At 38.3% G+C, this 72,089-nt stretch overlaps 1 protein-coding gene across 1 annotated transcript; it reads right to left on the bottom strand.

Annotated features, from left to right (window-relative positions):
- Positions 1-45,611: 45,611 nt before the first annotated feature.
- Positions 45,612-67,861, bottom strand: LOC118669902 (albumin-like). Its single transcript, XM_036336881.1, has 15 exons — positions 67,845-67,861; positions 67,294-67,325; positions 66,548-66,605; positions 65,594-65,703; positions 64,035-64,230; positions 63,162-63,294; positions 61,864-61,961; positions 60,273-60,402; positions 57,950-58,164; positions 52,582-52,714; positions 51,383-51,480; positions 50,495-50,633; positions 49,707-49,930; positions 48,053-48,185; positions 45,612-45,653 (listed from the first exon to the last, which is right to left on the bottom strand). Exons 1-15 carry the CDS (start codon positions 67,859-67,861, stop codon positions 45,612-45,614), a joined length of 1,758 nt encoding a protein of 585 aa, XP_036192774.1.
- Between the last annotated feature and the right edge of the window lie 4,228 nt (positions 67,862-72,089).

The following is a 72,089-nucleotide window of genomic DNA, read 5'->3' as shown; positions in this document are numbered from 1 at the left end:
GGTCATTATACTGTCCTTCTTGGACTACCTTGAGATAACAGCATGATGTTCTCAGAAGGACTCAAAGAGACCATCGAGCCTTGGAGAGAAGGGAGAGGGGAAAAGAGATCAACCAAAGGACTTGTATGCATTCATATAAGCATAACCAATGGACACAGACAGTAGAGGTGCGGTGACATGTGCTGGGGGCAGGGGCGGCCGGGAGAGGTCAATGGGGGCAAAAGGAGACATGTAATACTTTCAACAATAAATAATTTAATTGTTTTTTTAAAAAAAGGACTCAAACAGAGAAGCACAAACCACTAAGGGGTAACAGCCCCTTTGGCAATATTTAATCAGTAAGTCACATGGAAAAGTAATCTAGAATGTTTATAATGTGTTTTATTCCAGAGAAATCACTCACCCATGTTTGCCTACTCTGTGTCCTACCACAAAATTTTACTAGCCCTTCAAAAAGCCTATTGACTCAGGCAATGAAATACTAGCCATGGGACTAGTGCTCACATATTACCAAGATAGAGGTCATTCCCCCAACAGAAAAGAAAAAAAATCAAAAAATCAAACTAACAAAAACACTGGAACAGGCATCCATTCCTTCTATTTTTCCCACTCTTATTCCCAATATTTTTGCATCACTCTGAACAAAGTGCCATGTCTCCTTTATTTCAAACAGACCATTTGTGTGTTAAGAAAGAGAAAACCTGAGACCCAACATGGAATCGCCTGTGCTAATTAATGTTCATGGCATCAAACCTAAGAGTTGTTTCAATCTTCTTCAGCAATGAATTTTAATCCGTCATTCTGGAATTGGCTGGTCAGTACCAATGGTCAAATGAGCCCTCTCCATCCCTCAAAAGGAAGCTGAGGCAAAATGCCTGATAAGACCCCCACTTTACCCTAAGGGAAGTAACCTCTGAAACAATCCTTTCTTTTGTTTTGCTAATAATTTTCTTGTCAAGCCCAGTTTCTGCCTATAAAAGCCTCTCACATATTACAACTTCTCAGAGCACTTCTTTGCTTACTAGATGGGATGCTGCCTGATTCATGAATCACTCAGTCAAGCCAATTAGATCTTCAAATTGACTCCATGAAATTTTGTTCTTTAGCAGGCATTTAATTCCAGACAAGCTACAAGAGTTAATAACTTTTTAGAAATATAAATCTCCTTTTTTTCACTTGCATGGAGAGAATTTCCTATCTGACCTTTAATTACTTCTGTTTGATATTCAATGGGATTTTAAAGTATTTGCAGAAAAGAGTGTAAATGTAAAATAACCTATATCGTTTGCCATTCTGAAGCCATTGGATGAATGTGAGCCAAAGTAACACATATGTGATCCTATTGCTACTCTAGTGAAATGGGACTCAATCTTTTATGAGTCTACAATCTCCAAGGGGGTAATAGAACAATTCTTAATGAATTATATTCTTTCAGCAACATTTCACACAAGAATGATTTAATGCTGATTTTAACATGATCTTCAACACTGAAATGCATTAGTGCATCAATTCAATGGAATATCATGCCCTGTATAAGGAAAGAAAGAAGCCCTTATAAACACATATGAAATGTTCTCTAAGGTATATACTTTAGGAAAAAAGTAAAGTGCATAGTAAAGGAAAAGAAGAACAGAGTGTATAATATGCTACCACTTAAGTTTTTTAAAAGGGTGCATCAATACTTATAAGTGTTGACTAATTTACCATAAAATAATCTGGATTGAATCAAATAATCTGGAAGGATATGCTAGAAAATGGTAACACTGGTTGGCTCCTGGGGGAGGAGCTGGTTAACTATGGAACAGTTATAGAATAGCTTTTATTAAATACTCACTTATGCCTCTGTAAAAATTTGAATCATATTAATGTACAATCTATTAAAAAATAATTGCGACTAGAATTGAACAAATATTTTTAAATAATTAAAATTGATCAAATATTTAAGATATGAAGTAGTCTTTAGTGAATCTTAGAACTGGCAGATTTTATTACATCATCCTATTAATCTTAGGGACATTAAATGGTGTCTGAAATCATGTATTTCAGATGCCTTTTCATATAGTTGACAGGAGAAAATGTCTTCTATTTCTGAAAAAAGCTGCTGTTGGGCTTGGTCCATACACTGACCTGCCTTGACTCACACTGGTTTAAGCAGCTGGGGAGAATGAGAAACTTCAGGAGTATCCTTCTGAAATGATGTGTATCTTTGAAGTTTTTAAACTCAACATTAACAACATTAAATCTCAATTATTGCACATAATATTTTTCAATCTATGAGCACTGATGGCTGGTAGAAATGATATTTAAAAAACTGAGTAAAAACAAAACAGAATATGTACCTTTTGCAAAAACAGTTGTTGTCATTCTTGTTGGAAACAAACCAACAAGTTATATTGATGTACATTTTATTGAACAGCCTCTTTAAGATTATGTGGTTCCTCAGACAGATATAATCTCTATTCATCCTTGTAGCATCCAGTACCCAGAGCAGTGATTTTTAGGTTATGTTCCCTGAAGGCTTGGGGTGCTTCAGACATTCAGCACATGCTTGATTTGATTTATTCATTTTTGAATATATATAAACTCTTCTATATATATGGAATATATGTCTATGTGTATGTCCCTTATATATAACATGTATATACATAATTCTATGTGTATTGTATGTATATAAACACATTTTAAAATGATGTTTTATATCTAATTTAGAGACTTTGAAGAAAATGAAAACATTAACTTTTATGGCCAATGCAGTTCATTTTTATAAAAATCTAGGAAAAATCCTCTCTGTGCATATATTTGAATTTCTTAAAAATGTCAATGCTTAAGAAGGCTGGAACTTTGCAATTATATTTTTCTAAAATTCATTATCTAATATATCCAAGCACATAAAATTCTAAGTAAAAGATTCATTCTGTTCTTCTGCACTACCAGCAAGGTAGGCAATTTCAAACTGATTCCATCCTGTCCCCCTTGGATCAAGGAAAAGATTTGGCTTCAAATCACTATCAGTCCTTAAAATGGTTAAAGTTTTCACCCTTTGGGGATGTGTGCATTGCAAGTGCCCTGGGCCACTGTCAGGAAGAATATTATCTGATGGGGAGTTGAGTAGAGCCTGACATTGCAGAGGATGTCAATCCAAACTGACAAATGATAGAGAACAGACTGAGATTGGCCTAGACATGTGACAACAATCAGAACAACTTGGAACTCAGGCAGGTCCCCAGCAGCCTCCTGGTACTTGGAACATGTGATGGAGGCCATTGTTTTGGCTGATTGATGTGAGCGGGCAGTGTGTGTCATTCCTTCTCTTTCCTCTTCTCTGGTCATGAGTATTTTGACTGTTAAAGGTAAGAAAATTATCCCTGGTCAGCGGGGTTCAACTGGTTGAGCTTTGTCCTGTGCACCAAAAGTTACTGCTTTGATTCCCAGTCAGGGCAAATGCTCAAGTTGTGGGCTTGATCCCCAGTGGGGAGCATACAGGGACAGCTGATCTATGTTTCTCTCTCTCTCTCTCTCTCTCTCTCTCTCTCTCTCTCTCTCTCTCCTTGCCTTCTTCTCTCTCTAAAAATCAATAAAAATATATTTTTTTAAAGTAAGAAAATTTGTTCCTCAATTATGTACCCAAATCTATGCCTACTACTACCATCCCTTCAAATAGCATATAGGCAGAAAGGAAAATATCTGTGAGTTATGAATGAAAAAATTTTGGGGGCTCTGGTTGAGGGATTTGAGGGGAAGATACAAATATTACCTAAAAATCCATGTGTTATACTCAAGTGAATGTCAATCAAAATTATATCTATTGTATTTTCAGATCAGCATACAATATATTTTTGTTCTGCTGCAGAATTTTAGTAATTAGTTTATGTTGTAATGAGATGAAAAGGGTTGTAAATAGCTGTGTTTGAGGAACAGTAGAAAGTCATTATGTCTGAAACAGAATAACCAAGAGAGAGAAAGAGTAGAAGGAGAGGAAGTGAGAGAGATAAGGATATCCAATTATATAGCATCCTACAGGCCATTAATTTTTTTTACTTTTACCTTGAGGGAAATAGAAAGCCAGTGCAGGGTATTGAGTAGAAAATGTACCAGACCTCTTAAGTGTGCCCAGGCACCAAGAGGTCACTGGTTCAATTCCTGGTCAGGGCACATGCCCAGGTTGCAGGCCCCATCTGGGGATCAATGCAGGAGGCAGCCAATCGAAGTTGAAGCATCAATGTTTCTACCTCTCCCTCTCCCTTCCTCTTTCTCTATAATCAATAAAAACCTATTTTTTTAAAAAAACATGATTAAAAAAGTATTTAAAAAAAGAAAATGTGGCAAACCTAATATTACTCCTGCAAAATAAATACTACATGATAGTATATAAAATAACAAATTATGAGGTTCTATGTGAATAAGATATATAATAAAACTAGAGGCCCAGTGCACAAAAACTTGTGCACTTGGGGGGAGGGGGGGTCTCTCAGCCTGGCGTGTGCCCTCTCGCAGTCTGGGACCCCTCAGGGGATGACCACCTGCTGGCTTAGGCCCGCTCCCTGGGGGATTGGGCCTAAGATGGCAATCAGACATCCCTCTGGCAGCCCGGCAGCCCTCGGGGGATGTCCACTTGCCAGCGGGGAGCAGGCCTAAACTGCAGTCGGACATCCTTAGCGCAGCTGAGGAGGTAAGAGAGGCTCCTACCACCACTGCTGTGCTGGCAGCCATCAGCCTGGCTTGTGGCTGAGCAGAGCTCCTCCCATGTGAGAGCGCCCTGACCACCAGAGGGTAGCTCCTGCATTGAGTGTCTGCCCCCTGGTGGTCAGTGTGTGTCATAGTGACCAGTCATTCCCAGTCCTTCTGCTGTTAGGGTCAGTTTGCATATTACCCTGTTAATATATAGGATAGAGGCCTGGTGCACAGGTGGAGGCTGGCTGGTTTGCCCTGTAGGGTATCTCAGATCAGGGTGGGTGACCCGCTTGGGTGCCTGGCCAGCCTGGATGAGGGGATGATTGCTGTTTGCAGTTGGTCACACAGCCTTCAGGGTGGGGGTCCCCAATGGGGTGCCTGGCCAGTCTGGGTGAGGGGCTGAGGGCCGTTTTCAGGCTGGCGGGTGACGGAAACTCCCAACTTCTCCTTTTTATCTTTTTTTTTAAAATTCTGGGATTTATTTACCTTCTATGGCTGTCACTGGAGCTGAGAACCAGCTTTAGCTCTGAGGCTCAGCTCCAGTTCTGAGACCTCGGCTGCTGAAAGCAGGTATCTGGGCTTTGTTTAGCTTCTATAATTGAAACACTGTTGCAACTCCAGCTCTGAGGCCCGACTGGCTGAAAGCAGGTTTCTGGGGATTGTTTAACTTCTATAATTGCAACATAGTTGCTTAGAGTGCAGCTCAGAGCTGGGCAGCGGCAGGAGGGGAACCTTGGCTTCCTCCATCACTGGAGCAAGCAAGCCTCCTGTTCGCTTCAGCTGCCTGGCTGCCAGCTGCCATCTTAGTTGGCAGTTAATTTGCATATTTCCCTGATTAGCCAATGGGAAGCATGTTGGAGGTACGGTTAATTACCATGTTTATCTATTATTAGATAGGATTGTTCCTCCAAAATCTGGGAAGCTTATATTTTAAGACACTCATATAAAAGCTATGTATTGAGTAACCACTATGTGCCAGGTGTTAGTCATTTATTAACTCATCAAATATTTATTAAATCCTTATTGTGTACCACGTGCTGTCTTGACAGAGATAGGTACCATGGACACAAAAATGAAAGAGTATCAGCACATGGGGAGAAGGGAAGGCGAATGCTCTAGGAAATCACCAAGGTTCAAATTTTACTTTCACTACTCACTAGCTGTGTGACCTTGGACAAGTTCCTCAACCATTTTAATCCCAAGTTTCCTCATATTTAAAAGCAAATAATAAAAATCTTATGCTACATGGTTTGTGAACATTATTCTGGTTGCAACATGGAGGGTATGTAATAGGGAGTTAATAAAGGAAAAAGGGAGAATAGTTAGAGGGCGATTGCAATTGTTTAGCATAGAGTCCAGAGCAATGGCAGATGGGGTAAGACACTATAAAACTTGACATATATTTTGGAATTAGAATCAAAATGATCAAAGAATTTGATGTGGCATATAAGGCAAAGATTGGAATGAAAGATAACAACTAGAGTTTTGCCAATGCAACTGAATAAATGATAGGGCCATTTAATTGAGTTTGTGAGATTGGATATTTGGGAAAAGGTATTAAGTTCTGTTTTGCATGTGTCTGTCCAATTTTCCCAGCACCATTTATTGAGGGGACTGTCTTGACCCCATTATATGCTCTTGCCTCCTTTGTCAAATATTAATTGAGCATAAAGGCTTGGGTCAATTTCTGGGGTCTCTGACCTATTCCATTGATCTATATGCCTGTTCTTGTGCCAGGACCAGGCTGCTTTGAATACAGTGGATTTGTAGTGTAACTTGATATCTGGTATTGTGATCTCTCCAACTTTGTTCTTTTTCAGGATTGCTGCAGCTACTCGGGGTCTTTTTTGGTTCTATATAAATTTTTGGAGTGTTTGTTCTAGATCTGTACAATATACTTTTGGTATTTTAATAGGGATTGCATTGAATCTACAGATGGCTTTGGGTAGTATGGACATGTTAACAATGTCGATTCTACCAATCCATGAACACGGTATATTCTTCCACTTGTTTATATCTTCCTCTACTTCTTTTTTAAATGTCCTGTCACTTTCTAATATAAGTCTTTTACCTCTTTGGTTAAGTTTCTACCTAAGTATCTTAAAATTTTTGTTGCAATGGCAAATGGTATTTTTTTGTTTGTTTGTTTCTCTTTCAGAGAGTTCATTCTTGGTGTATAAAAATGCCATTGATTTCTGGATGTTAATTTTGTCTCTTGCTACATTCAAAATTCATGTAGTTTTTGTTGGTCATTAGGGTTTTCTATGTACAATATCATGCCATCTGTGAATAATGACAGTTTTACGTCCTCCTTTCCAATTTGGATGCCATTTATTTATTCTTGTCTGATCACTGTGGTTAGGACTTCCAGTACAATGTTGAATATGAGTGGTGAAAGCAGACATCCCTTCTTATTCCCATTCTTAGAGGAAATTGTTTTAGATTTTTCCCATTGAGTATGATATTGGCTGTAGGTTTTTCATATATGGCCTTTATTATTTTGAGGTATGATCCTTCTATTCCCATTTTGCTGAGAGTTTTTATCAAAAATGGGTGTTGGATTTTGTCAAATAAATTTTTCTGCAGCAATTGAAATGATCATGTGATTTTTGTCTTTCAATAGGTTTATGTGATGTATCACATTTATCGATTTGTGAATATTGTGCTAGCCTTGCATCCCTGGAACAAATCCCACTTGCTCATAGTGTAATGATTTTTTTAATGTATAGCTGGATCCTATTTGCTAATATTTTGTTGAGAAATTTAGCATCTATGTTCATCAGGGATATTGGCCTGTAGTTCTCTTTCTTTGTAGGGTCATTATCTGGTTTTGGGAAAAGGCTAATGCTAGCCTTGTAAAAAGAGCTTGAAAGTGTTAGTTTTTCTTTGAATATTTGGTAAAATTCCCCTGTGAAGCAATCTGGACCAGGGCTTTTGTTTGTTGGAAGTGTTTTGGTTACTGCTTTAAGTTCATCAATAGTTATCAGCCTATTTAGATTTTCTGATTCTTCCTGATTCAGTTTTGAAAGATTGACTTTTTAGGAATATGTCCATTTTTCCCATGTTGTCCAGCTTGTTAGCATATCGCTGTTCATAGTATTTTGTTACGATCCTTTGTACTTCTATGGAGTCAGTTACTTTCTGATTTTGTTTATTTGGATCCTCTCTCTTTGTTTCTTAATGAATCTGGCTAATGGTTCATCAATTTGTTTATTTATTCAAAGAACCAGCTCTTGGTTTCATTGATCTTTTGCATTGTTTTGGTTTTGGTTTTTTTAGTCTCTATGTCTTTTATTTCTGCTCTGATTTTTATTATTTCCTTCCTTATACTTACTCTGGGCTTTTCTTGTTGTTATCTTGCTAATTCTTTAAGTTGTAGGGTTAGGTATTTTATTAGAAGTTTTTATTTATTTATTTATTTATTTATTTATTTATTTTTCTGAGGTATGCCTGTAGTTCTAAGAACTTCCCTCAGAGGACTGCTTTCACTGTGTCCCATAGATTTTGTGCTTTTTTGTGTTCATTTTCATTTGTTTTCAGGAATTTTTTTAAATTTCTTTCTTGATCTCATTGGTAACCCGTTCATTGTTTCATATTTAGCCTCTCTGTGTTTTAATGTGTTGGAGTGTTTTTACTGTAGTTGATTTCTAATTTCATGCCATTGTGATCCAAGAAGATGCTTGATGTGATTTCAATCTTCTTGAACTTGTAGACTCTAGAGCAGCTGTTCTCGACCTGTGGGTCGCAACCCCTTTGGCGGTCAAACAACCCTTTCACAGGGGTCACCTAAGACCATCCTGCATATCAGATATTTACATTACGATTCATAACAGTAGCAACATTACAGTTATGAAGTAGCAACGAAAATAAGGGCCAGAAGGTTGAGAACCACTGCTCTAGAGAGACTTTGGATGCTACTTTAAAGGATACTTGTGCAAAGTTACATCCTCTGGTATCAATCCCTTTAGTATTATGCTGTGGCTTTTATTGTCTCTTTTTATGGCCTTCACTTTGAAGTCTATTTTATTTGATATGAGTATTGCTACCCCAGCATTTTTTATTTCCATTTTCCTGGAAAATGTTTTCCATCACTTCACTTTCATTCTGTGTGAGTCTTTTGTTCTGAGGTAGGTTTCTTTTATATATATATTTATATGTTTTCTTATCCATTCAGCTATCCTATGTCTTTTCATTGGAGCTTTTAAACCATTTACATTTAAGGTTATTATTGGGAGGTAATTATTTTTTGCAATTCCTATTCTTTATACCTCTGTAATTCTATTTCTCTCTATTTCTTACTCTTACAACAATCCCTTTAGCATTTTTTGCAGAGCTGGTTTAGTGAGAATAGAAAATATTATGTTCATAGCAGCACAATTTATAATAGCTAAGATTTGGAAACAGCCTAAGTGCCCTTCAGCAAATGAGTGGATTAAAAAACTGTGGTACATCTGCACAATGGAATACTACACTGTTATAAAAAAAGAAGGTTCTTTTACCATTTGCAACAGCATGGATGGACCTGGAGAGCATTACGCTAAGCCAGTGGTCAGCAAACTGCGGCTCTTTGGCCCCTTGAGTGTGGCCAGAACATTTCAATCCCACTGTACGTGCACGCCCGCACGTGGTATTTTGTAGAAGAGCCACACTCAAGGGTCTGCAGTTTGCTGACCACTGTGCTAAGAGAAATAATCCAGTCGGAGAAAGATAAATATCACATGAACTCACTCATAGTGGACATAATGAACAACATAAACTGATGAACAAAAATAAAACCAGGGACAAAGAAACACTGAACAGGTTGTCCAGCCTCAGGGGGAAGGCAGGGGAGGTGGGGGTGGGAGATCAACCAAAGGACTTGTATGCATGCATATTGGCATGACCAACGGACATAGACACTGGGGCAGTGGAGGCTCGTCCTGGGAGTGGGAGTAGCGGGGGTGGGGGGATGGGGGGGTTCAACTTGGGAAAAAGAAGACATATGTAATACTTTAAACAATAAAAAAAATATTAACCTTTAAGTAATCAACTTATAATTGACTCACATTTAAACAAAAGTATTTGGAAATTTAGTTTTTCCTTTTGCATTTTTTCATTTGAAAATATAATTCTCATTATATTATTAACTAAAAGAAATTCAAAATGGCAATTAAGTGTGTACTGTAAGTATAATTATGTTTTTGATAGACATATAGGGGAAAGTGTAAATTAGAAAGCAAAATAGTGATGAGATCACATTTCTAAAATTGAACCAGAATTTTGTCCAACTGAAGTTTCCAGATATCCTAGAAAGTAGCTATAGCACTTCTACAGAGAAATTTTATTTTAAAAATAGAAGAAATATAAATTCTAAGGACTTTCTTAATATAATTTGCTAATCTGTTTGCTTTTATTTCATCTGGTGTTTCTCCAAATTACAAAAGATTTCCAATGTTTACCATTACACAGTGTACAACAAGAGTTCCAGATGGCTTCTTACAACAAGGTTAAAGGAACCTTGTTTCTATCAAACACACTCCAGGAAATATTTCAAAAGATAAATTATGTGAATATATTTTGACAGGGAGACCAAACACTTTAGAACACATTTAGAATATATTTTTATTGATTTCAAAGAGGAAGGGAGAGGTAGAGAAAGATAGAAACATCAATGATGAGAGAGATTCGGATGCCTCCTGCACATCCCCAACTAGGGATCAGGCCATAACCTGGGCATGTGCCCTGACCAGGAATCAAACCAAAACCTCCTGATTCCTGGGTTGATGTTCAACAACTGAGCCTGCTGGCTGGGCTAAAATGCATAAATCTCTTATTTTGCTTTTGGGGATATGTGGGAAGCTCTATAACAGTATTCAAATAGTGAAAAAGTTCTGTCAAGTATGCAAACGGTATTAAACAGGGAGTTTGGGAACCTGAGGCTTTTTAAAATTTATTTTAAATTATAGTTGACATACAATATAATATTAGTTTTAGAAGCACAACAGAGTATTTAGACATTTACATACCTTACAAAGTGATCATCACAATAAATCTTATCAATCTGACACCATACATAGATATGATATTGACTATGTTCTCTATACTGTACCCTACAAATCCACAAATATTTTTTCCTTTTTTTGTGAGTTTTCATCTTTATTCTGCTTGAAATTTCTCTGCAATTTAAGACATTTTCTATCTTACCTGAGGCTCAGTCAGCCTCTGTAAAATCTGAAGATTATCATCAGCCTCTTTCATACTGCAGCACTTGTAGGCAGACAAAGTTAGACTGCATTACTGTCATTTTAACACAATGGCTGTGAATCAAAATTCAAAGGCAAATGGAATGATAATTCTAAAATGTTTCTGATTGGCAGTAATTCCACAAGCTTAATGGAAATCAGAGTTTCAGAAAAAAAGCAGTAAGGTTAGTGATGAAGTGGTAAGAAGAAAGAAAATACCACAAAGTATTCAAAAGAAAGGCATGGAATTCTTCAGAAACATTAGCTTTAATAAACCCAAAAGGTATACATTAATTACCTATTAGTAAACTATGTTGGCCCATATAATCCCCCCTAAGGATTAACAAATTAATTTTATAAAATCCATGTATTCATATTAATCTTTTATAAAAAATGATAAAAATAATGCCTCAGAGATTTTCTTGAGTAACTTAGAGTATTATTTTAAAAATCAAATGTTGTTGCCACTGTCACCAGACGAAGAACCAGTATTGTCTTGGAAATTAGGGAGTCTCCTGTCATTCTTTCACTAAAATGATACCTTAATGGTTTTAATTGGTGTGCTCTATCTATTTCCAGCAATACATGTGCAGGTAACCTTTTGGCTCATAAATGCCAGTCCTGTTTGCAAAGCTCTTTGGCCTGTTTTAGGTGCTCAGAACATATTTGTGGAATGGAACTGAACCAATTATACAGGTCTTTGATTGCACTTACTGTATAGGCTTGGGCAAAGAAAGCTATCCATTTTTACAGGGGCAAAGGTTCCAGGAGAATTGCTGTGGCTTTTGCAGACAATTATTTAAATGTGTAAACTATTTCAAGTGGTACATAAATTATCTACTTATATAAAAACCATGGGTGGTGTTCATCACGACCACAACCACCGCAACCAAGTGGAAGGAAGTTAGTCCTGCAGGGGTTGTCTTGGCAACAGCTTCGCCCTCCCTCAAGCTGTTTCCAGGATCTGTTTCCTGTAAGGGAAGGATTTGAGGCAGGAACCCGCCCTGGGGGCTTGGAGGCATATCTTTATAAAGTGTGCTGCGCCAGCACAGCCAGGAGTGAACCTAAGTGGGGACAGCTGAAAGGCTTAGAAAAGACAGACAAGAGAATGAAAGCTGAGTCTCGGTGGAACGCTGCTTCTCTGAGAGACAGCAACCACTCCCACAGCCATGACTTTATTTTATAGCAGATGCTACAAGGCAAAGTAAGGGTGTGACCAAGATGTTTACAACATTCTCCTGGGTTTCAATCCTACTCAACTACATGCACCTGAACTCTATCAAGCCTACATCACTCAGGTACGTGGGCCCACGTGTTCGGACCATAGGTTCATGCTTACAACTACAGCTGTTGGCTATAATTGTGCTGGGAGGGCCTTGCCCTCCAAGCTGGGACTTACACGTGGCAATGAGAGGACTGTGCCCTCTCATCAGTCCAAGGCTTGAACTTGTCCAAACCACTGTAGCGGCTCCCCACAATAAAGTTTTAATTCTATTTCTTTGTTACTAATGTTGTGGCCCCATCACATAACAAAGAAACAATTTCCGGAGGATGAGGCCCAGGAATCAAGATTTTAAAAAGATTCCCAGGTGATTCTATTGTGCAGCCAAGGTCGAAACCACTGCTCTAGATAATATCAAAAATATATCTAAATGTGCAATTATTTGTCCAAAAAATGAGCATGTTCAAAAATTAAATGAAGAAAATTTGGATATACTCGGAGATTTTCACACATATTTGAGTGATGATTCCAATGATTCCACAGATGATGCTGAAAAGGAAAATTTTCCCATCGAATTTCTTAATAGTATTACTCTTTCGGGAATGCCATGTCATAAATTAAAATTGAAAGTGTGTGCAATCATCATGCTATTGAGAAATCTCAGTAGAAAATGGGGTCTTTGTAATGGTACCAGATTTATTATCAAAAGATTACGACCTAATATTATCAAAGCTGAAGTATTAACAGGATCTGCAGAGGGAGAGGCTGTTCTGATTCCAAGAATTAATTTGTCCCATCTGACACTGGCCTCCCATTTAAATTGATTCGACGACGGTTTCCCATGATGTCAGCATTTCTGATGACTATTAATAAATCACAAGGACAAACTCTAGACAAAGTAAGCATATTCCTACCTGAACCCGTTTTTGCACATGGTCAGTTATATGTTGCTTTCTCTTGAGTTTGAAGAGCATGTGACGTTACAGTTAAAGTTATAAGTACTTCATCACAAGGGAAATTAGTCAAGCACTCTGAAAGTATTTTCACTCTTAATGTGGTGTATATTAGAATAGTTTAATCACTTTATCAGTCATTGTTTGCATCACTGTTGTTTTTATATCATGCCTCTGTTGTTGTTATATCCTTTTGTTACTGTTTATTTATTAATAAATTTATATATTATTTCATATACATTTTACTAATTTCCTTTCATCTCTCACACTTCTATTATAGAGAAAGGGCAAATAGCAATATTAAAATATCTCTGCTAATTAATTCCCTTTTTAAAATATATTTTATTGATTTTTTACAGAGGGGAAGAGAGAGAGATAGAGAGTTAGAAACATCAATGAGAGAGAAACATTGATCAGCTTCCTCCTGCACACTCCCCACTGGGGATGTGCCCGCAACCAAGGTACATGCCCTTGACTGGAATTGACCCGGGACCCTTGAGTCCTCAGGCCGATGCTCTATCCACTGAGCTAAATCGGTTAGGGCAATTAATTCCCTTTTAATGTGCACGAATTTCGTGCACCAGGCTACTAGTAAGGCAAGAAATATACAAGCAATGAAATTCACATTTAAAAACAGGAAATATTGTAAACATTTTTTCTTTGATTTTTAGAAATCAAAAATTCCTCCCGGTGAGTATAATCCATACACTTAAGATATCAAAATCTTATTTCCCCAATTCTTAGGTACCTAAAAAAGAACTTAAAGGTGAAGACATTACACATCTAAAGAGACTGTGTTGCATTGCCCTTGTGCACCATTAAGCAACTCAGATTATTTTATCAGCCAGCCAATATTGCAAACACCTGTCACTTTCTTAGTGTTTATCCAAATATTTGTGTTTTATTTCCCATGTAATGTAACTGCATGGTCATGGAAGCTTTTGAACATTAAGTTCTTCTACCTTTGGACTTCAGGAAATTAATAAATGATAGACGTTTCTACAATGTTTTATATGAGAAAGAATATCTTCCATAGAGGTTGGATCTGTGTGATTATATTAAGAAGCTAGGATTCATTGAGCACTTATAATGTGCCCAGAACTGACTTTTACATAATAATTTCATTTTAGCCCTCACAGCAAATAAGGAAATTGACATTTGAAGAAGTTAGATAACTTACCCTAGGCCATAGACTTCATGAGAGAGTAAGCCAGGATACAAACCCACATCTGATTTAAGCCCCTATCTCAGCATTCACCATGCTGTAGTTAAAGAGCAGTTCATTATATCTTGCAGTAAATGCAGTGTTTTAGATTTGCAACGTATACTGAGAAAGACTTGGATGTCATAACCTTTCCAATTCTTCTGTATGTAACCATTACATTACCTGTGCCTACAGCCAGGTAATACAATGATTACATATAGAAGACAGAGGAGGAGAGGAAAGATAAAAAATAAATAATTTTTGTATATTTGGAAAATAAAAGTTAAATTCCAAAAATATATTGGTTTGGGGGTCATATTAGTTGGTTCTTAAACAATTGTCTCTCGTGTCCGAATGCATTATTCTTTTCTACTTTTTATAAAGCTGGGAACCATGAAAACTGCATTTCCTCTCTGTCAATTAATTCTTGTTAAAATCCATTGGGGGGCTTTAGAAGGACATTTAGAAGACAGCAGGAGGACTTATAAATATGAAAAAGAAAATATATAAATAAGAACAGAAGTTGGTAAAATAGAAAAGATAAAACAGAAATTCATTACACACAAAATATGATTCTTTATAAATATTAATAAAATTTTCAAACCTCTGGCACAATTGACCAAGAAAAAAAGGGAAAGCAAAAGAAATTTTATTTGAAAAAAGAACACATAACCAAAGTTACAACAGAGATGAAAAGAAATAATAGTATTGGGGGTTTCTATTTCCAGCATGACAGACTAGATGATTTGGATCTTAAAAATCTACAAACCTCCAATGCCAATGGAAAATGGACTAGAAACAAAGAAAAAATGTGAGATAATAAGAACATACCATAGTAAACTTCATACATACACTAATAGAAGGATAGTTCAATGTATCTTGGGGGAAGCTGGGACTCAGACATCTAAGGGGAGGGTACTGCAGATGCTCATATTTCTAAGGCAGTGCAATACAGCTAGTTCTGGGAAGATAAAAAGAAGATGAAAACTGGAACCAATTGCTGTTGCCATGGAAAAAGCCATTGATAAAACTAAGTTGACATGACATCCAGCTAATAGGAAGCAGAAAGCAAAAACCAAAATATGTAAAAAATACATCATTCAGAGTGATAGTGAAAGCATGTGACATTGGTGTATAATAGGGTACAATCTTTCGGAAGGCAATGTGACAATATGGATCCAGAACCATAAAAATATTCATACCATTTAACATAGTAATCCACACTTTGTAGCTTATCCAAAAATAGGATTTAGAGATGCAGCCAAACATTTATGTTCATGGTGGCTCATGACAGTATTAAGATTTAACTACATGCATAATAACTACATGCATAAACATGTGTTATGCAGATAGGTTCTCCTTTTCACCCTAGTTCTTTCAGTATTTACATTAAGTAAATATTACATATATAGAATGTCTTTACTTCAGCTCCTTATTAAACAATTCCAAAACCACTAAAATGTTACCAAAAAAATAATAGTCAGAAAATTAAAAATGTTATGATCATCCCAAATGCAGAAGAACAAAAATAGTCCAAAGATTGGTCCAGTAATTTGTAAAATATAAGTTGCTGATCTCCATATTAAGCAACCTAATAAAGCATAATTAAGAATTAATACAGTGAGAAATTCAATAAAATTCAATGTACATGAATTTGTATACAAAAGTATGTTGCATTTCTGTATACCAAGAATGAACTATCAGAAACAAAAAATTAAGGGAATAATTCAATTATAATTACATCAAAAAAAAAATACTTTAGAATAAATGTAACCAAGGAGATAAAAGAGATAAAAGACATGTACACTGAAAACTATAAGCCAATGGTGAAATGAAATGAAAAAATACAAATAAATTCAAAGATATTCTGTTTATGAATTGGAAAAGTAAATATTGTTCAAATGTCCATAATTACCAAAGCAATCTGCACATTCAATGCAGTTCCTATCATTATTCCAATGGTGTTTTTCACAGAAATAGAAAAAAAGTTGCATAACTTGCATAGAACCATAAAAACAACAAATAGCCAAAGTAATTTTGAGAAAGAAAAATCAAGACGGAGACATCACTCTTCTTTATTTCAAACTATATAATAAAGCTATAGTAATCGACACTATGGTAATAGCATAAGAACAGACACATAAATCAATGGAACAGAATAGAGAACCCAGGAAGAAACCCAAACATTTATGACCAATTATTTCATGACAAAGGAGCCAGAAATACACAACAGGGGAAAGACAGTCTCTTCAAGAAATGGTGCTGGGAGAGAGACTCAAAAATGGTGGCAGAAAAAGTCCAGATAGTGGAGGAGAAAATGGCGGCGGTTTAGACGGACGTGTCGGTGCCTTGTCCCGGAGCAGATAAGGGCGAGCAGCTGAAATGGGTAGCATACAGCCCAAATAAGCCGAGGAGATTCAGCTGAGAGACAGTCTGCAGCCAGGAAAGACAGAGAACTCCTAGAAAAAGGGAACGGTTAGAGGCTGAGGCTGAAACCTCTCCAGGTGCGCCGGCTCAGCCGCTGAGACCGTGCAATCTTGAGTGGCTGTTACCGGCATCCAGAGACCAGCTACTAACCCGGCAACAATGGCTCTCAAGCAGCGCGACTACGTGAACTCAGAGGAGCCCTGCTTCTCCCCACAGAAAGGTTAGACTTCCCCCAAAGGTGCGGTTTGCAGTTTAGGTTGGAGAGTGGAACGCGCACTGGGGGGTGGGGGGGGACTCTGCGCCCCACAAAGACCACGGCCATTGGAGCCAGCATGACCCACGAGTGTGGAAGGGCTCCCCCAGGGCTGCTGGCAGAAGGGAACGCTATAAATAAGCCCACAGTTGGACTGGACACAAACGGGCAGCCTCAGAGTACGCCAGGTTGCCGGCTACTCGGTGCCAGGAGCCAGAGCGCGCGCAGAGACTTTGCGAAGATCTGGAAGGTGGAGCCTTGCGAGTTCGAACAACTTCCCAGGCTCTTAAATCTGTGCGTTTGATTGTTGAACCCAGTGCATGGGATTACCCAGTTGGGGTCAGTCGCAGAGCTTGTAAGGGAAGGCTGTTTTGGGGGAGCCTGGGAAACAGAGCCGGGAGTGACTACTGGGGAACCAGCTCTGGGCGGAGGACATTCCCAAACCAGCTTCCGGTACAATAGAGAACACCTGGTCAGAGAGGTCTTATACCCTCAGAGGTCAATCCCGACGCACTGCCACCCAGAGGCAGAGCCACGAAATGACTCTTCTGTAAATACAGATAAGGGCTGTCTGGGAAACCAATACAGCCTGCCTTAAAATCAGGACTGTGGCTTACAACACGGAGGAACAGTGTATCAGAGGGAAATTCAACATTCTCCTGAATACCTGGTGTGCCAAAAAGAGGAGCAGAAGATCTGAAGCACCTTCATTACAGCCCATTTTTAATTATTTTTTTTTATTATTGTTTCACCTTTTAACTAAGAAACCATTTTTTTTCTTTTTTCATCACCTGATTTTACCCTTTTAATTACTACATTTCTATTTTTAACCAGTATTATTACTGCTACCATTTTACCATTTTTTTAAAAGTGTCTTTTTATTTTCTCTTTATTTTATTTCAGGACTAGGGTTCTCCATTCTATTTTCATCGTTCTTTTAGCATCATTTTCCTCTACCTCAATTGTGCCGCTGTGCTAAAACCCTCTTCCCCACTTTTCCCCTTTTGCTGTCCTGTTTCTCTTACCCTATTCCTGCTTTAGATTTTCCCTATTCTTCTTACCCTCTGTCTAAATTTCACCCTACTTATATATCCCTTTTCCAATCACCTGCTCTAAATCCTTATATCCAAATTTTTTTTCTCTTCTTTTCTCTATTGTTTTGTTGTTGTTTGCTCGATTGTTGAGTATATTGGTTTTTTTTTTTTCTTTAAGGATTGTTTGTGAGGTGGTTCTCCTTTTTCTTTTTCTTTTTCTGTTTCCCATCGCCCTCCCCCCACCCGGTTATTTTTGTACTTCTGTTTTCCCTTGCCTTGCTTGATATTATTGGTTGTTTGTAGTTTGTATTCACTCCAGGGATATGTTGCTGGAATTTGTTGGGATTAGTGGCAGTTCTATCGGAATTTTCTCCTCATATGAATAGTCTCCTCCCCTCTTCTACTTCATTCTCTTTTCTCTCCCTTTTTTTTTCTGTTTTCCTCTCTATCTTTTTCTCTTCTTTCTTCCTTATCCCCCAACTCTCTTAGCTCGGGTGGCCACCTTTATTTGGGATTCTTAATACCGTAATTCATTTGTGTTCAGTGCCTGGTACTTTGTGCCTTGTTGTGTTGTATTTTGTGCCTTTAAATCAACGCAGCATATCCAAGCAACAGCGGCTTCCTATTCACCACACACTCTGTCTATGGAACAGCGGCTGTGTGTGAAGCCTCCCGCCACCAGCCAGAAGAGCCACAACAGCTGTGAACAGCACCCATCAGAGGACCTGCTACCAACAGAGGAGCAGCTGCTATCACAACTGCCCAAGGAACAACCACAGCCTGAGGAGCCACTGCCACCCAGGGAAGAAACAGATGAAAAAATCAACAACTTAAGTAAGACCCAAGACGAAATGAAGAGCGATATAGCTGCAATGAAAAACACCATTGAAAGTATCAACAGTAGACTAGGAGAAGCAGAAGACCGAATTAGTGAATTAGAAGACAGGGAAGCAAAACACACCCAAACTGTATTTCAATTGGAGAAAAAAATTAAAAGACAGGAGGAGAGTCTAAGGGAGCTTTGGGACAACATGAAACAAAACAACATACAAATAATAGGGGTGCCAGAACAACAGAAAGAGGAACAAGGATTAGAAAACCTATTGGAAGAAATAATATCAGAAAACTTCCCTGAGGTGGGGAAGAAAAAAGTCACACAAGCCCAGAGAGTCCCAAGCAAGGTGAACCCAAAAAGAGCCACACCAAGACACATCATAATTACCATGGCAAATGTTCAGGACAAAGAGAGAATCTTACAGGCTGCAAGAGAGAGATGGAAAGTTACATACAAGGGATCTCCCATTAGATTATCAAATGATTTCTCAAAAGAAACACATCAGGCCAGAAAAGAATGGACGGAAATTTACGAAGTGATGCAAAGCAAAGGACTGAATCCAAGAATACTCTATCCAGCCAGGCTATCATTCAAAATTGAAGGAGAAATAAGAAGCTTCACAGACAAAAAAAGGCTAAGGGAGTTTATCACCACAAAGCCAGCAATGCAAGAAATGCTAAAGGGACTGGTGTGAAAAGAAGAAATAAAAAGCTCAGAAAGAAAACAGCCACACACAAAAAAAGAAATGGCTACAAACAAGTACCTTTCAATAATAACTTTAAATGTAAACGGGCTAAATGCTCCAACCAAAAGACATCGAGTGGCTAAATGGATAAAAAATCATGACCCATACATTTGCTGTCTACAAGAGACCCACCTCATTAGAAAGGACTCACACAGACTGAAAGTCAAGGGATGGAAAAATATCTTTCAGGCAAATGGAAAGGAAAAGAAAGCTGGAGTAGCAATACTTATATCGGACAAAATAGACCTCAAAGTGAAGGCCATAACAAGAGATAAGGAAGGCCACTTCATAATACTAAAGGGATCAATACAACAAGAAGATATAACCCTGATAAACATATATGCACCCAATGCAGGAGCACCCAAATACATAAGAAAACTCCTGGAAGATATCAAAGGAGAGATCAACAACAATACAATCATAGTAGGGGACTTTAATACACCACTGACATCACTGGATAAATCCTCTAGACAAACAATCAGCAAAGATACAGCAATCCTAAATGACTCACTAGATCAGATGGACATAATTGACATCTTCAGAACACTTCACCCCACAGCCACGGAATATACATTCTACTCAAGTGCTCATAGGACAGATTCAAAAGTAGACCACATATTGGGTCACAAACAAAGTCTCCCCAAATTCAAGAAGATGGAAATCATACCAAGCATCTTCTCAGACCATGATGGCATAATATTAGAAATAAACTACAATAAAAACAACCCAAAATACTCAAACACTTGGAAGCTGAAAAGCATGTTATTAAATATTGATTGGGGGAGACGGAAGATGGCGGCGGTATAGGCAGACGCCTCCCAGGTCGTGTCCCGGAGCAAATGGAGTGAGCAGCTGAAACTAGTAACATCCACCCCGAATTGGCGAAATTGCTCAGCTGGTGAGACGGTTTGCAGCCGGGAAGAGCAGAACTCCCCTGGAAAGGTAAAAAAAACCAGGAATTTGGGCAGGAAAGTTTGCCAGACCTCTGAGCCCAGAGAGTCGGAGGGAGACCGCGTGGCAGACAGCCGCGTCCCTTGGGACAGGCACAGCCCCTGACTGGGGAAAGGAGAACCGCGGGATTCCTGGCGCCGCCGGGGGAATTGCGAGCTGGGTTCTGTGATCACGGAGGACTGAGCCTAAAGGGGGCAGCCTGAAGAGCTGACCAGACCATGCAGTCCGGGTAAGAGAAGAAGCTTACAGAAACCAAGCCTTCCCCGTTTCCGCGGCCGGCATTTGTTTGTTTGTTTTCACTGAATCCTGTTCATGGGACATTTCGGATACAGACACTCACCTGTGCTGAAGAGAGGGAGAGGGTGCGGAGGAGTGGAATCTGGGGAGAGACTGAGGAGAGAAGGGGGGCCGGGAGAGGTGGCACCGAATTGAGTGCTGAGACACCCCTGAGCCCAGGACTGGGGCAGCCATTCTCTCCGGAGAGTGAGACTCCTCCCGCCAGCCCCCAGGCAAGGAGCACAGCCACACCCAGATTCCACCCTGTAGGAGATCAAGGATTAAAATAACCTGATCAGTCCCTGGCAGTTAACAGGGTCTGGCCTATAGAGGGATTTTCAATCCCAGCAACAACACAGCACTGGTAACTATTACGTAGCCAGCTCTGGGCAGTGAACTTCCACTGGACAGAGAGGCCCTATAGCCTCAGAGGCCAACCCCAGAACACTGCCACCCAGAGGCTGACCCACAAACTGACTCTTTGCTAAACACAAAATAAGGCAGTCTGGGAAACAAATGCAGCTTGCTTTAAAATAAGGACTGTGGTTTACAACACAGAGGAACAGTGTATCGCAGGGAAACTCAACACTCTCCTGAATACCTGGCAGGTCTAAGGCGAGCCACACTGAAGAATAGAAGAACCGAAGGACCTTCACTACTGCAATATTTTTTTTCTTTTTTCACCTTTTAACTAAGAAACCAATTTTTTTTTCTTTTTTTTCTTTTTTTTTTCTTCTTTTTTCCATCACCTGATTTTACCCTTTTAATTACTACCTTCTTATTTTTAACCAGTATTATTACTGCTACCATTTTACCATTTTTTTTTAAAGTGCCATTTTATTTTCTCTTTATTTTATTTTGGGATTAGTGTTCTCCATTCTATTTTCATCGTTATATTATTTGGTGTTTCTAGTTTGCATTCATCTCCAGGGAGCTGTTGCTGGAATTTGTTGGGATTAATGGCTGTTCTATAAGAGTATTCTCCTCATATAAAAAAAGTCTCTTCCCCTCTTCCACTTCATTCTCTCTTTTCTCTCTTTTTTTTTCTTTTCTTTTCTTTTCTAGCTTTTATTTTCCCCCCTCCTTTTTCCCAATTTCATTTTTGCACTCCTTTTTTTGGTCCCTACTTTTCTTTTCTTTTTTCTCTTTTATCTTTTTCTCTTCCTTCTTCCTTATCCCCTAATTCTCTTAATTCAGGTGGTCTCCTTTATTTGGGGTTATTAATATCGTGAATATATTTGTGTATAGTGCCTGGTACGTGGTGCCTTGTTGTGTTGTATTTTGTGCCTTTAAATCAACGCAGCAGATCCAAGCAACAGCAACCTCCTGAGCACCACACCCTCTGCTGAGGAACAGCAGCTGTACGTGAAACCTCGCCCCACCAGCCAGAAGAGCCACCACAGCTGTGAACAGCACCCACCAGAGGAGCTGCTGCCAACTGAAGAGCAGCTGCTACCACAACTGCCCGAAGAGCAACCACAGACCAAGGAGTCACTGCCACCAAGGGAGCAGCCACTGAATGACTCAAAGTCTAGATATGTCAGTGAGATCAAACATGGGTAGACAAAGAAACCCCCAAAGGAAAGAGAAGGAGGACTCTCCAGAAAAGCAGCTAAGTAATACAGAGGCATGCAACATGACAGAAAAAGAATTCAGAATAAGGGTCCTAGAGTGCATAAACCAGATGGAGGAAAAAATCGACAACCTCTGCAAGAAGCAAGAAGAAACAGATGAAAAAATCGATAACATATGGAAGAAGCTAGAAGAAACAGATGAAAAAATCAACAACTTAAGTAAGACCCAAGAAGAAATGAAGAGTGATATAGCTGCAATGAAAAACTCCATTGAAAGTATCAACAGTAGACTAGGAGAAGCGGAGGACTGAATTAGTGAATTAGAAGACAAGGAAGCAAAACACACCCAAAATGTACTGCAATTGGAGAAAAAAATGAAAAGACAGGAGGAGAGCCTAAGGGAGCTTTGGGACAACATGAAAGGAAACAACATACGAATAATAGGGGTACCAGAACAACCAAAGGATGAACAAGGATTAGAAAACCTATTAGAAGAAATAATATCAGAAAACCCCTGAGGTGGGGAAGAAAAAAGTCACACAAGCCCAGAGAGTCCCAAGCAAGGTGAACCCAAAAAGAGCCACACCAAGACACATCATAATTACCATGGCAAATGTTCAGGACAAAGAGAGAATCTTACAGGCTGCAAGAGAGAGACGGAAAGTTACATACAAGGGATCTCCCATTAGATTGTCAAATGATTTCTCAACAGAAACACATCAGGCCAGAAAAGAATGGACGGAAATTTACAAAGTGATGCAAAGCAAAGGACTGAATCCAAGAATACTCTATCCAGCAAGGCTATCATTCAAACTTGAAGGGGAAATAAGAAGCTTCACAGACAAAAAAAGGCTAAGGGAGTTTATCACCACCAAGCCAGCAATGCAAGGAATGCTAAAGGGACTGGTATAAAAATAAGAAATAAAAAGCTCAGAAAGAAAGCAGCAACACAAAAACAGAAATGGCTACAAACAAGTACCTTTCAATAATAACTTTAAACGTAAACGGACTAAATGCTCCAAACAAAAGATATCGAGTGGCTGAATGGATAAAAAAACATGACCCATACATCTGCTGTCTACAAGAAACCCACCTCATTAGAAGGGACTCACACAGACTGAAAGTGAAAGGATGGAAAAATATCTTTCAGGCAAATGGAAAGGAAAAGAAAGCTGGGGTAGCAATACTTATATCGGACAAAATAGACCTCAAAGTGAAGGCCATAACAAGAGATAAGGAAGGCCACTTCATAATACTAAAGGGATCAATACAACAAGAAGATATAACCCTGGTAAACATAGAGGCACCCAATGCAGGAGCACCCAAATACATAAAAAAATTCCTGGAAGATATCAAAGGAGAGATCGACAACAATACAATCATAGTAGGGGACTTTAATACACCACTGACATCACTGGATAAATCCTCTAGACAAACAATCAGCAAAGATACAGCAATCCTAAATGACTCACTAGATCAAATGGACTTAATAGACATCTTCAGAACACTTCACCCGAAAGCCAGGGAATATACATTCTACTCAAATGCTCATAAGACATATTCAAAAATAGACCATATATTGGGTCACAAGCAAAGTATCCCCAAATTCAAGAAAATTGAAATCATAAAAAGCGTCTTCGCAGACCACGATGGCATAATATTAGAAATAAACTACAATAAAAACAAACCAAAATACTCAAACACCTGGAAGCTGAATAGCATGCTATTAAATATTGATTGGGTTACCAATGAAATCAAAGAAGAAATTCAAAACATCCTGGAAACTAATGACAATGAAAACACAACAATCCAAAACCTATGGGACACAATGAAAGCAGTCCTGAGAGGGAAGTTTATAGCTCTACAGGCCTATCTCAAAAAACAAGAAAAAATGGTAGTAAATCATCTAACTCTACAACTCAAAGAATTAGAAAGAGAGCATCAAGAAAACCCCAGAGTGAGCAGAAGGAAGGAGATAATAAAGATTAGAGCAGAAATGAATGACATAGAGACCAAAAAAACAATACAGAAAATCAATGAAACCAAGAGCTGGTTCTTTGAAAGGATAAACAAGATTGACAAACCTCTAGCCATGCTCACCAAGAAGCAAAGAGAGAGGACCCAAATAAACAAAATCAGAAACGATAGAGGCGAAATAACAACAGACCCCACAGAAATACAAATGATTGTTAAAAAATACTATGGACAGCTCTACTCCAACAAACTACACAACCAGGAGGAAATGGACAAATTCCTAGAAAAATACAACATTCCAAAACTCAATCAGGAAGAATCGAAAAATCTCAACAGGACAATAACTACGGAAGAAATTGAAGCAGTCATCAAAAAGCTTCCATCAAACAAAAGCCCGGGGCCAGATGGCTTCACAGGGGAGTTTTACCAAACATTCAAGGAAGAACTAAAACCTATCCTCCTCAGACTACTACAAAAAATTCAAGAGGAAGGAACACTTCCAAGCTCATTCTATGAAGCCAGCATCACCCTAATACCAAAACCAGGTAAAGACAACACAATGAAAGAGAATTACAGGCCAATATCCCTCATGAACATAGATGCCAAAATCCTCAACAAAATCTTAGCAAATCGGATCCAGCAGTACATCAGAAAGATCATACACCATGACCAAGTAGGATTTATCCCAGGGATGCAAGGATGGTACAATATCCGCAAATCAATAAACGTGATACATCACATAAACAAATTGAAAGAAAAAAACCACATGGTCATATCAATTAATGCAGAAAAAGCATTTGACAAAATTCAACACCCATTTTTGATAAAAGCTCTCAGCAAGGTGGGAGTAGAAGGATCATACCTCAACATAATAAAAGCCATATATGACAGGCCCACAGCCAATATCATACTCAATGGACAAAAACTAACACCATTTCCCCTAAGAACAGGAACAAGACAGGGATGCCCGCTCTCACCACTCCTGTTCAACATAGTACTGGAAGTATTAGCCATTGCAATTAGACAAGAAGAAGAAATAAAAGGCATCCAAATTGGAAAAGAGGAAGTAAAACTGTCCTTATTTGCAGACGACATGATATTATACATACAAAACCCTAGAGACTCCATCAAAAAACTACTAGACTTAATACATGAATTTGGCAATGTAGCAGGATACAAAATTAACCCCAAGAAATCTGAGGCATTTCTATACACCAATAGTGAACTTTCACAAAGAGAGATTATAAAAACAATCCCGTTTACCATCGCACCAAAAAAATTAAGCTACCTAGGAATAAACTTAACTAAAGAGGTAAAAGACCTCTACTCAGAAAACTACAGGACGTTGAAAAAAGAGATAGAGGAAGACATAAACAGATGGAAGAACATACCGTGTTCATGGATTGGTAGGATCAACATCATTAAAATGTCCATACTACCCAAAGCAATCTATAAATTCAACGCACTTCCCATTAAAACACCAATGGCATACTTCACAGATCTAGAACGAGCTCTCCGAAAATTCATCTGGAATAAAAAAAGACCCCGAATAGCTGCAGCAATCCTGAGAAAGAACAAAGTAGGTGGGATCTCAATACCAGATATCAAGCTGTATTACAAAGCCACTGTTCTCAAAACTGCCTGGTACTGGCACAAGAACCGACATATAGATCAATGGAATAGAATAGAGAGCCCAGAAATCAGCCCGAACCAATATGCTCAATTAATATTTGACAAAGGAGGCAAGAACATACAATGGAGCCAGGATAGTCTCTTCAATAAATGATGTTGAGAAAATTGGACAGATACATGCAAGAAAATGAAACTAGACCACCAACTTACACCATACACAAAAATAAACTCAAAATGGATAAAGGACTTAAATGTACGACAGGAAACCATAAAAATTCTAGGAGAATCCAAAGGAAACAAAATCTCAGACATATGCCGAAGCAATTTCTTCACTGATACAGCTCCTAGGGCACTTGAAACCAAAGAGAAAATGAACAAATGGGACTACTTCAAAATAAAAAGCTTCTGCACAGCAAAAGAAACCATCAACAAAACAACGAGAAAACCCACTGTGTGGGAAAACATATTTGCCAATGTCATATCTGATAAGGGCCTAATCTCCAAAATTTATAGGGAACTCATACAACTTAACAAAAGGAAGATAAACAATCCAATCAAAAAATGGGCAAAGGACCTAAATAGACACCTTTCAAAAGAGGACATTTAGAAAGCCAAGAGACATATGAAAACATGCTCAAAGTCACTAATCATCCGAGAGATGCAAATCAAAACAACAATGAGGTACCATCTCACGCCTGTCAGACTGGCTATCATCAACAAAACAACAAATGACAAGTTCTGGAGAGGATGTGGAGAAAAAGGGACACTTGTGCACTGCTGGTGGGAATGCAGACTGGTGCAGCCACTATGGAAGACAGTATGGAGTTTCCTCAAAAAAACTAAAAATGGAACTCCCATTTGGCCCTGTGATCCCACTTCTAGGAATATATCCCAGGAAACCAGAAACACCAATCATAAAGGATATATGCACCCACATGTTCAAAGCAGCACAATTCACCATAGCTAAGATCTGGAAACAGCCTAAGTGCCCATCAGTAGATGAATGGATTAGAAAACTGTGGTACATCTACACGATGGAATACTATGCTGCTGTAAAAAAGAAGGAACTCTTACCATTTGCAACGGCATGGATGGAACTGGAGAGCATTATTCTAAGTGAAATAAGCCAGTCAATGAAAGAAAAATACCACATGATCTCACTCATTCATGGATAATAGAGACCATTAAAACTTTTGAACAGTAATAGATACAGAGGCAGAGCTGCCTCGAACAGATTGTCAAAATACAGCGGGAAGGCCGGGGAAAGTTGGGGGGCAGGAGGGAGGGGTATAAGAGATCAACCTAAGGACTTGTATGCATGCATATATGCATAACCAATGGACATGGGATGCTGGGGGGTGGGTGAGGCCAGGGGATAGTCAAGGGTAGGAAAAAAAAAAGACACATATGTAATACCCTTTGTAATACTTTAAGCAATAAAAAGAAATAAATAAATAAAAAATAAAAATAAATAAATAAAAAATAAAAATAAATAAAAATTGTAAAAAAAAAAACAAAAAATGGTGGCAAAGTAAGTGAAAGCTACACTGACATCCTCCCAGAACCAAACTAGAATTACAACTGAAATACAGGAAAAGCCATCCTGAATAATCAATTGAAGTCTAGCTGGAGAGAACCTTGATAGTCAAGGAAGGAAAGTAGAGACCACATAGAAACTGGTAGGAAGTGCTGAGTTGCAAAAGAGCTGGCCAGGCTCCCTTAGACAATAGCTGAAGTTCTGGAGGGATATCTCAGCTGGGGCAGGGAGGGGTGGTGGGGGTTCACACTGATAACTTTGTGGTCTAAACCCAGAGCTGGACTTCTAAGCCCAGAGAATCAGAACTGAAAAAAGGTGCCCACACAACATGTGGCTGTGAAAACAGTAGAGTTGCTGTCTGCTAGGGAGAGAAGGCTAGAAATGCAGGCACCCTCTTAAAGGGACAATGCACAAAATTTTTTATGCAGCCATTAACTCTGGCAGAGGGAGGGCAGTTTACACTAGATCATACAGCATGACCAAGGATGCAAGGGTGGTACAATATTTGCAAATTATGGGTTAAATCGCATAAACAAATTGGAAGACAGAAATCACATGATCATTTCAATTGGTGCAGAAAAAGTATTTGACAAAATCCAACACCCATTTTTGAAAAAAACTCTCAGCAAAGTGGGAATAGAGGGATCATACCTCAAAAAAATAAAGGCCATATATGACAAACCTACAACCAACATTATACTCAATGGGAGAAAACTAAAACCATTTATTCTAAGAACAGGATCAAGACAGGAATGTCTGCTTTCACTGCTCTTATTCAACATAGCACTGGAAATCCTAGCCACAGTGATCAGACAAGAAGAAGAAATAAAAGGCATCCAAATTGGAAAGGAGGAAGTAAAACTGTCATTATTCACAGATGACATAATATTGTACTTAGAAAAACTCTAAAGACTCCACCAAAAAAAACTACTGTATTTAATAAATTAAATTGGCAATGTAGCAGGAAACAAAATCAACACCCAGAAATCAATGGTATTTTTATACATCAAGAATGAATTCTCAGAAAGAGAAACTAAGCAGGCAATCACATTTACCATTGCAACAAAAAATTAAGATACTTAGGAATAAGCTTGACCAAGGAGGTAAAAGACTTGTATTCAGAAAACTATAGGACATTGAAAAAAGAGATAGAGGAAGATATAAACAAGTGGGAGAATATACCGTGTTCATGGACTGGTAGAATTGACATCATTATAATGTCCATACTACCCAAAGCAATCCATAGATTCAATGTAATCCCCGTTAAAATACCAATGACATATTATACAGATCTATAACAAATACTCCAAAAATTTATACGGAACCAAAAAAGATCCCAGATAGCTGCAGCAATCTTGAGAAAGAAGAACAAAGTTGAAGGGATAACAATACCAGATATCAAGTTATACTATAATGCCACTATACTCAAAACAGCCTGGTTGGTACTGGCACAGCAGGCATATATACCAATGGAACAGAACAGAGAAATTGACCCAAGCCATTATGCTCCATTAATATTTGACAAAGAAGGCAAGAGCATACAATGGAGTCAAGACAGTCTCTTCAATAAATGGTGCTGGGGAAACTGGACAGATACATACCAAAAAATAAATGAAACTAGATCACCAATTTACACCAAACAAAAGAACAAACTCAAAATGGGTAAAAGACTTACATGTAAGTCATAAAACCATAAAAATACTAGAAAAAAAAATAGGCAGCAAAATCTCAGGCATCTCTCATAGCAATACGTTTGCAGATAAATCTCCTAGGGCAAGGGTAACTAAGGAGAAAATAAACAAATAAGGCCACATCAAAAAAAAAAAAAAAAAGTTTCTGCAAAGCAAAAGAAACCATCAACAAAATGAAAAGGGAACCCACTGTATGGGAAAACATATTTGGCAATGATACATCTGATAAAGGGTTAATATCCAAAATATATAAGGAACTCATACATTTAACAAAAGGAAGACAAATAATCCAACTTAAAAATGGACAAAGGACCTAAATAGACACTTCTCCAAAGTGGATATACAAATGGCCATGGAACACATGAAAAAAAATGCTCAAAGTCACTGATCATCAGAGAAATGCAAATTAAAACAACAATGAGGTATCACCTCACAGCTGTCAGAATAGCTGTCATCAACAAATTAACAAATGACAAGTTCTAGTGAGGATGTGGAAAAAAGTAAACCCTAGTACACTTCTGGTGGAAATGCAGCCATTATAGAAAATAGCCTGGAGTTTCCTCAAAAAATTAAATATGGAACTTCCATTTGACCCAGTGATCCCACTTCTAGGAATATATCTGAAGAAAGCCAAAATACCAATCATAAAGAATATATGCACCCCTATGTTCATAGCAGAGCAATTTGCAATGGTTAAGATCTGGAAACAGTGCAAGCACCCATCAGTAAAATGAGTGGATAAAAAAGCTATAGTGCATTTACACCATGGAATACTATTCAGCAGTAAAAAAGAAGGATCTCTTACCCTTTGAAACAGCATGGAGGGACCTGAAGAGTATTATGCTAAACAAAATAAGCCAGTCAAGGAATGACAAGTATCACATGATCTCATTCATATGTGGAATCTAATGAACAAAACAAAATGATGAGCAAAATAAATCCAGAGGCATAGAACAGACTGTTGTATCTCAGAGGGAAGGCAGGGGAGGGTGGGTGGTTGGAAAGAGATCAACCAAAGAATTTGTATGCATATATGTGTAAACCTTGGACACAGACAATAGAGTGGTGAACACCTGGTGGGCTGGAGGGTGGGGGCAGGCTAAAAGAAGTCAATGGGGGGAAAAGGAGACATATGTAATACTTTCAACAATAAATATTTTTAAAATTTTTTTTTAAATGGTTTTTTGATACCTGGACAGCTACATGCAAAAAATGAAATCAGACCACTATCTTATAACTCACAAAAATTAACTCAAAATGGGTCAAAGACTTGAATGTAATACCTAAAACCATAAAACTATTAGATAAAAACATAAAAGATAAGCTCTTTGACATGGATCTTGTCATTCTACATTTTTTTAATTCTACACCAAAAGCAAAGGTAACAAAAGCAAAAATAAGCAAGTGGGAGTACAACAAACTAAAAATCTTCTGCACAACAAAGGAAAAAAAGAAAGGCAACCTACCAAATGGTAGAAAATATTTCCAAACCACATATTTGACAAGGGGTTAATATTCAAAATATAGAATTCATATGACTCAATAGCAAAAAATAAATAAATGAAAACAAATGCAAATCAAAACCACTATGAACTATCACTTCACACCTGTTAGAATGCCTATGATCAAAAAGACAAGAAATAACAAGTGGTGGTAAGATTGGAGAAAAGGCAACTCTGTGCACTGTTAGAAATGTAAATTAGTGCACCCACTATGGAAGGTAGTATAGAAGTGCCTCAAGAAATTAAAAATAGAACTGCAATATGATATAGCAATTCTACTTCTGTGTATTTATGTGATTATAATGAAAACTCTAACTCTAAAAGATATCTGCACCCCTTTGTTCATTGTAGCATTATTTAAAATAACACAAATATAAAAGCAACCTAAGTATCCATCAATGGATGAGAGGATAAAGGATGTGGTGTATATAATACCATGGAATATTATTCAGCCATAAAAACGGAAGGCAATTTTGCCAATTATGACAACATGAATGGACTTTGAGGGCAATTGTGCTAATTAAAATAGGTCAAAGAAATATAAGTATCATAAAAATCTCACTTATATGTGGAATATAAAAAAATAAAATAAGAACCAGCTCATGAATGCAAAAAACAGATTGTGGTTTCCAGAGTAGGTGGGAGAAGTGTACATAATGAGTGAAGAGGGTTAAAAATTACAAACTTCCACATATAAAATGTCATGGAGATACAATATATAGCATAATGACTATAGTAGTAACAAAGTATTGTATAATTAAAATTTTCTAAAAGACTAGACTTTAAAAGTTCTCATCACAATAAAAAAATATTGGAACGATGTATGTAATGATGGATGTTAACTGGAATTATTGTGGTGATTATTTTATAATATATACAAATATAAAATCACTATGTCATATACCTAAAACAACCATATCTTATTTAAAAATTGACTTAACAAAAGAATAAATACATATCTACCAAATTAAAATGGGAGTTAAGAAGGTAGAAATTGGAAGAGAAGATAAAGAAAACCCATAGACACATAATCTTCTATAAATCTTTGAAGAGTTAAATTAATATGAAAAAGGAGATATAAATAATTAAAGGAGTCTACCCAAATCACCTCTTCTAGGAAGCCTTCCAGACAATCTGTAAACTGGGGTAGCCTGCCTATGAGCTACCATTGTCCCTGTTCCTTCCTATAACCCATGGTGCTTACAGTACTCTATAAAGTGATGGCTAATTTATTTCTCTTATCCCCTTTCTAAGGTGAGCCTTGAATCTATGGCACAGGAGGCTGATATTTGTGAACTGTACCAACAAAATCCCTTGCCCTCTAGATTCCATGGTGTCTTGTCAATGGGAACCCTTGGTGACAGGTTGGGTTGATAGGAGAATGGGGTGAGAACAGGAATTTCCCAGCTTCACCACCTGCTGGTCACCATGGAAAGCCTGCCTCTGTCTGCAGAAATTCAGCTCCAGTCAGGCAGTCCTCTCCCTACAGCTACCTTCTCCGAGTTCCCCAATCTGTCCCCTCCCACTGCTTCTTGAGGCCCAGGAGGAGGACTACCTCCTCATTTTGCAAGCCCTAGGATAGTTTGCTTTTCTAAACACTGCCCACACCTCCATAAGCAGTCCTCTTCTCAAGTTGCCTACTTGGAGGTGTTTTCTGATTCTTCCCAGGACCCAAACTAGTCAATGGTCTTAATTCACCATTATGCATAAGATCATTTTTTAAAATTATCTTTATTGTTTAAAGCATTACAGATGTCCCAGTTTTATTCCACATTGATCCCCTCCACCCCCCACACACAGGCCTTCACCACACTATTGTCTATGTCCATGTGTGATGCTTATATGCATATAAATTCTTTAATCTCTCCCCATCCACCCACCCACCACTGCCTTCCCTAGGAGATTTTCCTGTCTGTCCCATGCTTCTATGTCTCTGGATATATTTTGTTCATCAGTTAATTTTGTTCATTTGATTCCACATATAAGTGAGATCATGTGATACTTGTCTTTCTCTGTCTGGCTTATTTCGCTTAGCATGATACTCTCCAAGTACTTCCATGCTGTCTCAAAGAGTAAGAGATCCTATTTTTTTATAACTGCATATTGTCCCACAGTGTAAATGTACCATAATTATGCATAAGATCTTGAATAAGGAGCAAATTTTTCATTTGACAGAAAAATGTCATCTTACACTTCATGAAGGGAACTATTAAGGAACATCTGGTCATTACCTAACAGACTGGAAGAAAATGATTCAAGAAATAGTAAACACCCATGAATAAATAAATAAAAATAATTGGTATGTAAATAGACTAAAATAATTGGACTTGTATGACAATAGTAGACTCCATTTGCTACCTCACAGTCAACACTTTACATATACCAGTACTTCAATCCTCACACTCTTACCCAGTGGAGGTGGTCAAAGAAGGCTTGTAAGAGAAAGTGATGTCTGTGTTGACTCAGAATGGAAAAGCAGGAATCATCCACAAAGAGAAAGGACAAAGAAACTCCTAGGTAGAATACTATCATACACAATAAAGCAGATTCAAGAGAGCAGGATGCATTTAAGGAACATAAGACACTTCAGTAATGAAGAAAGAGGGAAGATTGGTGGTAGATGGAGCAGGATTTTATCTTGAAGATCATGGGGAGCCATTATTTCTACCTAGAAATGTCATTATCTAATAATTGTCTTGGGCATGTGACAGTGAAAAGATGGGAGCACCAGTGAAAAGATGATTGTAATAGAGATTAAAATAAATAATGAGGGTAACTAATAAGTGTATTATTAAATACTTTAAGACACTAGTTCTTATTTTTCTTAGGTTGTAGCTCTATGACGTTTTGCCCTCCTGCCCTATTGTACCAATCCACTTTCTCAAGCCCACATATGGCTGGCTCTGTGCCTAGTTACTGTTCCAATTGTCAGGCAGACTCCAGTGGTGTTCAGGCCAATCACATCTCTTGAAGTGGTGCATCCTTTGATTAATGAATTGCTCGAGCACTCACTGGGACAAGAGTGCCACCTGGTGTTGTGTCGCTGACTATTCACAATCACCAACTGCTTTCTTTTCACTTGAGCTACTTTGGGATGACGCCACTGAAGTTTCCCCCCCAGGAGTAACTTGAAAGAGAAAATTGTTAACAAATGTTTTGCCAAATACAACAGAAAGGGAGCCCAGACCCTTTTTCAATATAAACTCAGTGCTACTGCCTGAGTTTAGCAGATTGGTTGCTACATACTGGAAAATGCTTAACCTACATCCTCTGAACTCTTGTTATTATTGCTTTTAACAGATGTACAGGTATTTTAAACTTAAATTTAAGAATAAAGCAAAATTATGATCTAGGACTGAAATAAGTTAAGTACAAACCTACCCTGATGTCTCTCATAGAGGCTCATCTCAATAACAACTTCTGAGAAGGGATTCCAGAGGTTGTTTGAAAGTGCATTCCTTAATGTCTGCAAAGAAGGCTGTAAGCTTTTGCAGACAGACCAGCTATTTAAACTACTTTAAAAGAATTATTGAAGAAAGAAATTTCCTTAAAACCCTGGAGAAGGACCAGGCATAGATTCTTTCTGCCTCCTCCTCCCCACACTTTTCCACAGACAGTTTTGCTTTACTTTCCTCCTCTTCTGGCTTCATTTTTTCTCTCATATTTGTTGCAAAAATAAGCTCCTACTACCTGAAACTTTATTGCTATTTTTTGAATCAAAGTATAATATACTGTCACTGCACATCTAAAAATGCCACTGCACACATTTGGTGAGCATGTGATGTAAATTGGCATTCTATACATGAAAATAAAACCTATCTTTACTGAGTATCTACCCTAATAAAAGATAAACATACAAATTGACTGTACCTTTGCTATGCCTTAAGCCATGCCCACCAGCCAATCAGAGTGACTGTATGCAAATTAACCCAACCAAGATGGCGGCCAGCAGCCACGGAGCTGGAGCAAGCAGGAGGCTTGGTTGCCAAAATGATGGTGGAAGCCAAGCTTCCCATCTGACGTGGCAGCTCTGAGCTCCAATCAAAGCAACAAAGTTTTAATTATAGAAGGTAAATAAACCCCAGATACCTGCTTTCAGCTGGTCGTGACCATGGAGCTGGAGGGAGCAGGAGGCTTCCCTCCTGCCTGCCCTGGCTGGCTCTGAGCTCCTCTCAAGGCTACAAAGTTTCAATTATAGAAGGTAAATAAATCCAGAATAAAAAAATTTTAAAAAAGGAGAGGCTGGGAGCTTCCATCGCTGGAGGGGCTTGGCCAGCCTGAAAATGGCCCTAAGCTCCTCACCCAGACTGGCCAGGAAATCCAGTGGAGACCCCCCACCCTAATGGGGGTGTGGCCAGCCTGAAAACAGACATCAGCCCCTCACCCAGGTTGGCCAGGCACCCCAGTGGGGACCCCCACCCTGAAGGGGGTATGACCAGCTGCAAACAGCCATCAGCCCCTCACCCAGGCTGGCCAAGCACCCAAGCGGGACCCCCACCCTGATCCAGGACACTCTTCAGGGAAAACCAGCCGGGCCCCACCCGTGCACCAGGCCTCTATCCCATATAATAAAAGGGTAATTTGCAAATTGACCCTAGCAGCAGAACAACTGGGAATGACTGGTCACTATGACACACACTGACCACCAGGGGGCAGAGGCTCAATGCAGGAGATGCCCTCTGGTGGTCAGTGCGCTCTCACAGGGGGAGCTCTGTTCAGCCACAAGCCAGGCTGATGGCTGCCAGCACAGCAGTGGTGGCGGGAGCCTCTCCCGCCTCCTCAGCAGCACTAAGGATATCCGACTGCAGCTTAGGCCTGTTCCCCGATGGCAAGTGGACATCCCCTGAGGGCTCCCGGGCTGCCAGAGTGATGTCTGACTTCCAGCTTAGGCCCAATCTCCCAGAGAGTGGGCCTAAGCCAGCAGGTGGACATCCCCCAAGGGGTCCCAGACTGCAAGAGGGCACAGGCCGGGCTAGGGACACCCCCAAGTGCACAAATTTTTGTGCACCGAGCCTCTAATATATATATAACTTGATTTAATCCTCACAAAAATCTGCTAATGAAGATTTTATTGTTCTCATTTTAATATGGGAAACTGAATCTCAGAAAAGATTATACAAGTTCACATATCTATGGAGTGGTAGAATCATTCCAAATCCAAGTATCTCTGACTCTGAACACCTGTTCCTCAACCATTATGCTTCATTGCCTCTAACCATAAATCTCTAATTCATAAGGATACATTAGTACCAACTACCTCTTAAGTAAAACCAAATATAAATTATGTATAAATGTCAAAACTGATATAAATTTGAAAGTAAAGTGGTCATTCAAAACTTACTGCAAACCTACAATAATTAAGACAATGGGTAGTGGCATAAGGATAGACACAGAAATATAATAGAATTAAGAGTCCAGAAGTAAACCCATACATCTAGGGCAGTTGTCGGCAAACTGCGGCTCACGAGTCACATGCGGCTCTTTGGCCCCTTGAAAGTGGCTCTTCCACAAAATACCACGTGTGGGCGCGCATGTACAGTGCAATTGAAACTTCATGGTCCATGCGCAGAAGTCAGTATTTTGTGGAAGAGCCACGCTCAAGGGGCCAAAGAGCCGCATGTGGCTCGCGAGCCGCAGTTTGCTGACCACTGATCTAGGGTCAACTGATTTTAGGCAAGAGTGCAAAAATCATTCAATGGAGAAAGAATAGTTGTATCAACAAATAGTGCTGGAACAAGTGAATAGCACATTCAAAATGATGATATTGAACACGTACCTCACCCCATATGCAAAATTAATTCAAATGGACTAAAGACCTAAATGTAAGAGCAAAAACTTTAAACTCTTACAAAGAATATGAACATAAATCTTTCCGACCTCAGATTAGAAAATGGTTTCTTAGATATGATATCAAAAGTACAGCATCAAAACAAAAAATATATAAATTGTACTTCATTGAAATTTTAATCTTTTTCACTCCAAAGAATGCCATCAAAATAATGAAAAGTCACTCCAAAGGATAGGACAAAATTTTTGCAAATCTTATATCTGATAAAGACTTGTACCTGGAATATACATATAAAAAACCCTTTAGAACTCAATAATAAAAAGACAAATAACCCAACTTTAAAATGAACAAAGGACATGGAAGTACCTGGAGAGTATTAAGCAAAGCAAAAAGAGCCAGTCAGAGAAAGACAAGTATCACACAATCTTATTTATATGTGTAATCTAATGATTAACAAAATAGAACCAGGGACATGGAAGCTTGGAACAGACAAATGAATGTCAGAGGGAAGGGGGAAGGGCTGGAAGAGATAAACCAAAGAACTTACATGCATATATTCATAACCCATGGACACAAATAATAGTGTGGTAAAGGCCTGGGGGTGTGCAGGAAAGGGCCAGAGGGGTTGAGTGGGAGGGGAAGGTGACATCTGTAATTCTTTCAAAACTAAAGATAAATTAAAAATAATAATAAATAAAATAAGCAAAGGGTCTGAATAGATAGTTCTCAAAAAAGACATTGAAACAGTCAATATGCACATTAAAAGCTGCTCAACATTATTAGCCATCAGAGAAATGCAAGTCACAACTACTATAAGATATTATTTCATTCCCTCTAAGATGACTATAATAAAGAAGACAGACAATAACAAATGTTAGTGAGAATGTGGAGAAAATAGAACCATCATACATTGTTCATAGGACAGTAAAATGGAGGAGTCACTTTTGGAAAACAGTCTGGCAGTTACTCAAATGGTTAAACATAGTTACCACATGATCCAGCAGATCCATTCCTAGGTATATATCCAAGGGAAATGAAAACATAGTCACACAAAAACATGTACACAGATGTTCACAGCAACATTATTTATGATGGCCAAAATGTGGAAACAACACAAAGCATATCAACTAATAAAGGGATAAACTAAATGTGATATATTCATACAGTGAAATATTATTCAGTAATAAAAAGAAATGAAGTAATGATACATGCCACAACATGGATTAACTTTGAAAACATTATGCTGAATGGGAAATATAGTTTCAAAGGATCACAAATTGTTTGAGTCCATTTATATGCATTGTCATGAATGGGCAAATAGATAGTGACAGAACGTAGATTTACAGCTGCCTAGGACTGGGGAAGATGAGATTGAGAGGTGATGGCTAAGGGACACGAGGGCCTTTTTCAGGGTAATGAAAATCTTCAAAAATTAATTTTGGTGACAAAGGCATAACTCTGTGAATATACTGATAGCCTTTGAATTGTACACTTTAAGTAGGTGAATTGTATCTCAGGTAAGTGATGTCAATAAACCAAAAAAAACCCACAAGTTGTATGTCATGGTCATTCAGGAATACTTATCCTTGAACACAGAAGCAGAGAAACACATGCCATTTTTTTCTGTTTTACAATGGAGCTATTTTTGTCCCTAGCCATTGTCAAAAACAATAGAGCAATAGCAGGTAATTTAAGGAACCTAACAGTTGGGTGTGCTACCAAAAGGGGCAGGCGGTTTAACAGAGAGAAGAGGGAAAGAGATTGTCAAAGAGAGCTCTGCCAAAACCTTGGGACTGTACTGACAGAAATTAAAGATCTAAATATGTGGAAAGACACCCTATATTCATGGTTTGCAAGATTTAATTGATAAAATGGCAATACTCCACAAATTAACCTACAGATTCAACACAATCCCTAGCAAAATCCCAGCTATCAGTTTTGCAGAAATGGACAATCTTATTCTAAATTTACATGTAAATTTAGAAAACCAACAATACCTCAAATAATCTTGAAAAATAAGAATCAGCCATGGCTGGTGTGCTCAGTGGTTAGGGTGTTGGCCTAGGCAACAAAGGGTTGCAGGTTCCATTCCCATCAAGGTCATTTAGCTGGGTTGTAGGTTTGATACATGGCCCTGGTCAGGGCACTTGCAGGAGGCAACAAATCAATGTGTCTCTCTTACATCAGTGTTTTTTTTCTCTCTCTCCCTTCCCTCCCTTCCTCCCACTCTCTCTAAAAATCAATGGAAAAAAATATTCTCAGGTGAGGATTACCAAAAGAAAACAAACAAATAAATAAATAAATAAATAAATAAATAAATAAATAAATGGAATCCATTTGGAGGATTCACACTTTCTGATCTCAAAAATGTCTACAATACTACAGTCATCAAGATGGTGTGGTATTGGCATAGAATAATCATATATCAGTGGAACAGCATTGAGAGTCCACAAATAAACCTTCCTATGTAAAATTAACGTCATACTTTCATGGTGCATGTGTGGCAACAACCAACCTAAATTTTGGTTGGCTGTCCATCCTGCTTTTGAAGAGTGACAACAACAAGTTCTTAGTACAATTATTCATAATAGCTGAAAATAAACACAAGCCAAATGTCCATCAACTGATAAGTAGAACATGGCATACATATACAACTGAAATAGTGCCACTGAAAAGGGCCCGGGCCCAGAGCAGGTTTGCCTCGGATGTCCTGTTCTGTGTGGGTTCTTGACTTTGTGCAGGAAAGATTTCACAATATGAGTCCAGGTGATTTTGAGAGTAGATTTATTAATGCTGGGGACAGTGAAACAAAGGAAGGGCTTAGGGTAGAAACCGCAACAGGAAAGAGCCAAGGCAGTGCTCTGCTCTGGCTGTCTAGAAACTTGATAGGAAAGGAGTGAGCCATACTGGGATGCATGAACTCCCTGAGAAGTAAAAGTAGCAGTGAAAGAAGTGAGCCAATGTGGGGCTGTTTTTAGCTCCCTGAAAAGTCTAGGATAGAAGAAGCAACAGGAGAGAACCTAGGCTGTGCTCTGCATTGGCTCTCTAGGATTGTTAGAAGAAAGAAGTGAGCCATGCTTGTTAGCTCACTGAGAAGTCAGAGAAAAGGGGGCCATGGAAACAGGCTGAGGGAGTAAGCCCTGGACAAGCTGCCACTCACTGCCTGTTAGTCTCCTAGTTGCAGGTTCATCCCTTAGATGCAAGTCTAGAATTTAGGAAAGAAAGTAAGGATGCACACCTGAGAAGAAAGAAAGGTGTGGGCCTGCTTCAGAGACAGCCCTCCCCCCCCACACACATGCTGATTTTGAAAGAATGTGGTAAGTCAGATGTGAATGTAAAACACTGCATATCTCTAAATCTCATGTAGCTGCCCTTCAGAAAATATTAAAGACATTGATTTCAAAAATTAAAGAGCTAGTGAGCAAATGAAGGAGATGTACATAAAGTAGTGAAACTGCTGCAAAGGTTACCTTGATGATATTGAAGATACACGTCATGAAGGCAAGTCATGGCCACACACAATGGACTTTCATGTCCCCTTTGCTGTGGGAAGCAAGGAGAAAAATGAGTCAATATACTTGTGCCAAACATGCAGTGTTGGCAAGCTTTAATATTTTTCAGTTCCTTTAACCAGCATTCAAATGACAATAACAGAGAGTCAGGAAATCATATTGCTTTAGGAGAAGCCTGACTCTTCAGTTCATCTTTGAAAATATTGAATCTCTAAGGGATATAACCATACAGAGTATACATGTAATATCTTAATAATGAAGAATTGCTTTTTAAAAATATTCATTTTTACTGGGAAGAGCCATTCAAGGATTCAAGGTAGAAAATGCAAGGAATATTCTGAGTAGATATATAGGTCAATTTCCTTAATGTAAATATTATACTTTTGTTGTATTTTTAATTTTATAATTCATTTCCTTAATGTATACGATAAGCATATACACAGATACATATGCATATGCACTACCTTTATAAGTTTTATATTAAATATAGGAACTAATACGTAATTATTGATGAGTTTACATACCAATCTTCTTTTGCTTGCTTATGCTACTATAATAAAAATCTCAGTCTCTCAGGGATTTACAGCATTTACAACAACAAAAGTGTTCTTACTGGTGATTAGTGTGTGCTCCACATCCCCTTCCTTTCATGATCTGGGTACAAAGTAGCCTCTATGTGGAACTTTGTCACTTTTGTGGCAGAGGGAAAAGAGAGAGAGCAGGACATAGGATGTCTCTTCTTAGAACTTCTGGCCAGAAATGGCACACAACTTCCACTTATACTCCTGTGGCCAATGCGTGTAACCTGGCAACACCTGACATCACTGAGCTGGGAGGTATAACCTTCCCACAGGAAAGGACACCATGAGCCATGTGGCTGAGCCTGACATCACAGGAGGGGGAATCATCAAGCTTTCACAGGAGGAAACAGCAAATATCCTATATAATAAAGAGCTAATATGCAAATGGTTGTCACACCCCCCACGCCCTCGCGCCCTTGTACCCTTGCACCTCACGCCTGCGCTGGGGGACCTGAGGCTGCGCCTCCCGCCCAGCAGGGCTTGACGGGGGTGAGGTCGGCCAGGTCTGGGTCTCATGCAATTTCGAGCATCATATTGGGGGGGGGGGCACTTGACTCTGGCTCCCAGGGTGTGCCCCAGACTCTGAAAGGAGGGAGATTTTCATATACATTTTACTAATTTTCTTTCATCTCTGACATTTCTATTATAGAGAAAGGGCAAATAGCAATATTAAAATATTTCCTTTAATTAATTCCTTTTAATGTGCACAAATTTCATGCACTAGGCCACTAGTATAAGAATAATAATCTGCCATCATGTCAAATAACAGTATCTGAAGGAGACCTTAGAGATCTTCTTGTTCTTTTCATTCAAGCCCACCTATGAGGGAGAAGTCGGAGGCATAGAAAAGAAAAATTATTTACTCAGAGTTATATAACTTATTAGGGTTGAGTCTCTGATAAAGAGTCCCCTCTCTCTCATTATAATAGAATTTACCTTTTTACATGAAAAATCTATAAATGAAAAAGCAATAGAGTAAAGCAAATTAACTACGAATCTGCACAAAAGAAAAATAGATGCCAAGAGTATTTCAACCAGCAAATTCAAATGTATGTTACTAATGATCAATATCATTTATATTCAACAGAGTACTTGAACATAAGCAAAATTATTCATATTTATTTGAGGAAATATTAACAAACAGGTCTTGATTTGTTGTTTTAATGATAGATTTAAGAAAATTATGAAGAATGTTTTAATAATGCAGAATATATTGTGGTTCTGGAGCAGAGTCGGAGACATCATTGTGAGCTCATATTTAGCCGGATGGATAGACAGACAGATGGATACAGAAATAATTACAGGTATGTGTATATACATGGCTTAGTATACATACAAACCTACATTTTTTAGTTGGTCTGTGACCATCTAGAGAAGCAGTGATACCCCATTAGCAGTGAGCGCACTCCATGCTTAGACCTTTGTTCCTAATACCACTCTGTAGTAAACAGAACCAGCGCTCCCTGAGGAAATGGCAGTGTCTAGGTCTGAGGGAGGGAAAATGCAAGATGATCCTGGAGATTTTTGTAGTGCCAGAAAGTTAAGATGTGTTCAAAAAACAAAGTTCAGGGGCACATCAAAGGAGCATAAGGAGCCTAATTAAGAACCCTCAAAAGCCAAAGCCAGAATAATTTAAATCACAAAAATCAACAACATAGCATTGAATTATAACCCAAAGTTTAAAATAACTATACATGAGTTCATAGTGGTATTAATAAGTCCACAAGAAAATAAATGAAGTGATAAATCTTTTTTACAAAAGAATTCTGGATTTATATGTCAATACTCATCTTTCCAGGGGCTTTAATCCTCCCTCACTCTTAGTGTGAGCTAGATATAGTGACTTGCTTCCAAAAATAGATATGGAAAGTAAAAAGTAGTAACTGTATGGTGGAGAAACCTGGCAAACACTACCTTAACCAAGTGCTCAGTCTTAAAATCCCTGGTGATAAATCATGTGGATATATGTACCTCCTGATGAAAAATGAGAACAGTACTAACGACACACACACACACACACACACACACACACACACACACACACACCACACACACATACTCACACACACACACACACACACACACACACACATCAGTGTGTCTGCACTATCTGGTTGTCCAATCTCCCATACTGTGCAGAAAAAGGCATACTAGTGAGAGTCAGCCAGACAGAATGATACACTTTCCAAGCTGCTGTCTCAGAACCAGAGAGGGCACTGGGCTCCTAGACCACTCTTAGGCTTTAGTGTTCAGGACATTTTGGGAATCTGCTTGACCGTGAATAAATTGGGGGAAGCTGGGCTCCAGGAGTCCCACACTTTGGAATGCCTTTATTCAAAAGTTTTAAGTACTTATTTGGTGCCTGGACAGCAAGATATTCCAGGCAAGAGTGCTCAGACCTAGTTCTGTGTGGGTCCAGTTATGTGGAAACACCTTACTCAAAATCTTCTATGTTGGCCTCCAGAACCCTGAACTAGCCACTCCATCTCCATTTTTCCCCTCCCAGGCTCTCTTCCCCCTTTGTGATGATTGCAACAAATGGGGGAAAGTATTTAACACAATCAGCATGAGGACAAAGCGGGGTTGGGGTGTGGATGGGGGAAGGCATGGATTGTAACATTCCAGAAACAAAAGGAGCTCTTTTGTCTTAACTTGGTACCAAAATCTTTTGCAAGCATCATACTTAAAACAAAACAATAAAACATAATTATTAAGGACAAAATGAACGAGTTGTGGAATATCATGAACAGTATGAAACCAATACTAGAAAAATAAAAACTATACAAAGTATCAAGGCTATAAATGGCTTTTAAATATGTAAATTCATAGACAATGGTTTGATATCAGTGACTATCTCTGGAACCAAGGAAAAGAGGTCCAATATTGAGTATTTTTAGGGTCACCGAAGGAGAAACACACGAGGCCAAAGTGGTAAGAGATTATAAATTTATTAGTTCATCTGGATACCAGATGGGCTGAGCCCCAAAATGGCACCAGCGCCCAAAGATGGGGAGTCAGAGATTTTTAGAGGATTCTAGGCGGGCTTTTTCTAGGCGGAGAATTCTCTGTGCAGGTCCAGATTCTGGGAAAGTCTGGAGGGGAGAGATAATGGTCTTAGCAAGTGGAATGTGACCTAAGCAAGTGGAATGTTTGTTGTGAAGTGGCCTAAAGGTCAGTTCCCGGGGAAGGGGTACCTAGGCTGTTAAATTTCTTCTGGGATCAGTGTTTTCTTCTCCATTCAATTAACTATTTTTACAATCATCTCTGTCTTCTTCGTACCTCACATTACTTAGAGAGTTCAAATAGTAAGGAAATGCCAGGTTTCATATACTACCTGTACCACAACCTTTACTCTTTTTTTCAGAATTATAATAATGTTAAAATATTACTTTCATAATCCTCAACTCAGATGAGCATTAATGTTTCTTTTACGTAATTATCCCAATGGGAACTAGAAATCCTCCTATGAAGTGGGGAAAAGAGAACAGTGACACTTTCACAGAACCTTCAAAATTTTCAGGATGGCAACCATTTTTTGAAATATAACAGTCGAAAAAGAAACACACAAATAAATAAAAAGAAATGATAAGAAAAGGAAGATAATATCCTGAACCACAATATTAGGTTTTTACTTAGTTACATCACAGAGAAAGATGGCAAAATATTTAAAGAAACTTATGTTCTTTAGAGAGGCTGTTGGATTTACATCAAATAAAAGGAAAAACAGTTGAATAAACTTTGGGTCTTCATTTCTCTTTCTTTCTCTCAGGGTAAACTGAAAAATAAAAGGACAAATGTAAGTACCATTTATAACATGGCATGCGTTTTTTAAATCTATTTAAATGAATGTCAAATAGCTTAGACTGTCGTTCTGCAATTTCCAATTTTCACCAACGAAAATAATTCAAGCTTGCCCTTGACCCATGGCAGCTGAATTCTTCTGCTGAGCTAGGGGAGCAGACATCCCACGAGGTATTGTAAAGTCCTCTCCTCATCACTGATATCATGCTATTCTTCAGGCTTCAAAGTCACAAGCTCCCAACATCACTCCTCAGAGTCAATTCCTAAACACCTATCTCTTACCTTCATTAATTACAAGCCAACAAGGTCTTCTTCAAGTTAGACCTCTAGGAAGAAAATCTTACCACTTTGGACTGAAACAAACCACATTTTAAAATAACCAATTTGCAGAGACAGGAAGCTCTTCCTTGCCTGAATGCACAATATGTAGGTATTATCATGTGGCAAAGTCCAGTTAGTGGAATAAGTATCATGGTCAGTTTGGAAAATATGAATGGAATTCATGCTAAAAATCACTAGACAACTTGTTTTAAGAAAGTTTCCTTTTTAATTTTTTCCAAAATATTACAACCAAAATGTATAAAACATGTTTAAATTTTAAAGTGGGTCTTTTTATCCTAAGAAGAGAAATTCTATTAACACTCAGCATATTGACATACTGGAAACTCAGTAGCAAATTATTTACTATTAAGTAGGAGTTCACATGGCAGATTTCTCATAGTCTCCAATGACATGAATTTGGTATTGAGCTATTATTTTGAACCTTGTGAAATTATTCCCATTGAACGTTTTTTAACCTACAGAAATTTATATTGCTCAGCCTAATAGCTGAAATAATCCACTCTGAATCATTGCTTAGTTGAATGGCTCTGTCTACTGTGTCACACTGGGTCAGAACAGGACAGTGATTAACTATCAAGCTCTGGTTTCAATTTTGAATTGTGGCTCCAACTCTCAGAACCTGGATGTTCCTTGGTAAACTATTTGGTCTATGGTTGATCTGTGCTTTGATATGAAACATGGGAATAACAATAGAACTTAACTCAGATAACTATTGTGAGAATTAAATAAGTTAATATATAAAAAAGACCTTAAAACAGTGATTGGTACTAGTCCACATGGCTCTTAGCTATTTTAATATTAAATATTATAATTAGTTTGGGTGTGTTTGTTTTTTTTAAGAAAATCCAGAGGATATTACCTGAGATGCTTGTGATTTTGTTGATTTTAGGCTAAAATTGCTTGGCATGAAGCAACAAGTTTTGGACCCTGGATACACAGAAATTAGAGAATTAAGGGAAGTATTAGCATCATTATTAGGATAAATGAACATTTAAACAACCATTCAATGATTACAAAGTAATTTTCCATGCTTCACATCCTTTAATACCAGCTTAGTACTAGACTCTCTAGAAGGAAACTTAATGGCAACCCTTGCACCCAAATAAATAAAAGCATTATTGTCAAGTCATAGGGGAAAATAGTAATTGACTCAGACATTTAAATATAAACTCCCCCTCGTGCCTGTGAAATCAAGCACACAGATGCAACCAAATTGCAAACCAGTACTTTTAAATAAAATGCTTAAATAAATTAAGGTTTTGGTTTAATGATGACTCTACCAAAAGATTTCAGAACTTCTTAATATTTCTATCTGTATTCACGAATGACTCAACTTTAGAAAGAGAACAAATACTACAAACGTTTCATAATATGCTTCAGTGTAGCAGGAGAAAAAAGCAAGAATTAATTTAAGTCATTTTTTCCAGACAACTATCCTATATAATAAAAGCCTAATATGCTAAGTGTCTGGTTGTCTGGTCAGCCATTCAACCAATCAAAGCATAATATGCTAATGTTATCCTAAGGCTGCTCAAATGCTCGCTATGACATGCACTGACCACCAGGGGGCAGACAGTGGACCAGTCAACCAGTCGCTATGATGTGCACTGACCACCAGAAGGCAGATGCTCCGACCGGTAGGTGAGCTTGCTGCTGAGGTCCAGCTGATCTGGACTGAGTGAGATGGGCTGGACATGATCTGGAGCCCTCCCACAGTCCCTTCCTGGCTGTCCAACCTCCCATGTCCCTCCCTGGCCCCCATCATGCACCAGTGGGACCCCTCGGCCTGGCCTGCACCCTCTCGCAATCCAGGACTCCTCAGGGGATGTCAGAGAGCTGGTTCCAGCCCGATCCCACAGGCCAGGCCAACGGACCCCACTGGTGCCCAAATTCATGCACAGAGCCTGTAGAATAAGATTCCTGGACCCCTGCAAAAAGATGAAACTAGACCACCAACTCACACCATACACAAAAATAAACTCAAAATGGATAAAAGACTTAAACGTAAGATGGAAACCATAAAAATACTAGAGGAATCCACAGGCAGCGAAATCGCAAACATATGCCGAAGGAATTTCTTCTCTGATAATGCTCCTAGGGCAATGGAAACTAAAGAGAAAATAAACAAATGGGACTACTTCAAAATAAAAAGCTTTTGCACAGCAAAGGAAACCATCAACAAAACAACAAGAAGACCCACTACATGGGAGAACATATTTGCCAATGATACCACCGATAAGGGTTTAATTTCCAACATTTACAGGGATCTCATGAAACTTAACAAAAGGAAGATAAACAATCCAATAAAAAAATGGGCAACGGACCTAGATAGACACTTTTCAAAAGAGGACATACAGAAGGCCGAAAGACATATGAAAACCTGCTCAAAGTCACTAATTATACAAGAGATGCAAATCAAAACGACAATGCGTTATCATCTCACACCTGTCAGAATGGATATCATCAACAAATCAACAAACAACAAGTGTTGGAGAGGATGTGGGGAAAAAGGAACTCTTCTGCACTGCTGGTGGGAATGCAGACTGGTGCAGCCACTGTGGAGAACAGTATGGAGCTACCTCAGAAGACTAAAAATGGAACTCCCATTTGACCCAGTGATCCCACTACTAGGAATATATCCCAAGAAACCAGAAACGCCAATCAGAGAGGATATATGCACCCCTATGTTCATAGCAGCACAATTCACCATAGCTAAGATTTGGAAACAGCCTAAGTGCCCATCAGCAGATGAGTGGATTAGAAAACTGTGGTACATATACACAATGGAATACTATGCTGTGGTAAAAAAAAAAAAAAAAAAAAAGGAACTCTTGCCTTTTGCAACAGCATGGATGGAACTGGAGAGCATTATGCTAAGTGAAATAAGCCAGTCAGAGAAAGATAAATACCACATGATCTCACTCATTTGTGGATTATAGAGAACAACATAGACTGATGAAAAGGGACAGATCCAAAGACTGAGAAACAGCGATCAGGCTATCAATCCCCAGAAGGAAAGTAGGGGAGGGCGGGGGTAAAGGGAAGAGATCAACCGAAGGACTTGTATACATGTATATAAGCCAAACCAATGGACATGGACAACAGGGGGATGGGAGCATGAGTGTGCGGGGCGGGGGGGGGGGGGGAAGTTGGGGGTTAATGGGGGAGATGAGGACACATTTGTAATACCTTAACTAATAATAATAAAAAAAAAGATTCCTGGACCCCATGTACAGAGTGTCCTGCAGATATAGTCCCCTGAGCCTTAGCCTACACAAGGCCACAACAAAGGACACTGTATATTAAAATGAAGACGGCTCCAGTACCTCCTCTGCAAAGCAGGCTTGTTTGTCAGCAGCTGCACAGCACTTCTGTATAAGAGCTGAGAATTTCTCCATGACAGTTTCCAATTGTTCCTCAGTGGCTTTGGGCTTGTGTTTCAACAGTTCGGCAAGGGCACTGCATTTAAATGAACCAAAACAAAACAGAAAAGAGGTTACTCACATAAAGAAAATGAAGATGGTAAAGGCAGTAGTACTATTGTTTGAGATCATAATTCTTGGAGCCAGGCAACTGTGAGCCTGAGGCCCAGGCTTGCCACTATAAAATTCAATATTCTCATTTCCATTGGGAAGAGAATAAAATCTACCTTCATGGAGTTGGTGGAAGGTTCAAATAAAATCATCAATGAAAATTGCTCAATATCTATAATATCAGCAAATCAATAAACTCTTCTCAAATAAACCTCTGGAAATCATTATGCCATTGCATTTAAAAAGTATTCCACTTATAGCAATGTAAAAGCTAAAAAATTATTCTTAACAACTTAATTACCTTAGGCTCTATTTAAAGTTTCTAATCCAAGATTCTATATTTTTGGTCTTTAGTTGGTCTATGCAAAATGAATATGCCTGGGCCAGGGAAAATAAGACTGTCCAAACTCATGGGAGCCAGTGGTTCTCTTTCATTGATGTCTGCACAGATAATAGTGCTAAAGAGTCCTGTGAGCACAGTAAGTTTTGCAATATTCCTCTTAAGTCTATGGCCACGATCAGAATCAGAACCCACCAGACATGATAGCAACTTTACATTGCATATCTAACTGCTTGTGCCAGTGACAGAGAGTCAGATTTCAGAATCCGCACTTCTATGTGTGTTTCATCCAAATGCCCTTCTCAAAAGTTACATCACATAGGTTTGCCATAGCATAATACAAACTTAAAATCATTTATGCCTAGAAATAAATTCTTCTAAGACTTTGCCCAACTTATTTACTACCTCACAAATAAATCGGTTAATTGTTCAGCTTTTTCTATTGTGCCTGTCTTAAGATATCATTCTACTACTAGAAGCTCAGGGCATGAAATTTGTGCATGGGGGACGGGGGTCCCTCAGCCCAGTCTGCACCCTCTCCAATACGGGACCCCTTGGGGGATGTCCAACTGGCAGTCAGACATCCCTCTTGCAACCCAGGATCACTGGCTCATAACCACTCACCCGCCTGCCTGCCTGCCTGATCACCCCTAACCACTCTGTCTGCCTGCCTGATTGCTTCTAACCCCTCTGCCTGCCTGCTTGATTGCCCCTAACTGCTCTGCCTGCCTGCCTGATTGACCCTAACTGCTTCTGCCTCGGCCCCGCTATCATGGCTTTGTCCGGAAGGATGTCCAGAAGATGTCTGGTCTAGCTGGTCTAATTATCATATTACCCTTTCATTAGTATAGATAGCCTTTATCCACAAGATTATTCTGAATAATTTTGGGGCAAATATATAGTACAGTATTTTTGTTGCTGTTTGCCTTGTTTTGCTAAGAATACAAAAGCTATTCTTTTTTTTACACTTTTATCACCTTAACAAGGAAAATACTTAAATACTATTTTCTAAGGAATTTAATCACTGCTTCAGAAAAAGTTACTCATTCCATTGACAGTTCTCCCTATGAAGATTACAAACATAGGCAGTAATGAAATGCAACTCACATTTGTTTCATGACCTGTTGCTCAGGCTCGGCACGTGCACATACAAATGCATGGAGGGTGAATGTTGCAACATTAAATTGTTTGGGAATATAGGTTTCGTCATCTTCCAGAGCGGAAAAGCATGGCCGCCTGTCCAAGAATGACTCTGTGCAGCATAAGGTCACTTTGTTGCTTACAGGTGTCTGCTCATGGGCCGCGCAAAACACATTCAGGACCACGGACAGCTAAAGAACAGGGAGTCCAGCAGAAATTTAAAAGCATAATGAAAGTTTTCTTGAACTCCTACTTTCCCATGGACCAAAAACAGTGTTGTGTTTTAACTAGAAACTCTGAACGCAAGATGGACTTGAGGGAGTGATTTGCTTACTATAAGTCCTAAGGGATGTTTAAAAGTCTTTTCTATTTTAGATATGTCTACATTTGCAGAATAATCCATTCAATAAAGTAATTGATTAAAATAATTTGAGGTGATTCCTAAGGTATGTGCTGGAATGGGGTGAAAGCAGTCTTCCCAAAAAGTAAAAAAATTTTAATGCCAGATTGAAACGTTCAAAATTTATGGAATTTTTCAGAACAATTTATCATCTTCAGGATCTTGTCTCAATCCTCATTATGATGGTCAGGATAATGTAGGCAACCAAGTCCTGCACACACACACACACACACACACACACACACACACACATGCACACGTGCATTAGTTCACTCTTGCTTCTGAGAGTTAACTTTGTAAATATCTCAAGACCAAAATTCATCATTATTGACTTATTATATTTCAAAAGACTCACATAGTCTTCAGCACAAGCTGTTCTTTGTGATTCAGGAAGTGTACAACACTTGCTGCCCATGCTTGCAAGCTTTGTTGAGAGATACACAAGAGTTGGAGTTGACAATTGGGGTACTTTCTTGGTGTAACGAACTAAGAGCCTGTAACAAAATAGTCCAGTGTTTTCAGCCAGGCATAAAACTATTATATATATATATATATATATATATATATATATATATATATATATATATTAATATATATATACTAATAAAAGTGTAATATGCTAACTAGACCAGACATTTTCCAGACATCCTTCCAGACAAAGCCATGGTGGTGGAGGCCGAAGCAGAGGAGGTTAGGGGCAATCAGGCTGGCAGGGGGGCAGTGAGGGGGCGACCAGGCTGCCAGGGGACCAGTTAGGGAGCAATCGGGCCAGCAAACAGAGGCAGTTAGGGGTGATGAGGCAGGCAGGCAGGTGAGTGGTTAGAAGCCAGCAGTCCCAGATTGCGAGAGGGATGTCTGACTGCCGGTTTAGGCCCGATCACACACCGGCAGTCGGACATCCCCCGAGGGGTCCTTGATTGGAGACGGTGCAGGCCAGGCTGAGGGACACCCCCCCCCCCCCGCATGAATTTCATGCACCAGAAATTCGGAGACAGAGCTTTCAAAGCATGGTATTTAAAATTGAGTTTCTGTGTTTTATAATGATGTAAACGATGATGGTTCAGTTGATGAAATTGTACTTTCATATGAGTTATTTTCCTTAATCTTCACATGAGGATATGTTTTTATTGATTTTTTTTAGCAAGAGAGGGAGAGAGAGGGAGAGAGAGAGAGAGGAGAGAGAGAGTCTTAAAAAATTACAAACTGATCAAGAAAAATATTAGTCAAAAACAAAAATACGTACGCATCTTGGAAGCCATACTCTCCAAGGTTTTTGAAAGTTTCACAATCTTTTTTTACATATTTATGTGGTTCATTCACAAGAGACTGAAGTTCATACAACTAAAAGAAAAGAATTGTGCTTACAGGGTTTCACCCAAGGATCAGATGCAGGCTGTTTTTTACCCCTATAGGCTGAATGAAAGCCTTTTTGCCTTCTGCCCAGTCATGTAAATAAACCATTGATGCCAAGCCTGTACATCCACACTGCATAGTATAAGTGATTAAGAATAGTCAGAGTCTGGAGTGTACTTGAGCCAGGTAAGCTGAATCCTTTTCTAGTTGTAGAACTACTTCTGATCACTAAGTTTTAGAAAACTTACCTCTAAGATGGGAATGAAGATGGTTACTCACCTCATGGAATGTTCTGTGAAAACCACCTGAGCTAATGAAATTTCAACCGCACTTGGAACACAGTAAAGGCTCAATACATTATAGCTATAATTATAAGCTTTATGATTATTATAAAGCCTTCTCTCTAGTTGGATCCTAATGTCTCTGAAATAACAGTTTTTACCTTGATCATGGGATCCAGCATGGTGCCTGGCATATAGCAGGGTCTTGGTAAAGGAAAGAAGTTTGGAAGTCACTCCATATATTCAAAGTGCTAAATATCCTAAACCTGCTAGAATCCCATTTTAACACAGTTAAATATAATGGCAAAATCCTCCAGAATAGATTTCATCTCCTTACTTAATTTCTTATAAAGCCATTCCTAAGCCTTCTCAAAAAGGTTTGAAAGTATTTTAAATGAGTAGATTTCACAACCTTCCTTAAGATGCTAATTCTTGATATTTGATAAATCTTGAAATCAGGCTAATTTTCTTCATATCTATGTTATATCACTTTTAATTAACATTTACATTTACTTCATCTTATTTTGTTCCCAAAGGTTTAAAAAATAAAAAAAGACAATGTCAAGATTTTGTGAAATTAGAGATTGTTCTCTTCAAGTCATGTTTTCTCTGGACTATTCTAGGTTTTATTAACCATTCTATCAAGACCATTTCCCCCTAAGATGCTTAAGAGCAAAATATTGAAATTATCTCAAGAGAATGTCTCAATTGTATTATAAGCATTTTTCATTCTGGTATTATGCTTCTTTCTTATTATTGGAATCACCAGTCAAAGAGCTGTATTTTATTTTTCCTTTGAGAAACCTACCACTTTGATATAGCATTCATGATTATCGTGAGTTTCACAGCACTCCTCCAGTATAGCTTGATATTTCTTGGCAAATCTCAGTACTAAAGAGACAGAGAATTCAGGATACCTTCTTGAGTATGTATGCAAAAACCTAATTAAGATGAAAATAAAATAGATTTAGTTGAACAAAGAAGCAAGAAAAATCACTTAACTAATCACAAGAGAAACACATATCCCAAAGGTCTCAATTTGACCAAACCCATGCAATAAAGCTTTGTGGCTAAGGGCTTGAGGTTTAGAGTTAAAGCTACCTCCATGCAAATCCTTGCTCTAACACTTATTTTACTATACCACCTTAGGCAGTTTTTTTACTATCAGCACCTTAGTTCCCTCCTCTTTACATTTTCATTTGCATGAAAAAAAAAAAAAAACGTTTTCCATTCCTTCACTTTCAGTCTGTGTGAATATTTTGTTCTGAGGTGAGTCTCTTGTAGGCAGCATATATATGGGTCATGTTTTCTTATCCATTCAGCTACTCTATGTCTTTTGATTGGAGCACTTATTCTATTTACATTTAAGGTTATTATGATAGGTACTTATTTACTGCCATTTTTTCTTTATATTTCTCTCTCTCTCTCTCTCTCTCTCTCTCTCTCTCTCTCTCTCTCTCTCTTCCTTTTAAAATACTTCCTTTAACATTTGTTGCAGTGGTGGTTTGGTGGTCATGTACTCCTGTAGTCTTTTTTGTCTGGGATGCTCTATATTTCCCCTTCAATTTTAAATGATAGCCTTATTGGACACAGTAGTCTTGGGTTCAGGTCCCTGTTTTCCATTACTTGGAATACTTCATGCCAATCTCTTCTGGCATGAAGTGTTTCTGTTGAGAAATCAGCTGATATTCTAATGGATACTCCCTTATAGGTATTGTTCTATCTCTCTCTTGCTGCCTTTAAGATTCTTTGTCTTTAATGTTTGTCATTTTGATTATGATTTATCTTGGACTGGGTCTCTTTGGGTTCATCTCAATTGAAATTTTCTATTCTTCCTGAACTTGTGTGACTTTTTCCTTCACCAGATTAGGGAAATTTTCTGTCATTATTTCATTAAGCAACTTCTCTATTACTTGCTTATGTTCTTCTCCTTCTGGATACCCTCTGATGCAGATGTTAAGTTTCATGTTGTGCCTTAAACTACCTATCCTGCTTTTTAAGTCTTTTTTTTCTTTTTGCTTCTCTAATTGGGTGTGTTTTTTCTACCTTGTTTTCTAAGTCACTGATTTGATCTTCTGTCTCATTTAATCTACTTTTGATCCCTTCCAGTGTATTCTTGATGTCAGAGATGTTATTCTTCATTTCCAACTGATTCTTATTTATTATTTATGGTTTCTTTTCTCATTTCATGCTGTTGTAGTTCCCACTAAGTTTCTTGAAATTTCTATGCCTCCCAGTCTACATGGGATGGCCTTATATAGTAAGCATTTTGTGGGACCCAGCGGTGCAGTCTCTTAAATTTCCTAAGCTGGATGCTCTAGGAATGTCCTTTGTGTAAGTTATTTGGGTTATTCTGTTGTAACTGGTCTTGAATGTTGTTCCATTCATGGGAGGAATCTCCTTTCAGGCTGGCTGACTGTGAGGCTCACCCCAGACTACCTCATGTGAGCTGTTATGGAGGTGCTGGCAGAACAAAACAAAACAAAAACATATATAAGACCCCCACAACAACAGAAGCAACCACAAAAAAGGAAGAATCAGGAAGGAGAAAAGAGAACAATAATAGAAGAAAAGAAAAGAAAATACAGGAGGGAGGGGGATGGGAAGAAAAAGGAGTATGAAAGGGCAGATATGAAAGAAATAAAATCCTATATAATAAAAGGGTAATATGCAAATCGACTGAACGGCAGAACAACCAGTTGCTATGATGTACACTGACCACCAGGGGGCAGACGCTCAATGCATGGTCGGTTCACTCCCACTGGAGGAGCACCACTCAGCCACAAGCCGGCGAGCGCCTCTGCGGCAGCACTAAGAATGCCAACTGCGGTTTAGGCCCTAAGCTGTCAATTGGACATCCCTGAGGGCTCCCAGACTGTGAAAGGGCACAAGCCAGGCTGACGGACTTCCCCCCCTCCCCAAGTGCACAAATGTCATGCACTGGGTCTCTAGTAATAAAGAAGAGGGGAAGGAAAATGGTATAAAAGAGGAAGAAAATAATTATGAAAAGGAAAATATAGGAGAAAACAGATAGACAAAAAATAAGAAGAGGAAACATGAAAAAGCAGAGCAAATAAAAAATAGCATAAGAAAGGAGAAGGGGGAAATTAGATCTATGAAAGAAAAAAGAGAGACTAAAATAATAACAAATCAGTAAAGAAGAAAGATTAAAAAGAAAAAAAGTAAAGTGGCATTCATCTCAGCAGAGTTTAGTGCCTCCTGGAAGCACCCTTTGGATCCTGCTCTTCTGATAACCGAGGCTGCCTGTTTTGTCTGCCAATTCTGGACTTCCTGAGAGAGAGTTAGGTGCTTACCACTATCAGAAACTGTCCTCCTTTGGCTCTCAGCAACCTGTTTGAAGCTACAAGCAATCCACAGTTTGTGTCTTTCTCCACAGGACTTAGCTGCACCTGGGAGGGGCCAAGCTGCACTCTAAGGTGGGTTTGTTAGCAGCATGTGGCCCAGTGATGGGTCAGCAAACTTCCCCAGGTTCCCCAGGCTCCAACTCCACCTGGGTTCACCTGCCATCCAGCTATCAATCTTAATCACTCAAGAGTCTGGTTCTAAACAGGATAGGTGGACTCAGGAGTGTGGATCTCTGGGTCATCCATGAGGGGGAGGTGTTGATCAGATTTCAGGGAAAGTGATGACTGTGTTTTCCTGTCTCAGAACTACTCTTCTGAGCATGTCCCAGAGTATTTCCCTGCCCTGGACTGGGTAGCGATCCTCATATGCAGTCCAGTGGGATCAGCTGGAAACCTGGAGTTGCTATCAGCTCTTCCATGTGGGGGAAGCATCTGGTGTAGTCAGACAGTTGGCCCAACCCCCAATCCAGTCACTGGTGCTTGCTGAGACTGTTCAAACCCGTAGGCTTGGCCTCTACTGCTTTCTCCTCTGCAAAGATCAAGATGCATGGTGTGGCAGGCAGGGGTCCTGTGGATGGGTGGGCTGTAGCACCTAGGGTGGGTTTTTTTTCCTTTTCCTGAGCTGTGGCTTCTGACACAACTCAGGAAAAATGGCTGTTAGGTTTGGGGGGTGGTGAGACTGAATACAGTCTCCTGGCTGCCTCCTATCCAAGTCTCCCTCCAATGCTTCCCACCCCGGCCTCTCCTAAGGCACCTCAAGTCCCCACCGGCCTCCCTCCCTCTACCTTAGATGAGTAGCTGAAAACAAAAATCCTGTGCTCTGGGTTTGTTTGTTTGTTTGTTTGTTTGTTTGTTTTTAATCGGCTTTATCTCCCACCAGCTCCAGATTCCCTGGCAGCCAGAAGCCCTTGTCACCTTTCTTGGCTGGACATTACACGGGCTGGCTGTGGTGATCTGAGCTGTGGAGCCCAGCCTGGGTTTCAGGCCTCAATCTTCTCAGGGCAATAACCCTCCTGTAGTCAAGATCTCCCTCCTCACTCTCAGCCTGCCGCCTGTGGAAGCGGGGTCAGCCCCTTTCATGACCTCGCCCTTCTAGCCAGTCACCAGGTGTTTTCTATCCTTCCTTGAACCTCAGTTGGACCTCAGTTGGTAATTCCCAGTGAATGGTTGCCAATTAGTTGTATTTCCAGTCTGGCCCTGGGAGGAGGTGCAAAAATGGTGTGCCTATTAGGCCACCATCTTCCCCCTACATGGCTGGCTATGTTTTAGATGAAAGGAGACAGGACAATCAGTGCAGCTGGATCACAGATTACCTGCACTGCCACATGTCTCCATTTCTGCCTCTTTAGAATAGAGATAAATATAGTATCTATCTCATAAAGTGGATTGTAAGAAACACATGACATAATTTATGCATCACACACACAGTCTGGCACATATTAAATGTTTAATAAATGACTCCTGTTATTATGTATATTTTGTTTGATTTGGACTACATCAAAAAAAGTTCTGATAGATAAATAGGTAGATAGATGATAGATAGATAGATAGATAGATAGATAGATAGATAGATAGTAGATATAGATAGGTGATAGATATATAGTAAATAGGTATTCTTAAATTTTTATTTTCCTCTCTATATGAGTGAAATCTTGAAGGGTACACGATTTTTAAAAATATTATTTAGTGCACAGAATGCTATTATAATCCAACAATAAAAATTCAAAGTTTCTCACCACTTACTGACTGTAAATAATCATTTATTTTATCATTTAATTGTATGCTGCCTTGCCATGCTACTGAACTTCTGCTCTTTATAAACAAATATAAAGTACCTGGTAGCAGACCCCATCCTTCACTTTATACTTCTACTAGAGGCCCGGTGCATGAAAATTCATGCACTGGAGGGGGGTCCCTCAGCCTGGCCTACCCCCTCTCACAGTCCAGGAGCTCTCAGGAGCGGAAGGTGACCTGGCAATCAGGGGATGGTGATTCCCCATCACACCTCCGCTGATGCCACTGCTGGCAGCACAAGCTTTGGCTGTCCCTGGTTACCTGAACCTCGGGCAGCCCTGGGCAGCTGGGAAGCCATCATCCAAGGCTTGCCTGCACCTCAAGCTGTCCCTGGGCACTGGGGGGCTGAAAGGACTGAGGGACTCCAGAGGCAGGCGTGCCTTGCCACACGCCTGCCACCGCAGTGGGGCTGAGGGCACAGCGCGCCATCATCTTGTGGCTGTGGGTGCCGCCTTCTTTGAGGGCTTGACCCAATTAGCATATTTCCTCCTTATTGGCTGTGGGCGTCGCCATCTTTGCAATGATGTGAGGGTCAATTAGCATTTTCCCTCTTTATTAGATAGGATGCTGCTGCCAGATAGGTACAGGGATAGATACAGAGATATAAAGATGTATGACTTATATTCACCCATGTATGTCATGGTAAGCTCAAGAAATTCTCTTTGAATGAATTAGTGAATACTCTGTATATAATTTATGTATATGCAAAATGTTTCTAGAGGTATTTCCAGAAACATATCAGAGGATGGAAGAATGAAGGGATGACAGAAACTTCTAGTTATTACTTTGTACTCTCCTCAATTGATTTTTTGCTATGAGCAGGTATTTTTATGACTATATTTAAAAACTAATTAACTTGCCCCCCCCCACCAAAAAAAAATGTAAAAGCTCAGAGAGGGAAGGATAAAGTAGCACTGCAGGCAACAATTGTAACAACTCCAAAGGAAAGCCTAGAACTGTTTCCTAAATTCTCAGAGCCATTGACAGCTAGGAAAGGATCATTCTTCGTACACTTACTTGTCCAGGAAATCAACTTTTGCCTCCTTATAGTACGTGCAAACATCCTCATCTTCAACAAAATCAGTAGTTTGTGGGGCCTGATCAGGAACCAAATTATCACCTGCCATCTGTGCAAGACAGTAGAATTTTTCCAACACAGGCTTATTACAGCAGTCCGCCGAGATGATGGAGATTGCTGCTCGATTTTCACACATATACTTGGCGAGAGCCGCCTACAAGCAAGTTGATAAAAATTGTTCAACGTAAATTGACACCGTTATACTTTTTCTCCAGACTTTTTATTATGTTGACAGAACATGTCCACTGTATTCTAAGACCATGTACATGTCAACCTGACTTCTATGAACATTTTCAGTCTATGCTTAAGTCTATAGATTCACATAGAACTACTAAGATATTTCCACTTGATTAAAAACTTTATTAATTTTTTAATTTTATATTTCTACTGTTAAGGCATTTAAGTTTTAAGTCAAAACTCAGCAATAGGGCCCTAGCTGGTTTTGCTCAGTGGCTAGAGCATCAGCCCATGGACTCAAGGAACTCGGGTTCAATTCCAGTCAAGGGCGCATACCTCAGTCACAGGCTTCATCTCTGGCCCTGGTTGGGGCGCATACAGGAGGAAACCAATCAATGTGCCTCTCACATTGATGTTTTTCTCTCTGTGTGTCTTCCCTCCCCTTCAACTCTCTCTAAAAAAATCAATGGAAAAATATCCTCAGGTGAGGATTAAAAAAAAAAAAGAACAGCAATAGGGGCTGGGAGAAAAAGATGAAGGGATTAAGAAGTACATATTTGTAGTTACAGAATAGTCACAGAGATGTAAATAATAGCATAGGGAATATAGTCAATAGTCTCCTAATGACTATGTGTGGGAAACATCGGGGGGCACTCTGTACATGACATTCTAATAATGATGCTGTACATCTGAAACTAATACAAAATATCATTTTTTAAATATGTTTTGTTGGGGGCCAGATGTAAGCTGGCAAGGTCCTTGCACCTGCAGGGGCTAGCAAGGCTGGGACCCTTACCCACACAGTTTTCCCAGACTTGTTTGGATAGCGATTATCAGTAGAATGGGAGTAACATTTGTAGAATGAGAACAGCCTTTCATAGCTTGCCAAGAAATCTGTAACTATTTACTGAGATATGCTGTACTGAGAACTTGTCCTTCTGCTGTATCTCTCCCTTAGAGATTAAGAGGAACAAAGAATACATTCCTCTTGACAGACCTCGGATTCAGTGTGTTGTGTATAAATAGGATTGTATAGCTAATAAACTCACTTCAGTTCATCGAGAGAACTGGGGTCCTCCCGACCCCGCTTTCCTGTCTTTCTTTCTTTTCTCAATTCCCACCTCCCTGCCTCAGCCCAGCTCAACCCTGTCAGGCTGGCCCTGACAATGTTTGCTTTTTATTTTTAGAGAGAGAGGAAGGAAGAGGAGAGATAGAGAGCTAGAAACATCAATGAGAGAGAAACATGAATTGGCTGCCCCCTGCACGCCTCCCACTGGGGATCAAGCCTGCAACCAGTCCATGTGCCTGACCAGGAATCAAACCAGTGACCTCTTGGTTCCTGGGTCGACACTCAACCCCTGAGCCACACTGGCTGGGCCAGAGTTATATTAAATATAAACTGTAATAGTAAAATTAAATGTAAAATGTAACATATATTCCAAGTAATATTTTTCCAAATATTCAACAACATTTAGTGCAGGCATTTTGAAACCAAATAACTAAAGTGCGAGGAATTTTTGGAAAATTAGTCAAGAGCATAGTCACAGGCACTACTTACACATGTAAAATATCTGCCTTAAATTTTCCACAGTGTTCTGAGAGACTAGGATTCTGATATTTGGTCATGTATTTATATTTTGGAGAAAGAGATATTGTGCTTAATATTTATATATTAATAGAGAATATACAGAGAAAAATTACATAATTTCCAAAAATGTCTTCAGGTACCAGCTCTTCTCCAACTCTACCCAAGTCCCCAAAGATTTTTCTTAGGAAACTACCTTTGCAGCTGTCCTACGTCAGCTTTTGTTCTCAGGTAGAATATGACTGAAAGGGATTACAAATTGGTGAAATTTGTAATTACAAAATGTATGTAGCAGATCATTTTGTGAGTAGGATAGCCAACTTCACAAAAATACAAGTAAATAACATGCCACAAGGCAGGGAAAGAATTGAGTATATTAGACATAGAAGACAATTTCAATTCACTGTCCGCTGTCACCAATTATACTAAATAGATCCATTGTACCCACTAAGCATGTTACCAAAGCAAAGTCACCAAAGAGAATACTGAGCATTCCTTACCCTGTCGTCTGCACATTCAAGCATGTCACTTTGGCAGCATTCCTTGTGGACTTTGGTAAAATTTGTTGCCAAATTGGAAACTGTCTCAAAGTCAGCAAAGGGAAATTGCTGGCTCAGGCGAACTACAAACCTAAAAAGAAAATTCCCCCATAACAATTTGTTAACCTCCAATATTTTATGTGAAAGCACTAGGAAAATACTACTTATAGTAAGAAAATTCAGGGTAAAATGAAATATGGAAATAATTCGTAAAATTATTAGTTCTTATTTTAGTGCTAGTTCTGAACAAAATTATCTTAGGGCAAATGTTTCCTTATCCATTGTAAGAGTGTGTGGCAGGTAGGGAGAAGCCAGCAATTCATAAAACCAGAAATCAAAGAGGGATTCTGAAAGAGGTGACACCTGAAAAGCCTCAGGTTTGGAGCCCATATCTGACTTCCAGATCTGACTTTACTGCTCGTTACCAGTGTGATCCTCAGATAGTTACTTAAACTCTCTGAGCTTCAGCCTTGGAGAGACACACCGCGTGCTGCATCAAAGCGTTGTGGTGAGAATTAGATTAGGCGATGCATAGGAAAGCTCTTTATAAACTGGAAAGGGCCACACAAACTCAAGTTGTCTTTGTTACCAATAAAAAGTCTTCTTCCTGAGTTCCAAAGCACACTGAGAAAATAAATTGCATACCTTTCCAAGATTAAGGAGTCTAACATATTTTTACCAAGAAATTGATCCAGAAAAGTCTCTAAGCCAATAACAAGATATGAAAGGCTAACCTACACAAGCTTTCACAAATCATTTCAGACTTGTCTAGCTCTGGTAAAAGATACTTCTTCCCCCAAACCGGTCATAGCCTGCTTAAATGTGTATTGTTTCATATTGGGGTGGTTTTGTTTAATTATTTTCTTGATTTTGTTGTATAGGTGATAGAGGTGACAGGCAAAGATAGTACAAATGATGGTTTCTGCACATCTTGCAAAATTTTTTTTTCATTTTATCTTTTGTTCATGTTGATTAATTGTTGACTAGCAAGTAAATTGGGGATGGGGATGGGGTTTCTTGACTCAGATGTTGAAGGATATTTCTAGAATGAGGCAAGTTATATAAAAATAGCGGTCCAGGAAAAAAACAAGAAATGAAGAACAGAGTTGGAGCTATGAGAAAATGAGAAGTAACTTTGATGGCCCAATTTTATTATCAGAACATAAAAAACAAGCAGACAGTTTTATATAATCGCAAGGGGCTCAGGGGCGATAAAGTAAAATAACAAACCTTGACTACAATTGTATAAAAATCATGGACCATTAGAATAAGATCCCTAGTCTTTATAAATAAATGGGAGTTTAAATACCTGATCCAGAATGACAAAACAAAGATATCCTCTAAGTTTTTTACTACCTTGAAAGCATATGATTAAAGAAATGACAAATTGTCACTTGTGCTCTGATTTTTCACTTCTGTTAAATTTCTACCTTTTAGATAACCCAAAAGATGCATGTGAAAGCACTGTGTAAAAACTCATAAAAATGTACAACTCTGTTGACAGAACCATCACCCTTACATCATTATAAAGTACAAATCTAATTTTAAATACCATTCTATTGAAGCACTTTCTCCATTGTTTTGGAGCATGGAGCACTTGAATTTCTCTATGAAAGCTGAACTCAGTATTTTTTTTTGCAAGGCATCCATCTGCAGAAAGAAATAATTTTAAAAATAATATTTTAAAATTCGACATTAGGGGAAAAGAAGAGAAAAAAACACACGGACATGGACAAAGTGCGATGATTATGGAGGGTACAAAGTGGAGTGGAGGTGGAGGAGGGTATAGGGAGATGAATGGTGATGGAAAAAATAAAATAGGAAAATATTCTACATGAAACACTTTATAAGTTCAGATGAGACTATGACAAATTACATTTTATTTATTTTTTTTTAAAACTTTATTTTAGGATTCTTTTTTTTTTTAACATTTTTATTGATTTTTTACAGAGAGGAAGGGAGAGAGAGTCAGAAACATCGATGAGAGAGAAACATAGACCAGCCGCCTCCTGCACATCCCCCACCAGGGATGTGCCCGCAACCCAGGTACATGCCCTTGACCGGAATCGAACCCGGGACCTTTCAGTCCGCAGGCCGACGCTCTATCCACTGAGCAAAACCGGTTTTGGCGACAAATTACATTTTAAAGACGTGCTATAAACCTAAATTCCCAAGTATTCACTGTTGGCAAAAAATTAATTTGTATGTAGTCAGAGGAAAAATCAGTCTGGTCATAGTGGATGCCCCTAGGTAGTGAACACCCAGCATGGGGGCATTGCCAGGGAAAAGGGAACTGACGGGAAAGGTAGAAGAACAGAGTACACTAACATGCCGGGGAATATAATTTTACTGATTTCTTAATTTTGCATAAATTCATTTCAATCCCTCCTTCACCAACTCTCACATAATAAACTCCCTAGAAAAGATGATGAGTTCACAATAAAAATTTATGGAATGGAATGAATGAAAAAACCCAGGCTTCTAGAAGCAGTGAAATTCTCCACTTTGAATTCCCGCCCCAATAGGAAAGGTTCACGAAAAGATAAACAAAAACTGTGGCCCTCTGCTCTGCATTTTTACAAATGAGTTTCTGTATTTCACTACAAAAGACAAGGTCATTGAGACACATGCACAGTGGTTCTCTATGAGATTCACCGGGGTAAAACTTAGAAGGAGGAATGAGGATGTCACAGGCCTTCAAAGAGGGTGAAGAATCTTTGGGGTGGGTAAGAGTAAGGAAGGCTTCTTTGAAGGTAAAGAAGTTTATCTCAGAGACTTAGGTGCTCTACATAAGATGCCCCAAATCTGAGGTTTGAGTCTGAACTGGCTCTTCTGTTCCGCTGGGCATACCTTTGGGCCCAGGCAGGCGGCTTTGTCAGCAGCTTCGCAGCATTCTGTCAAATCTCCTTTATATTCTTGAATAGAGTAAAGGAGCTCTGGGCCATAAAAAAAAGGATGTCTCCTGGCAACTTCATATATGTACCTACATTTTTAAAAAGAAGAAAAGGCAGTCATTTTTCTGTACCAGACAGGATTACAAAAATAATTATTATCAACAATTTCCCTAGAAATTCCAAAACCCAGAGACATCAAACTTACCAATTAAACTCAATTTGTACATGACTTTGCTTTTGTCATTTTTTAAATCAATAAAAAGATTAAATATATATACATTTATATATACATATATAAATATATATATAAATATTTATACACACATATAAAATAGTAAAATATTGGTGATATAAGATTATTGACTAAAATGAGGTAATTCTGACAATAACCAAATATATCTTCATAATATTTTAATATGTGGCAATGTTTTTCATACAGATGATATCCTGTTTCAATGAATTCCAACAGATCACTGATCAATATTTATTGTATAAAATTTTATAGCATTAAACTAGAGACCCGATGCACAAAAAAGTCATGCACGAGTAGGCCTTCCTTCCCCCAGCTGCCGGCACCAGCTTCCCTCTGGCACCCAGGACCCGGGTTTCTCTTGCAGCCCCAACTTCATCCGGAAGGTCATCTGGAAGGTCGTCCAGAAGATTAGCCTATTATGCTTTTATTATATTATAGATAGTATTTCTTTCAATTTGTCATTAGAACAAAAGCTTTTAAGTCTTAATGTTGAAAATATTTTATAGTAATTGTTATAACAAGCCTTATCCTATTTCATAATTTTTAATGTTGAAGCATAAACATCTGATTACTTACGTTTCTAACAACGCCTTTTCATTTTCCTTAAAGGCAGTGCATGTTGCATCAGAATCTATTGTCCCCATTGGGGGGATATTTAGCTCATCATCCTTGTGTTTCACGAAGCACTGGTATCTCAAAGGTGCTTCTGCTTCACAACAGTCGGCCATTTCATCATAGTGCACAGGAAGAGATGTAATGGAACACAATTTAGCTGTAAAAGGGGTGTCCTAAAGGGAAGACAGAAGTCTTCAATTCCTACTTGTATTTTATTTCCTCTATACCCAAAGAAAGGTATTTAAAAATGTAAGATAACAGTAACCGTGGGTGAGGAAAGCAAATAAAAATCTACTTTTTCCTCAGGTTTAGAGAGTTTCCCTTGATTTGGCCATCTATGTGTAATGTTTTAAGAAGTAACTGTCACACTGATAGTTACAGTGGATAAAACAAAAGGACAAAGGGACAGTCAATGGTTCGATGAAGGAATGCTACTCCAATTTTCACCTGAGGCTAAAGACTAGGAACAATCAGAACAAAACTCAAGGGAAAATACTCCTCTGTAAGTAGCAGGTGAATTAACTTCAAAGAGGAAAGTGTTAGGAAAGTTTCTCATTTGATCTACTTTTTTTGTGAATGGTCCAAATTCTTAGTACATACTATTTAAAAATTCAGAAGTAACACAATTCACTACATATTAATTGTTATTGCATTAAAATATGAATCTTTTATTCTAGAAACATTTATCTCAAAACACATTGCAGTAAATGAATTCTTTCAATCCCCATAATTTTACTAGGAAAATAATTGTAATACCAAGGGAAATATATTGCTCAGGACAGAATTTATTACATCTTACAAAATACATTTTTTTAAAAATTCATATTTAGAGCCATAATACTGTGTGAAGTTAAAGTGCTGATTCCAACTTCAGGGAGAGAGGCATATAAAGAAAAAAAGGAGAAAAAGCTTCAGTAAAAAATAAAAAATGGACTTGCCACCAGGAAAGTATGTATAGATTGAATGGTGGGAGCAACATTCACCTCCACTTGTATTGAAGACCTATCTAGGAAAAACAAAAGCTCAAAGACCTTTAAAACAGATGAATGCCCCAATATTTTATTGTATGTAAAAGTATGAATATCCCTAAAATGGGGAATATAGAGCTGTACTCTTATTTTACCCAGCTAACAAAATTAGCATGAAAATCACCCAAGTGCTTTCTGAATATTAAAAATCATGCGATTACTATCAGCCTCTATGAAAAGAATTCAAACTTCAGATTTTAAAAGAGACACTATTACAAATGACAAATTCCACTTAAATCCACTATGACCATTATATGTAGTCTCAATAAAGAAATGATTTAGAACTGTGGGCATAGCTAGAATGTCTCTATCATAGAAGAAATGATGGCTCTACCCATTTGTGAGAGTTGCTTACAAATATAGTCACTTAAAAATCATTGAGAAAGCCAAAATGAGATGTTTTCCCTTTGAATTGCTCAAGATTATTTAAACTAAGAAGAAATAACATTCAAAATTATAATGTACTTACAAGTAACTTGCAAAAAACTTCACCTAACTTGTCTTGAGCACATACTCTTGCCAATTCAGTTATTTTATCTGTTATTTTTCTAATATCATCTAATGGGTACTTCCGAAGAAACTGAGAAAAGGTAACCAGCACCCTGGAACACAGGACATAGGAAAACATGGTATAATAAAACTTTAATATAAAATAGGTTGCTGTGCTAGAGAACAAATTGTGTTTTCAGGATATGTTCTATAGTATTTTGTGCATCACATTATCAGAAAGACTATTCACATCAGCAATTATCTCAGACCTAACCATGAATGTGTGGTTTTCTAAGCAGAGGATATGTATTTCAACCATGTTTACATACATATGTGAGTAGATGAACACAAACAGAGCGAGCAAGCAAGCAACATGCATTCTGAATAGGTATAATTGTTAAGATGAGGGGCATTACATAGGCCTTTGGACTATTTACAACAAAAAACAAAAACCACACACAAACATCTCCTTTAAATCAGGCTATAGAATAAAACTGACCTTTAAAAAATAAACTAATTTCTCATTTTCTACTGAATTAGAAAAATATTAAAATGTTCTGGAGAAACCACAGATCTATGTGCTAGGTAAAGGAATTTGAGTGTGTGCTGGGAAAGTCTTTCCCCTCAATCAAGTTTATATAAGAATTCCAGAGCTGCTACACTTCCCCATACAGTCGCCATCACCCATATGTGACTATATAGTAAAATTAATTAAAATTTCATACAATTGAAACTTTTGATCTTCAGTTGCACTTGCCAAAGTCAAGGTACTCAACAACCACATGTGGCCAGTAGCTACTATATGGGCCAGCACTAAAATGGAATATTTTCATGAATGCAGAAAATTCTATTGGGCAGTATTGTGCTAGAATCTGAACTCTGATGACAGGGGAATATAAGAATAATAACCAATGCTGTTAGAAACATTAAATTTGACTCTTCAATATTTTAACTTACAAGTCTCTGAAATATTCTTCTCCCAAATCCATATACCGACGAGCAAGCTCACGCTTGTCTGGGGGGGGGAAAAAAGATTTTAAATTCTGAAGAAAACCACTGGTTATGATATTACTTTCTATGTTTCTCTCCATTTACTAATGTATTCATTTGCTCCTAAGTATTGGGCTTCAATCATTTTAGAAAATTTTAGGATGATGATAAACTATTTCTTCTGCTTTTAAACAAATGCGATATTCAATCACCAATTATACTATTTGAAAAATGATTAAAATTATTAAATATGTATAGTTTTATATTCAAACTTGGATAAATCTAATGCTCTTAGTATCTATTAACAGCAACTGGGAGGACAGTAAGAAAGAAAAAATATAAACACCTGTTCTATTTATAAGACAAACAACACAGGTTTTTTGTTGTTGTGTTAATGCATCAAGGTGCAATGGATAGGGCATTGGGAATTTTGAGTTATGAATTCTATCTTTGACTATATTCTGTGAAGTTGAAGTCACTCTATGTTCCCTCATGTGCAAAAGAAAATTACAGTTACTAAACCATTCTCACCTTTTTTTAACTTAGGATGTTAGAAATATATTAAGATAACTTTCTAAGAGTTCACAAATACAAAATTTCATCACAGTCTAGAAATTAATGATAAAAGAAAACTTTCTTCTTTAAAGATGCAGTGTTTACTGATTACTAGGAAAGTGAAATAAATTTGAACAATAGAAAAATAGAATTCTTACGTGTATCTGGAAGAACCACACTGCTTACAGAGCTGAGAAGAAAGAAAACGCAAATGAAGGTTACCCACTTCATCCTGCCAAAGACTTATGGGTTGAAAAAATAGAAAAATTAGGATGAATAGAGGGAAATTGGCACTAATATACTTCTTTAACCAATTATTGTAGATTATTAACTAGACTCAGCTTTGTATTTTAATGGCCCTCAACTGATTATAAAATTCATAATGTTCTTGCCAAGAAATTGTTTGACTAATTCCCTTGCGCATGTTTGCCATCTGTAACTGTTTTCTCCACGAGACCTCGTCAATTCATTAAAGTTATGTAAAACATCTTATCAAATTTTACCTCAGAGTTTAAATGATCTATGCTTACTAGGTAAGGCAAAAGTAGGTTTACAGTTTTGAGTATGTAAATAAGAGTTAATTCTTCTATTATTACTTACTAATTATTGTATTTCTTTTTTTATCTTTAATGTTCAAAGTATTACATATGTCCAATTTTTCCCCCACTTTGACCCCCCCTCCAACCCACCCCTGTCACCCCAGACCTACCTATTGTCTATGTCCATGGATTATGTATAAAAGTTGTTTGGTTAATCACATGCTGTGACCCTCCCACTTCTTTCTTCCCTCTGAGATTCCTCATTCTGTTCCATGCTCCCATGTCTCTGGATCTATTTTGTTTATCAATTTATTTTGTTTGTTATATTCCACATATAAGTGAGTTCATATGATACTTATTTTTCTCTGGCTGGCTTATTTCACATCCCTCCATGCTGTCTCAAATGGTAAGAAAGCCTTCTTTTTTACACCTACATACTATTCCATTCTGTAAATGTACCACTTTTTTTTTTTATTCATCTACTGATGGGCACTTGGGCTGTTTCCAGATCTTAGCTATTGTAATAATGCTGCTTATATTCTTTCTGTTTGGTGTTTCAGGGTTCTTAGGATATATTCCTAGAAGTGGGATTAATGGGTCAAATGGCAGTTCCATTTTTAATTATTTTTAATTTAAATTATTTTTGTTTAAAGTATTACATAAGTCTCATTATTCCCCCATTGACCTTTCCCCAGCCTCTCCCACCCCCTAGCACATGCCCTCACCCCTCTACTGTCTGAGTCTATTGATTATGATCATATGCATGCATACAAGTCCTTTAGTTGATCTCTTACCCCCTCACCCCTTGCCTTCCCTCATAGGTTGGATGGTCTGTTTGATGCTTCTATGTTTCCGGCTCTATTTTTGTTCATCAGTTTATGTTGTTCATTATATTCCACAATGAGTGAGATGGTGTGATATTTATCCTTCTCTGATTGGCTTATTTCACTTAGTATAATACTCTACAGGTCTATCCATGCTATTGCAAATGGTAAGAGTTCCTTCTTTTACACTACTATACAGGAGTGTAGTATTCCATTGTGTATATATGCCACAGTTTTCTAATCTACTCATCTGCTGATGGGCACGTAGGCTGTTTCCAAATCTTAGCTATGGTAAATTGTGCTGCTATGAACATAGGGGTGCATATACTCTTTCTGATTGGCGTTTCTGATTTCTTGGGATATATTTCTAGAAGTGGGATTACTTGGTCAAATGGGACTTCCATTATTAATTTTTTGAGGAAATTCCATACAGTTCTCCACTGTGAGTGCACCAGTGTGCATTCCCACCAGCAGTGCAAGAGGGTTCCTTTTTCTCTGCATCCTCACCAGCACTTGTCCTTTGTTGATTTGTTGATGACAGCCATTCTGACAGGTGTGAGATGGTACCTCATTGTTGTTTTGATTTGCATCTCTAAGATGATTAGTGACTATGAGCATGTTTTTATATGTCTTTTGGCCTTCTGTATGTCCTCTTTCAAGAAGTGTCTATTTAGTTCCTTTGCCCATTTTTTATTGGCTTGTTCATCTTCCTTTTGTTAAATTGTATGAGTTCCCTATAAATTTTGGAGATTAAACCCTTATCAAAGATAACATTAATAAATATGTTCTCCCATGCAGTGGGCTTTCTTGTTGTTTTTTTGATGGTTTCTTTTGCTGTGCAGAAGATTTTTATTTTTATGTAGTCCCATTTGTTTATTTTCTCCTTAGTTTCCATTGCCCTAGGAGCTGTATCGATAAAGATATTGCTATGACATATGTCTGATATTTTGCTGCCTATGAATTCCTCTAAGATTTTTATGGTTTTCTATCTTACATTTAAGTCTTTTATCCATTTTGAGTTTATTTTTGTGTATGGCGTAAGTTGGTGGCCTAGTTTCATTTTTTTTTTTGCATGTATGTCCAATTTTCCCAACACCATTTATTGGAGAGACTGTTTTGATTCCATTGTATGCTCTTGCTTTCTTTGTCAAATATTAATTGAGCATAATGGCTTGGGTCCATTTCTGTGTTCTCTGTTCATTTCCATTGGTCTATATGTCTGTTCTTGTGCCAGTACCTGGCAGTTTTGAGTACAGTGGCTTGGTAATATAGCTTGATATCTGGTGTTGTGATCCCTCCAACTTTGTTCTTCTCCATTTTTAATTTTTTTAGGAACTCCACACTGTTTTCCATAGTGGCTGCACCAGTTGAATTCCCACCAAGAATGTACTAGAGTTACTTTTTCTCCACATCCTCCCCAGCACTTGTTTGTTGATTTATTGATGATAGCCATTTTTGAAGGTGTGAGGTGTTATCTCAACATCCTAGAAGAAAACATAGGCAGCAAAATATCAGACATCTCACATAGAAGAATTTTCACCAATACAAAGGAAAGAATAAAAAAATGGGACTGCATAAAACTAAAAGGCTTCCTCACAGCAAAAGAAATCAGCATCAAAATGAAAAAGGGCTCAGCCAGCATGACTCAGTAGTTGAGTGTAGACCTCTGAAGTAGGAGGTCACAGTTCAATTCCCAGTCAGGGCACATGCCCAGGTTTCGGGCTCAGTCCCCAGTGTGAGGCATGGAGAAGGCAGCCAGTCAATGATTCTCTCTCATCGTTAATGTTTCTGTCCCTCTCTCTCCTTCTCTCTTCCTCTCTGAAATCAATGCAAATATATTTTTTTAATGAAAAGGGAACCCACTGCATGGGAGGACATACTTGCCAATGATACATCTGATAAGGGGTTAGTTTCAAAATTATAAAAAGTACTCATACAAGTCAACAAAAGTAAGATAAGCAATCTAATTTTAAAATGGGTAGAGGATGATCAATGCTTCTCTCCCATCATTGATGTTTCTTCTCTCTCTCCCTCTCCCTTCCTCTCTGAAATCAACAAAAATATATTTTGAGAACTTGACAGAGGATACCTAAATAGACACTTCTCCAAAGAGGACATGCAAATGGCCAAAAGACATATAAAAAATGTTCAACATCAATAAATATCAGAGAGATGCAAATTAAAAGGACAATGAGGTATTGTTTTCCATACAAGCAACTGTAAACCTACTTTTACCCCACTGAGTATTATTCATTAGCATGTTATTGGTGTGTGATTTACCATTTGAACATTTTAGTTTATAATATTTGTAAAAATGTATCCAAATCAATGACATAGCACGGAAACAAAACATATGAAAAGAGCTAAGCTCTGAACTGTATAGACTACTAATTCCAAATATGCTTTTAACATGAATAATGGAGTGAGACTTGTCTTTCAGGCCACAAATGCATAGGAATAAAAAGAATGTCTGTCTATAGAATTATTTCCATTGGAAAATAACTATTTTTGTGACCCCAAAACTTAAATTAGAAAAGAAAAGTATTCTAACTTCCTAAACAGAGAAAATAATTCCTTTTTGGATAAATATGTTGGCACCCTCTAAGAAAGAATAAGCACTTCTTTTTTTTAAGTCAATTTCTAACCTTAGGCTTTTTTTTTTTAATATATTTTATTGATTTTTTACAGAGAGGAAGGGAGAGAGATAGAGAGTCAGAAACATCGATGAGAGAGAAACATGATCAGCTGCCTCCTGCACATCTCCTACTGGGGATATGCCCGCAACCCAGGTACATGCCCTTGACCGGAATCGAACCTGGGACCTTTCAGTCCTCAGGCCGACGCTCTATCCACTGAGCCAAACCGGTTTCGGCCCTTAGGCTTTTTTTAATGAGTTGTCAGGGAAGACTTCATCAAATATGCAATTATAATAACTGAGTATATTTGTATTTCTAATTTACAAAATTAGGCCTTTGTCATGCACACATATGCTTTGTGCATATTTTCCTTTAATAAATGATAAGAATAATATTTGTTTCTCCATCTACTTTGCACTGCAGTATCATAGTATAATACAATAGTAAATATAGAAAATCAAAAAAAATCAAATTTATCATTATTTTAGAAACTGAGAATTGATTTTCTTATATATCATGAAAATCTCATAGCTCTAAAATATAAAAACATAATAATAGTCTAATAACTATGCATGGTGTCAGATAGGTGCCAGATTTATCAGGATGCTAACTTATTAAGTTATGTAATGTCTAATCATTTGGAGTACACCTGAAACTAAAATAATAACGTATATCAAGAGTAATTGAAAATAAAATGATAAAAGAAAAATAAAAAAGCAGTGAAGAGTAAATTTCCTCACAGAGTACCCCAGAGAGAACTATGGTTAAAAAGTAAAATTGCCGAAACCGGTTTGGCTCAGTGGATAGAGCGTCAGCCTGCGGACTGAAAGGTCCCAGGTTCGATTCCGGTCAAGGGCATGTACCTGGGTTGCGGGCACATCCCCAGTGGGAAATGTGCAGGAAGCGGCTGATCGATGTTTCTCTCTCATCGATGTTTCTGACTCTCTATCTCTCT

This window comes from Myotis myotis, unplaced genomic scaffold (genome assembly GCF_014108235.1).
Source record: "Myotis myotis isolate mMyoMyo1 unplaced genomic scaffold, mMyoMyo1.p scaffold_m19_p_1, whole genome shotgun sequence".
In the NCBI taxonomy this organism is placed as follows: domain Eukaryota; kingdom Metazoa; phylum Chordata; class Mammalia; order Chiroptera; family Vespertilionidae; genus Myotis; species Myotis myotis.
The sequence above is the reverse complement of the archived record's forward strand: the minus strand, read 5'-3'. Positions and strand labels throughout refer to the sequence as shown.

What these genes read in the sequence shown, in the direction of transcription:
- LOC118669902 (XM_036336881.1), bottom strand. An exon ending in CCGCCTGCCTGGGCCCAAAG is followed by an intron (nt 61,962 to 63,161) that starts GTATGCCCAGCG and finishes TTCTTTCTGCAG; the next exon opens with ATGGATGCCTTGCAAAAAAA. An exon ending in AAGCCTGCTTTGCAGAGGAG is followed by an intron (nt 45,654 to 48,052) that starts GTACTGGAGCCG and finishes CTGTGTATCCAG; the next exon opens with GGTCCAAAACTTGTTGCTTC.